At 44.9% G+C, this 72,089-nt stretch overlaps 2 protein-coding genes across 2 annotated transcripts; both read left to right on the top strand.

The window, feature by feature from the left end:
• Window positions 1-37,854: 37,854 nt before the first annotated feature.
• On the top strand, window positions 37,855-38,742 carry LOC124716819 (putative uncharacterized protein DDB_G0291608). The gene has a single exon (XM_047243370.1). The coding sequence runs from the start codon at window positions 37,855-37,857 to the stop codon at window positions 38,740-38,742; it is 888 nt and encodes a 295-aa protein (XP_047099326.1).
• Window positions 38,743-38,755: 13 nt separating this feature from the next.
• Window positions 38,756-39,808, top strand: LOC124716818 (putative uncharacterized protein DDB_G0291608). Its single transcript, XM_047243369.1, has one exon. The coding sequence runs from the start codon at window positions 38,756-38,758 to the stop codon at window positions 39,806-39,808; it is 1,053 nt and encodes a 350-aa protein (XP_047099325.1).
• Window positions 39,809-72,089: the final 32,281 nt, after the last annotated feature.

Below are 72,089 nucleotides of genomic sequence, written 5' to 3'. Positions count from 1 at the left end.
TTTTTACGTCTGTCAAGATAGTAATTTCTATACGGCGTATTGCTATGCGAGTTGAAATAGTGTGTTGTCTGTACGTAGTTATTTCTTTGCTGCCATGCGTTACTATTTGTTGGAGCTGGGACTATACGTGCACGCGGCGAAACATTAAAGTTTGGTTGACCTTGTAGACTGCATTGTTGGTTACGTATGCTAAGCGGCTGACTTTCGTGCTGTTGTGGTGAAAAACATCTATTGTTACAAAAATATGGTTCCTATTGCTGATAATTTTACACATACTGATGATTACGATTTTATCTGTTATTAAAATTACGGCGGTAGTTGTCATTACGGGAGTGCCTACTGAAAATTGTCACATTCGGTAAAATATTTGTCATATCCAGTTTTCATTACAATGTTTCTTAATTCTAGATAGAGCAATAGTTAAAGAGCTATTTTGATAGATATAAAGGATAGTAGAAGAGAAGGCAGCAGTGCAGAAAACTAAAGATGAAACAGCACTACTACAGCTCGGGGCCCTATGCTCGCTACGGCACATATTCATTAAAGCGTAATGAATCCCCTGAGGTCTATTACGCACTGCAACTAAATTTTACCTTTTGCGTTGCACGCAATAGCGGTAAAAATTCAAAAGCAAATAGTTGTATCCATGTTAATTCTAGTTTCCTCATTACACGCAACGCTGATGAAAATGCAATAGCAAATTGTCGCATCAGGTTCAAAGCTAGCTTTTGCATTACAGGTAATAGCGGTGAAAGTACAAAAACAAATTGTCGTATATAGCTCAAAGCGTGTACCTGTGTTCTGTCGTTATTAAATTCTTTACATTTTCTTACAAATACAAATTGCTTATTATCAACGCTCTCGTCACTGAACTTGAGAACACGTTCGGGTTTGTGTGTGAATCTGTTTGTCTGTGTCGTTTCGTACTTCAAGTTGCATAGTTTTTCATATTTTAAGTCGCGTGGCTTTTCGGATTTTACATCTCGTAGTCTCTGTAAATTGCTCACATTATACACGCTGCGTGACTCTGACAAATGCTCGCAAAGTGGCAGATTCTGTGACGTATTGGTGACTGAAATAATTGTTAATTCTGTTACTTTACTACTTTCGTCAATTTGGTTGTTCTGACGTTCAAATTTCTCGTCAGCTTCTGTATTCGGAGTGTGTGAAACTTCCACTGACTTTAAATTAATTTCGTCGCGAATCTGTATTTCGTTTTTAGGGCATTGTTCAGTGACTGCATTAATTTCGTGTATCAGTGTTGCGTTTGCTGAACATTGTTCAGTGACTGCATTAATCTTGTCTTTATGTAATTCTGTTGTGCTTACACGTGTACTATTTAATTCTTGTGCAACAGTGCCAACTTTTTCATTACTGTTATTAGCACAAGTCTTAGTATTCACACGTAATTGTTCTTTAATGTCCTGGCATTGCATGGTAACACCTGTAATCTGTTCGCTAGCTTGTTTGTTCTGTTCATTAAGGTTATCGTGTTTTTCTCTCGGCTGTTTAATACTTTCAGAAAATTGTTTGTTCCGTTCTCTAAATTGTTTGTTCTCTTCTTCCAGTCGTTTGTTCTGCTCATCAAGTTTTTCATTAAATTGTTTGAAACAATTATTTATCATTTCCTTCCGCTGTTTGAACATTTCAATAAGTTCGTTCCTAAACTGTAGCATTATTGCCATAAATTGATCCAAATTAACATTACCTACTCCATTATCTGTGCTGTTTGATTGTGTACCTGGAATTGTCGCGCTTTGTGTGACCATTTGGTCATTCTGCAATTTACAAAAAGGATTATCAGCCGGACGTACACTGTCACTCACTATTTCGGAATTAAATAAATCCATCGTACTTTGTGTATCCTGTTCATTTGCATTAGACAAATTTGTCTGTACGTTACCTGAATTTTCCAAATCGGGTATGTTAAGCTGGGTAGCGCTCATTACAATAGAGCGTTCCGCGTCATCAATTGTCGTCAAATTAACAGAAGAGACAATTGAGTTCGTTTGTTCATCGTTAAGATAAAAGTCATCATTAATGGTTGGAATGCACTGATTGTTAGTGAACGCAGGATTGTCATCATTACACTGCGTGTCACATGTCCTATCGGTAACGTTGTTTGAGTCGGTAATTTCGTTCGTAATACCTCGCGATACACTATTCACAGTCTTTCGCGGCATTTTTACAATAGTCACAAATATTCACAAAACAAAGAAGCACAATGCAAAAATAACACACAAATACAACAGAGCAACGAATTGCCGTTGACCTGTAGAGAGAAAGTCACAAAATTAGTAAAAGCGTAGCGCCAAATCCTAATTATATCTAAGCAAATAAGAGCAGATATCTGACTGTTGTTCAAAAGATTCTCAACGAAATACGATCCTGGACTGGGTGTCGCCAAGTGTAACCTCCCCACAATAATTTTAAAAGAAAAAGACAATACTTAATACAAATGGGAGCCGAGTGTAACCTCCCCACAAAGAATTCTACTGACAATGACAATTAAACAAAAATTAGCAATCTGACCCAAATAAGTTCTTCACAAAAAAATTAAAGTCCATTCAGTGATAAGAAAATTCAATTAAACCGATATATCGGTCTTTGGCCCTGTGTAAAACAATCAGAATTAAAGTCTTACCTCATTGTAACTGGTAGTCAAATTTCTGCTCTTATACGTGCGCACGGCTTGGAGGAACTGCATTGCAAATAATAATATTCCTTTTTTCTGTGATTTTACTGAAATTTTTCTTCAAAAGGAGTGGAATGAAATGGGAAGTGCAACGAAATCTTTAGTTCAATAAAAAATTAAATTTTTGAAAAAATGCTTTTGAAATCAAAATTATTATTGGGGGACTTGTTGGAGATTAATTACAATAAATAAATTTTACATTATCTAATGATTATATTAATTAACAGTATACCTCATTCAGCATCTTGACCAGTGTTGCCGACCGCCTACATCACACAACCGCACTGGGCTGCTACTACTGACCGACCGCTCTGCATGACGACTATTAGCGTACTGAGTACTCCACGCAACTGAACAGAGCTACTGCTCGCAACAACTACTGACAGAGTACTGCTCTGCATAGCGACAACTAGCGAACTGCTCTACATGACGACTACTACTGCACTGCACGCAACTAAATCGAGCTACAGACTGAGAACCGCTCGCAACACTCGCGCGGTCAAGCGCCTACTCTCTGGTCAGAGATGCTGCAATGCCTCGCCATCGCTGCTACGTTACATACGTGTTTCAAGCTACATTCCTTCTACTTCTTTCTGCAACATCGCAGCAGGAACATCCAGCTTCTTGTAGCCCTAATACACGACCTCGTTCGAACACAGTGAGGTGCTTATAATGGTGTCTTTGTCGCCTTAAAAGCGCTCTTGACCACCGTCAACTCACCAAGTGCAATCTCAAAGGCAACTAATGCTCATAAACGGTACAGTGTGTGTTTCAATCAAACCTGACTTTCATCCTCATAACGGCGTTAATAGCGGCTGTAGCGAAATCAGACGTAGAAACACGCCTACCAACTACCGCTTAACGAGCACAAATCCTTCTTAGTGTACTGATTTTTTTATTCTCCGGTGTACAAAATGATTCCAGTACCGGCCATTGACTAGTTACAGAAACAAGATCGGCGGCGAATGCTGGAGCATTTCCCATTCAGAACTGCCAACGGACAAGCTCGCGTGCGAGCCCCGTACTAAATAGCGGCAGTGGTGTAATTTTGACGCTGAAGTGTGTAGAAGTTGGCACTAATGGGTAACAGGAGACATACGACGTTCAGTGTCCTCAATGATTTCGACCCGCCGCTAGGGATCTTCTGGACCAATCCCCAATATAAAGTGCATCAACTACAGGTTTTTTGTTTTTTTAAGCAAAATCTGAAACGTCGCTGCGAATCAGCAACTGCATGAATCTGAGGAGGTTGAAAAATGAGGCAACCAGTTGCAAACCAAAGATTTACTCTACTGGCCATTAAAATTGCTCCACCAAGAAGAAATGCAGATGATAAACTGGTATTCATTGGACAATTATATTATACTAGAGCTGACATGTGATTACGCGTTTCTCCTCCTTACACGAGGCATTACAGCATCGTTTCACCAGGCAACGCCGGTCAACTGCTGTTTATGTATGAGAAATCGGTAGGAAACTTTCCTCATGTCAGCACGTTGTAGGTGTCGCCACCGGCGCCAGCCTTGTGTGAATGCTCTGAAAAGCTAATCATTTGCATATCACAGTATCTTCTTCCTGTCGGTTAAATTTCTCGTCTGTAGCATGTCATCTTCATGGTGTAGAAATTTTAATGGCAAGTAGTGTATTAGACCTTGTCCTTGGTTTCGATATTGCTAAAAATACCCTCTTCAGAAGGAGCAGACTTTGTTACATCACATGGTAATCTAGTACCATATGGGGTAACAACGCCTACTCCTCCTGAAGAGGGTATTTTTAGAAATATCAAGACCTAGGATAAGGGCTAGTAAACCTTTGTTTCGCTGATTGTTTCAACCTCCGGTTAGTTTTTTGTTTTTTTTTTTTTTTGTTTTTTTAGGTACGGCAGACGGTTGTGCGATCACAAACTTCAGGAGATTTTAGCTACGTTCCTGATGCTGGCAGATTTCAAAAAAATTAAAAAATAAAAAGACATTCTCTTATCTCCGCGAGAATCCCGGAAATCCAGGAGTATTAGCAGTAGCTGAAGTTGTAATGCAACATTTCGGTGTCGGTGTTGTTATGAGGAACGATTCTATGTTCCTTCAGATATGCCTGCTTGGACGCTTTGAATTTCGCATACAGGGGATAACATAATTTGTGTATATGTATGTGTTGTGACACAGGAATGACGACATAAGCGTGCGACTGCTACGGTCGCAGGTTCAAATCCTGCCTCGGGCATGGATGTGTGTGATGTCCTTAGGTTAGTTAGGTTTAAGTAGTTCTAAGTTCTAGGGGACTGATGACCAGAGATGTTAAGTCCCATAGTGCTCAGAGCCATTTTTTTGACGACATAAGCAAGTGGGTCTGGACGTGGGTCGTGCATGGAGCGCGCACAAAATAACTTGGCCAGTAGATGCGCAATTATCAGGGTACAGATAGGGAGAGTGGTAGTGGTGGGGGATACGGGCAGGCGCTGTAGGGGAAATGCTGAGTGCTGGAGGGGAAGTGCCGTTCTAAACTGAAGCCTACGCTCACAGATATTTTTTGTAAATATTTAGTGAATCCTGTGCACGACGACGCTGTCATGGTGACCAATCAAAAAGTCTACTGTCGCCTCTGCATTGGTAAGTATCTGAAAAGAATTCCGCTGAAAATACAACAGAATGACTCGTTAACCATTTGCAACTTTCAGAAAAATGTCATGAGTGGCGAAGTTTGAGTAAAACATAATTTTCCCTTGTTGCCATGTTAAAATTTGCTTATTTTGGCCACACACTGCGGAGTTTACACACAGGCATGTTATGCAGTCACAGTTGCGAGAGACATTATGAAGAGTAAGGTCAGTAACAAGAGTAACACAAAAATGACTTCTTTTACCAAGGACTGTCTGTAAAATCGAATGAGAGAGGCTGCAGGACGTGCTCCTCGATTGTGTTATTGCAGCGCGACGCCAACCAGCCAAAAGAGGCTAAACAATGTTAGCCTTTCCTTCCGAGCAAATGAAACAAATCGCCCAGCGCTTTGGACGAAAACTGATCACTGTGCGTCGGCCACCTTTTCCTGCATGGACTAAAATGTTGGGAATACATTTCGTGTTTTTCGTGAAGTTGTAGTCCCTCTGTTGTCCCAGATCACTGACCACCTCACCCAGGCCAGTCCGCCACTACGGGCCAAGTCGGGCACTACGCCGACGCTTGGTCCCAAAATGTGGCACAGGTTTGCCTGTTTGAGCTGGGAATGGCGCTGCTGCAGCTAAGATGCCCCCAATCACGCCCACTGACCAAGCTGTGAGCGCCACAGCAGTGTCCCTGCGCCCGGATGAATGGTGTTGTTGTTGTTGTTGTTGTTGTTGTTGTTGTGGTCTTCAGTGCTGAGACTGGTTTGATGCAGCTCTCCATGCTACTCTATCCTGTGCAAGCTTCTTCATCTCCCAGTACCTACCGCAGCCTACATCCTTCTGAAACTGCTTAGTGTATTCATCTCTTGGTCTCCCTCTACGATTTTTACCCTCCACGCTGCCCTCCAATGTTAAATTTGTGATCCCTTGATGCCTCAAAACATGTCCTACCAACCGATCCCTTCTTCTAGTAAAGTTGTTCCACAAACTTCTCTTCTCCCCAATCCTATTCAATACCTCCTCATTAGTTACGTGATCTACCCACCTTATCTTGATGAATGGGTGGAGCAGTAATACGCCAGGCTACGCTGACGTTTCAGACCGGAAATTGCCATTGGTGACCATACCTACAGGGTTTTGTTACTGCTGTTTTATGTTATGCGGAACAGAGTATGTTGAGAGCTGCATCGAACCAACCTTCGTAGAAAAAAAGAAAATCTATGCAGGATACGACTTCTTTTGTTCAGAAGGGGAGGCGACAAGCGTTTGCCCACGTTTTGGCGGGTCGGCGATGACAGAATCGAGAGGTACGACCTGCAGCCTTTCACAAACGATTTTACAGAAACTACAGGGTGGTCCATTGATCGTGACCGGGCCAAATATCTAACGTAATAAGCGTCAAACGAAAAAACGTTATTTTTTTTTGGTCATCAGTCTACTGACTGGTTTGATGCGGCCCGCCACGAATTCCTTTCCTGTGCTAACCTCTTCATCTCAGAGTAGCACTTGCAACCTACGTCCTCAATTATTTGCTTGACGTATTCCAATCTCTGTCTTCCTCTGCAGTTTTTGCCCTCTACAGCTCCCTCTAGTACCATGGAAGTCATTCCCTCATCTCTTAGCAGATGTCCTAACATCCTGTCCCTTCTCCTTATCAGCGTTTTCCACATATTCCTTTCCTCTCCGATTCTGCGTAGAACCTCCTCATTCCTTACCTTATCAGTCCACCTAATTTTCAACATTCGCCTATAGCACCACATCTCAAATGCTTCGATTCCCTTCTGTTCCGGTTTTTTCCACAGTCCATGTTTCACTACCATACAATGCTGTACTCCAGACGTACATCCTCAGAAATTTCTTCCCCAAATTAAGGCCGGTATTTGATATTAGTAGACTTCTCTTGGCCAGAAATGCCTTTTTTGCCATAGCGAGTCTGCTTTTGATGTCCTCCTTGCTCCGTCCGTCATTGGTTATTTTACTGCCTAGGTAGCAGAATTCCTTAACTTCATTGACTTCGTGACCATCAATCCTGATGTTAAGTTTCTCGCTGTTCTCATTTCTACTACTTCTCATTACCTTCGTCTTTCTCCGATTTACTCTCAAACCATACTGTGTACTCATTAGACTGTTCATTCCGTTCAGCAGATCATAAGTCTTCTTCACTTTCACTCAGGATAGCAATGTCATCAGTGAATCGTATCATTGATATCCTTTCACCTTGTATTTTAATTCCACTCCTGAAGCTTTCTTTTATTTCCATCATTGCTCCCTCGATGTACAGATTGAAGAGTAGGGGCGAAAGGCTACAGCCTTGTCTTACACCCTTCTTAATACGAGCACTTCGTTCTTGATCGTCCACTCTTATTATTCCCTCTTGGTTGTTGTACATATTGTATATGACCCGTCTCTCCCTGTAGCTTACCCCTACTTTTTTCAGAATCTCGAACAGCTTGTACCATTTTATATTGTCGAACGCTTTTTCCAGGTCGACAAATCCTATGAAAGTGTCTTGATTTTTCTTTAGCCTTGCTCCCATTATTAGCCGTAACGTCAGAATTGCCTCTCTCGTCCCTTTACTTTTCCTAAAGCCAAACTGATCGTCACCTAGCGCATTCTCAATTTTCTTTTCCATTCTTCTGTATATTATTCTTGTAAGCAGCTTCGATGCATGAGCTGTTAAGCTGATTGTGCGATAATTCTCGCACTTGTCAGCTCTTGCCGTCTTCGGAATTGTGTAGATGATGCTTTTCCGAAAGTCAGATGGTATATCGCCAGACTCATGTATTCTACACACCAACGTGAATATTCGTTTTGTTGCCACTTCCCCCAATGATTTTAGAAATTCTGATGGAATGTTATCTATCCCCTGTGCCTTATTTGACCGTATGTCCTCCAAAGCTCTTTTAAAGTCCAATTCTAATACTGGATCCCCTATCTCTTCTAAAACGACTCCTGTTTCGTCTTCTATCACATCAGATAAATCTTCACCCGCATAGAGGCTTTCAATGTATTCTTTCCACGTATCTGCTCTCTCCTCTGCATTTAACAGTGGAATTCCCGTTGCACTCTTAATGTTACCACCGTTGCTTTTAATGTTACCAAAGGTTGTTTTGACTTTCCTGTATGCTGAGTCTGTCCTTCTGACAATCATATCTTTTTCGATGTCTTCACATTTGTCCTGCAGCCATTTCGTCTTAGTTTCCCGGCACTTCCTATTTACTTCATTTCTCAGCGACTTGTATTTCTGTATTCCTGATTTTCCCGGAACATGTTTGTACTTCCTCCCTTCATCAATCAACTGAAGTATTTCTTCTGTTACCCATGGTTTCTTCGCAGCTACCTTCTTTGTACCTATGTTTTCCTTCCCAACTTCTGTGATGGCCCTTTTTAGAGATGTACATTCCTCTTCAACTGTACTGCCTACTGCGCTATTCCTTATTGGTGTATCTATAGCGTTAGAGAACTTCAAACGTATCTCGTCATTCCTTAGCACTTCCGTATCCCACTTCTTTGCGTATTGATTCTTCCTGACTAATGTCTTGAACTTCAGCCTACTCTTCATCACTACTATATTGTGATCTGAGTGTATATCTGCTCCTGGGTACGCCTTACAATCCAGTATCTGATTTCGGAATCTCTGTCTGACCATGATGTAATCTAATTGAAATCTTCCCGTATCTCCCGGCCTTTTCCAAGTATACCTCCTCCTCTTGTGATTCTTGAACAGGGTATTCGCTATTACTAGCTGAAACTTGCTACAGAGCTCAATTAGTCTTTCTCCTCTCTCATTCCTCGTCCCAAGCCCATATTCTCCTGTAACCTCTTCTTCTACTCCTTCCCCTATAACTGCATTCCAGTCGCCCATGACTATTAGATTTTCGTCCCCCTTTACATACTGCATTACCCTTTCAATATCCTCATACACTTTCTCTATCTGTTCATCTTCAGCTTGCGACGTCGGCATGTAGACCTGAACTATCGTTGTCGGTGTTGGTCTGCTGTCGATTCTGATTAGAACAACCCGGTCACTGAACTGTTCACAGTAACACACCCTCTGCCCTACCTTCCTATTCATAACGAATCCTACACCTGTTATACCATTTTCTGCTGCTGTTGATATTACCCGATACTCATCTGACCAGAAATCCTTGTCTTCCTTCCACTTCACTTCACTGACCCCTACTATATCTAGACTGAGCCTTTGCATTTCCCTTTTCAGATTTTCTAGTTTCCCTACCACGTTCAAGCTTTTGACATTCCACGCCCCGACTCGTATAACGTTATCCTTTCGTTGATTATTCAATCTTTTTCTCATGGTAACCTCCCCCTTGGCAGTCCCCTCCCGGAGATCCGAATGGGGGACTACTCCGGAATCTTTTGCCAATTACAGGCCACATGTCCTGTGGATACACGTTACGTGTCTTTAATGCAGTTGTTTCCATTGCCTTCTGCACCCTCATGTCGTTGAAGATTGCTGATTCTTCCGCCTTTAGGGGCCATTTACCACCCCTAGGACAAGAGAGTGCCCTGAACCTCTATCCGCTCCTCCGCCTTCTTTGACGAGGCCGCCAATGCTGATTATTTATCAAAATTTAGGCAGTCGCGGGGATCGAACTCGGGACCGAAGACGTTTTGATTATGAATCAAAGACGCTACCCCTACACCACGGGTCTGAATACGAAAAGAACGAAACTCGTCTAGCTTGAAGGGGGAAACCAAATGGCGCCAGGGTTGCCCCGCTAGATGGCGCTGCCATAGGTCAAACCGATACCAACTGCGTTTTTTGAATAGGATCCCCCATTTTTTGTTCCATATTCGTGTAATACGTAAAGAAATATGAATGTTTCAGTTGGACCATTTTTTTCGCTTTGTGACAGATGGCGCTGTAATAGTCACAAACGTGTAAGTACGTGGTATCAGGTAACATTCCGCGAGTGCGGACGGTAGCTGCTTCATGATACATTACCCGTATTAAAATGGGACCGTTTACCAGTTGCGGAAAAGGTCGATATCGTGTTGATGTATGGCTATTGTGATCAATATGCCCAACGGGCGTGTGCTATGTATGCTGCTCGGTATCCTGGACGACATCATTCAAGTGTCCGGGCCGTTCGCCGGATAGTTACGTTATTTACGGAAACGGGTAGTGTTCGGCCACATGTGAAACGTCATCCACGACCTGCAACAAATGATGATGCCCAAGTAGGTGTTTTAGCTGCTGTCGCGGCTAATCCGCACATCAGTAGCAGACAAATTGCGCGAGAATCGGGAATCTCAAAAACGTCGGTGTTGAGAATGCTACATCAACATCGATTGCACCCGTACCATATTTCTATGCACCAGGAATTGCATGGCGACGACTTTGAACGTCGTGTACAGTTCTGCCACTGGGCACAAGATAAATTACGGGACGATGACAGATTTTTTGCACGCGTTCTATTTAGTGACGAAGCGTCATTTACGAACAGCGGTAACGTAAACAGGCATAATAAGCACTATTGGGCAACGGAAAATCCACGATAGCTGCGACAAGTGGAACATCAGCGACATCGGCGGGTTAATGTATGGTGCGGCATTGTGGGAGGTAGGATAATTGGCCTCCATTTTATCGATGGCAATCTAAATGGTGCAATGTATGCTGATTTCCTACGTAATGTTCTACCGATGTTACTACAAGATGTATCACTACATGACAGAATGGCGATGTTTTTCCTACATAATGGATGTCCGGCACATAGCTCGCGTGCGGTTGAAGCACTATTGAATAGCATATTTCATGACAGGTGGATTGGTCGTCGAAGCACATGGCCCACACCTTCACCGGATCTGACGTCCCCGTATTTCTTTCTGTGGGGAAAGTTGAAGGATATTTGCTATCGTGATCCACCGACAACGCCTGACAACATGCGTCAGCGCATTGTCAATGCATGTGCGAACATTACGGAAGGCGAACTACTCGCTGTTGAGAGGAATGTCGTTACACGTATTGCCAAATGCATTGAGGTTGACGGACATCATTTTGAGCATTTATTGCATTAATGTGCTATTTACAGGTAATCACGCTGTAACAGCATGCATTCTCAGAAATGATAAGTTCACAAAGCTAAATGTATCACACTGGAACAACCGAAATAAAATGTTCAAATGTACCTACGTTCTGTACTTTAATTTAAAAAATCTACCTGTTACCAACTATTCGTCTAAATTTGTGAGCCATGTATTTGTGACTATTACAGTGCCACCTATCACAATGCGAAAAAAGTCGGCCAACTAAGACATTAATATTTCTTTACGTATTATACGAATATATAGTAAAAATGGGGGTCCTATTTAAAAAAAAACGCAGTTGATATCCGTTTGACCTATGGCAGCGCCATATAGCGGGCCAACCATAGCGCCATCTGGTTTTCCCCTTCAAGCTAGACGAGTTTCGTTCTTCGAAGGTTTTTCGTTAGATGCTTATTTCGTGACTTACTTGGCTCGGTCACTATCAATGGACACCCTGTATTCTGTAAAAAAAAAGGAAAAATTTTGCTTTTCTTGTAGCTTTGTACGTAAGGTTCATTATGATGTATGGATCGTTGTTGTGATATTTGCAGGTGAGTAAGACATTGCGCGAAATTCGAAAAAGTTTGCAATGAAAAGTAGAAGTTGCTATGATTCTGCGTTTGCAACTATCACATAATGTGCTGCTGCGTATGAAATTTAGCTAACATACTGAATTTTTCTTTAGGCTTAAGTGGGGGTCTCTATCTGTTACCAATCTCGAGAAAATTGATCGGTTGTAGTACATTCATTATCTATCACGCCACGCCAGTGATAAACCAGACTAAGAAATCCAGAGCATTCCTCATATTTCATAAACGGTTTGAAATAGTGAAATGAGATTTTGGTAAATGATAGCACACAAAGAAAGCAAGTTTCTGCTTTACTACACACTTTTTCGATGGGTAGCTCAGTTGGTGGAGCACTTGCCCGCGAAAGGCAGAGGTCGCGAGTTCGAGTCTCGGTCCGGCAAACAGTTTTAATCTGCCAGGAAGTTTCATGTTATAGTATTGCTTGCCGGATCGTTTGGCTTGAATATATTACGATTAATGTACTTCACTCTCCAGTTTACAGGTTATCGCAAGCGTTTGAAAGCTAGCGATGTTATCTGGGAAGTATATGCCACAGACGGAAAAACCATAACTGCTCCACTTTCAAAGCCACGAACTGATTCATACCTCGGGACAGACTTTGTTACGATCTGTCCAGGCTGCTGCAGGATGTTCCAGAGAGGGGGCCAGAAGAAAAAAGGAGCACATTGGAGGCAGAAGTATAGCAGGAAAGCGTCAAGACCTTCAGTAACTGAAAGATAATGTAACATCCTTACGTAAAAGTTGGGTGAAAGCAGTGAAAGAAGAATGTATTATTTTCGTATATATCAGTCTATCTGTGAACTCATATGTGTATGTTGTTATTGACAATCATTTGAAAGTGGCAGTCTATTCAAAAGGAGTTTCGGTAACAGAAAATTGTGTGAATACAGCCGATTGTGATGTGGATCCCTTAGCGTTTTCGTATAAAAATATTATTTGGAAAATTGTGAATATTTTACTAAAGTACTACTATACATTTAAAAATGCCCCAGATATTTCTAACAACTCATGCAGTCGGAAATACGCATTTTTTTTCAAAAACACAATAGGCAGTTCAGTTGAAGAGGAATGGATATCCCTAAAAAGGACAACCACAGAACGTAGCAGGTAATAAGCTGAAGTAAAATGTGAACAAAAGGGAAATGCTCAGTTTAAGGACACATACACCATACAAAAGTTATCTATCCGTGAAATTAAAAGCAAAGTTGTCAACATAAAGAGTGGACGAGGAAATCCATTGCTAAACGCAGAACAGTCTCTTGAGGTCCTCAACAGAGGGAAGATTTATTGGCAGGACACTTAGAAAATGAAACAGATCTTTTAAAAACACTGCCTGCACTAGGCTTGTCCGCCCTCTTTTGGAGTACTGCTGCGCGGTCTTACATCCTTACCGGATAGGATTCATGGAGAGCACCGAGGAAGTTCAAAGAAGAGCAGCGCGTTTTGTATTATCACGAAATAGGGGAGACAGTGTCACTGACATGATACATAATTTGGGGTGGATATCATTAAATAAAAGCGTTTTTCATCTTCGCACCAAGTTTCGATCACCAATTTTCTCCAATTGTTGACGCCGAACTACAATGGGAGAAAGAAGCGAAATCAGAGCTCGCACGGAAAGATATTGGTGTTCGTTAATTTCCGTAGACTGGAATAATAGAGAATTATTGTAAAGGTGGTTAGATGAACCCTCTGCCAGGCACTTAAGTGTGATTTACAGAGTATCCATGTAGATTTAGATGTACAATTCCGAGCCCTCTAGCGACAGAAGGCTCCAAATATATAGACATGAAAAGTAAAGTGTAGAATTTGATTATTGTTTATTTTATTTAAGAAGCTTAAAAGTTTCAGATAAATGACGTTACTTTTCTGCACGCCCTCGTAGTTGGGAGTAGACTTAAGGAGAGAATGCTCGAGTCTATGCTGTATGTTGTCTGAAAGTGGTTCTCATTTAAAGTACGTTTCAATCGTGATTATACGTGTTTGGATATTATATTTCATCTGTCTCGCCGGCCGGAGTGGTCAAGCGGTTGTAGGCGCTACAGTCTGGAACTGCGCGACCGCTACGGTCGCAGGTTCCAATCCTGCCTCGGGCATGCATGTGTGTGATGTCCTTAGGTTTAAGTAGTTCTAAGTTCTAGAGGACTGATGACCTCTGAAGTTTAGTCCCATAGTGCTCAGAGCCATTTGAACCATTCATCTGTCTTGTCTCAGCTTTGCACAGCAGCGTTGTGTTGATCTTTTTGTAGCCTTATTTTGGGCTAGGACAAGTGTGTTGTTTAGTTTGACAGAAAGAGTAGTGGAACTGACGAGGGAATTCAGCTAATATTTTGATGTCGATAGTAGATGAAGGTGAGGTCAGAGGAGGCAAGGGTTGAAATTAATTGTACAGGGGAGAGTTCAGAAGGAAATCTGACAAAGCGTTGAGAGAGTAGAGAGATAAACAGCGAGGAAATATGTCAGTCCAAAAATCTGATAGGGAACGAAATGTTAATGCAATTTTATGTCCGGGGCGATACAGTTCGTAAGAGCCGCAGCTCATAGAGCATGTCAATACGAAATTTTCAGAGATACTATAAAGCTTTGATTTCAAACAGGCGCGGGAAGAGCCTAATCGCAAATTTGTGGACAAAAACACTGTGACGGTAATTCCAGACGCGCAGTGACTGTTGCCTAGAATGACGACCAACCAGGAAATGAGCGGATGTTAGTGATGCCAGACACAGGGAAGTAGATAATGTGCGACATCTGCGAAGTAATCGCTGATAGTGCAGTTGACACTGACTGTAATGAAGTTAGTGTTGCCCTTCATCAGGACACTTATTTGTCACCGCAAGATACAGCTGTGCCGCAGTGCGAAATTGCAGACGGACGTAACAGCATATATGTGGCAAGCCAGGCTCGCCAGTAATCGGTAGTATTGAGGTGCCAGATCTGGGAATGTGTGGCATTACAGTGCGAAATGTGCCCTCTCCACAGAGAAAGTTCTTCAAAGCAAAAACCTCCAGCCAAAAGACGCTGAGAAATACTAACAATTTAGTAGTTTCACGTGCGTATTTCGCGGTGTGAACAAGGCACATTCCAATGGCGACGTGATTATCTTTTATGCTTACAACCTGCGTGAATGCCTTTTTCAAAAAACCTTTTGTCATCCTAAACGATAAAAAACATCGCTAATAATTATTACTATCCCCATTTAAAAAAAAAGGTAATATCTTAGGCCTTCGCATTTTGAAGGAGGAGGAGGAGATTAGTGTGTAACGTCCCGTCGACAACGAGGTCATTAGAGACGGAGCGCAAGCTCGGGTGAGGGAAGGATGGGGAAGGAAGTCGGCCGTGCCCTTTCAAAGGAACCATCCCGGCATTTGCCTGAAGCGATTTAGGGAAATCACGGAAAAACTAAATCAGGATGGCCGGAGACGGGATTGAACCGTCGTCCTCCCGAATGCGAGTCCAGTGTGCTAACAACTGCGCCACCTCGCTCGGTTCGCATTTTGGTTGTCTGCCGTAATTGCTAAGTGACTCTCGACCGTGAAAGTATAATGAAATTCTGACACTGAAAAAATGTAATGAAATGAATGTATTCGAACTTCGATATTGGCGAAGACAGATTCTTTCTCTGTTAAGAGGATAACGAAAGAGCAAAAATGAAGCACGAATCGGACAGTCAAACCCTTTGAAGAAGCCCTGTGAAAAATCATAACACATGTCATCCAAACCATGTTGTTCAAATAAAGTGTTTCATCTGGTTTGACGAGATTAAACAGTTAGACTATTAATGCCAACTTAATATTTTCAACTTATTATTCTGTGAGCGTGCAGTGTACGAAGTTACGTATTACTTCCACAATTGCGACATAGAGATAGAGTAAGTACAGACGTGACAAGTGAAGCTAAGAAATAATTATGATAAAAGAAATATGGTTTGTGGCTAGTGTCTCAGGTGCATCTTCTTAGCAGTATACGTTGATATTCAGAGATGGAGTATTTAAAATTTTGCTTTTGCAAAAAATAAAAAACTCCACGACATATTTTAGTTGTTTATTAAAAAGTAGCGCTGTAACTGTCACATGTATCGATACAGTTACAGAACGTATTATTTACATCTACATCTACATCTACATTGATACTCCGCAAGCCACCCAACGGTGTGTGGCGGAGGGCACTTTACGTGCCACTGTCATTACCTCCCTTTCCTGTTCCAGTCGCGTATGGTTCGCGGGAAGAACGACTGTCTGAAAGCCTCCGTGCGCGCTCTAATCTCTCTAATTTTACATTCGTGATCTCCTCGGGAAGTATAAGTAGGGGGAAGCAATATATTCGATACCTCATCCAGAAACGCACTCTGTCGAAACCTGGCGAGCAAGCTACACCGCGATGCAGAGCGCCTCTCTTGCAGAGTCTGCCACTTGAGTTTATTAAACATCTCCGTAACGCTATCACGGTTACCAAATAACCCAGTGACGAAACGCGCCGCTCTTCTTTGGATCTTCTCTATCTCCTCCGTCAACCCGACCTGGTACGGATGACGCAGTGTCGGCGAATTAATTGCTCACGGACTGCAGATCGTTGACACAGAGGATATACACTAAAGCGCCAAAGAAACTGGTACAAGCATACGGATTCAAATACAGACATACGTAAACAGGCAGAATACGGCGCTGCGGTCGGCATCGCCTATGTAAGACAACAAGTGTCTGGTGCAATTCTTAGAACGGTTAGTGCTGCTACAATGCTAGGTTACCAAGATTTAAGTGAGTGTGAACGTGGTGTTATAGTCGGCGCACAAGCGATGGGGCTGGGGATTTTGCTGTACGACCATTTCACGAGTGTACCGTGAATATCAGAAATTGGGTAAAACATCAAATCACCGACATCGATTTGGCTGGAAAAAGATCCTGCAAGAACGGGACCAACGATGACTGAAGAGAATCGTTCAACGTGACAGAAGTGCAACCCCTCAGCAAATTGCTGCAGATTTCAATGCTGGGCCATCAATAAGTGTCAGTGTGCGATCCATTCAACGAAACATCATCGATATGGGCTTCCGGAGCTGAAGGCCCACTCGTATACCCTTGATGACTGCACGACGCGAAGCTTTACGCCTCGCCTGTGCCCGTCAACACCGACATTGGACTGTTGAAGACTGGAAACATATTGTCCGGTCGGGCAAGTCTCGTTCCCAATTGTATCGAGTGGATGGACGTGTACGGGTATGGAGACAACCTCATGAATCCATGTACTCTGTATGTCAGCAGGGGCTGTTCAAACTGGTGGTTCAAAAATGGTTCAAATGGCTCTGAGCACTATGGGACTTAACATCTGTGGTCATCAGTCCCCTAGAACTTAGAACTACTTAAACCTAACCAACCTAAGGACGTCACACACATCCATGCCCGAGGCAGGTTTCGAACCTGCGACCGTAGCAGTCCCGCGGTTCCGGACTGAGCGCCTAGAACCGCTAGACCACCGCGGCCGGCCAAGCTGGTGGAGGCTCTGTAATGGTGTGAAGCGTGTGCAGCTGGAGTGATATGGGACTCCTGATACACGACACTGACGCGTGAGACGTACGTAAGCATCCTGTTTGATCACCTGCATCCAGTCATGTCCATTGCGCATTCCGACGGGCAATTCCAGCAGGGCAATGCGACACCCCACACGTGCAGAATTGCTACAGAGTGGCTCGAGGAACACTCTACTGAGTTTAAACGCTTCCGAACGCCACTAAACTCCCCAGACATGAACATTATCGATCATACCTTGGATGCCTTGCAATGTAATGTGCTGTTCAGAAGAGATCTCCACCCCCTATTACTCCTACGGATTTATGAACAGTTCTACAGGATTCATGGCATCGATTCCCTCCAGAAGTACTTCAGACATTAGTCGAGCCGATGCCACGCCGTATTGTGGCGCTTCCCACACGGTATAATGCAGGTGTACCAGTTTCTTTGGCCATTATGTTACAAGACCGCTGCTAGGCAAGTCGCGCACAAGAGGCAGTAAGCTCTTTTCCAATATTTTTAATCCAGACAATAATCACCCAGTAGGAAATAGAACATGAAGGTCAGTATTCCTTAAAACAATCCGCCATACAATATTAAGTCTGTTTGAAATAAGGTCTATTATTGAAGTATATGAATTTTAGTTGAAAATCTTCCCAGTTATATAGCATTCACCAGGTCGGTCAACAGAACGAATAGCAACATCTGCTATAAATTTTACCACGCGCTTACATTTAAAAATAATAAGTGAATGGGAATATGTGAATCAGACTTTGTGGGGCTTTCTCAATGGAAATATATTATGTATTATTTCTATTTTGTTAAAGTATTTATACAACCTAATTGTACACAATAATCACTCAGCCTCTATTATAAAATTTGTTGGTTCAAATGACTCTGAGCACTATGGGACTTAACTACTGTGGTCATCAGTCCCCTAGAACATAGAACTACCTAAACCTAACTAACCTAAGGACATCACACACATCCATGCCCGAGGCAGGATTCGAACCTGCGACCGTAGCAGTCGCGCGGTTCCGGACTGCGCGCCTAGAACCGCTAGACCACCGCGGCCGGCTTATAAAATTTGTTTCTGGTAAAACTTTCGACGACAGCTCGAGATGTCCAGGTAATGTAGGAAATGCTGTGAAGGGATTTGAGTGCACGGCAATTTTCTCTTTCAGTCAAAACAAAATATCATTACACAAATTGCTTCCTTCTTCCACAATCCTGAATGATGAGTCCTGTTACCAGTGAATTAGAAGTTAATCCAGGTCCTTCGAAATCTCCTATTCCTTCAGGAAATTGGGCATGTCAAAGCTTATCATCATTGCCATCATCATTTTCTTCTGCTTTGCCAACCCCAACAAAATCCACCTGGTACCACAAGTGCGAGGAGGGAGAAAAATTCAGCTTACCATCTGTCTTCACCAGTTCATCCCTATCTTGCAAGAGGGAAGAGAAAATTGCATTGTGAAAACTCCCAAAGAAAGAAGGTCAAGCGTTGCCGAAATGCGTTCGATGTTAAAGAGACAATTTCAAACCCAGAAAAGGATTTGATAGCTCTCGATCTTCCACCATAATCGAGTCCATCAACATGAGGTGGCAAATATGAGGTACCAAGGAGGTGGAAACGTGGGTTCTACTATGCCAAGACTGCTTGGTTGCTACAACAGGAAAACACAATTAATTAGCAGGAGTACAAAATAAGAAAGTATTTATTACTTAACTTTCCTGTAGTCCATGATCAGTTCGTTGACAATTATAGAAGACGCGACTAGACTAAGCGTCTGTATAATAAGTTACGAGTCATAAATCTTGCAGTGACGAATTAATCTCTCGTAATCTTGAATGTCGAAAACGGTGAATTTGAAGACTAACTTGGAACTGGGCTGCAAAGACTTGATGGTAGCAATGACTGAGCTGCAGACGATGACTAGCATCGGCGCTGGCTGACCACTGAGTGCGGCTACGAACTGTATGTAGACTGGCACAACTGCACTACCCTTCTGTTGCACAGGAAGTGGCCTAGCGGCGCCTCGCGGCGAGACTAAGTACTGCGACTGGCTGTGTACTCTTTGGCTAACACAGCCAGCCGTTCTCCTGTTCCGTTTATCCGGAGAATCGCATCCGGCGGATCGGTCTCTCAGGCGGCGGCGTGGGCGTGTCACGGACGACATCACAGGATTCATCATCACTTGAAGCTGAGTCGGAGGAATAAAACACACCTTCTGAATACTGTATCATCAATGGATGACTGGATCATCTGCGAGAAGTGCAAGAGTGATTTCACTGAATTTGTGTGGAGGCTGCTGGTCGCAACCAATTCCGCAGCGGGAAATATATATATATCAACTACTGGAATAGTTAAAAAGTGTAATCTTCCATATTGTGTGTAATTCTATCACAGTTTACAAAGATTCACGTAGCCTCATTTACGATTCAAAGAGCCCCACAAAATTTAAAATTTTTCCGTTGTTTCAACATTTTCAAATTTCCTATTTCAAAAATGGTTCACATGGCCCTAAGCAGTATGGGACATCTGAGGTCATCAGTCCCCTACACCTAGAACTGCTTAAACCTAACCTAACCTAAGGACATCACACACATCCATGACCGAGGCAGGATTCGAACCTGCGACCGTAGCAGCAGCGCGGTTCCGGACTGAAGCACCTAGAACTGCTCGGCCACAGCGGCCGGCAAGAAAAATTTGCAGTAGGAATTAAAATCCATGGAGAAGAAATAAAAACATTGAGGTTCGCCGATAACATTCTAATTCTTTCAGAGACAGCAAAGGACCTGAAAGAGCAATTGAACGGAATGGACAGTGTCTTGAAAGGTGGATATAAGATGAACATCAACAAAAGCAAAACGAAGATAATGGAATGTAGTCGTATTAAATCAAGTAACGCTGCGGGAATTAGGTTAGGAAATACTTAAAGTAGTAAATGAGATTTGCTAATTGGGAGTCAAAATAACTGATGGGGGTCGAAATAGGGAGGATATAAAATGTAGAGTGTCAACGTAAGAAAGATATTTCTGAAGAAGAGGAATTTGTTAACATCGAGTATAGATTAAAGTGTCAGGAAGTAATTTCTGGAACTATTTGTATGGAGTGTAGCCATGTATGGAACTGAAACGTGGACGATAAGTACTTTTGCAAGAAAAAAATAGAAACTTTCGAAATGTGGTACTACAAAAGAATGCTGCAGATTAGATGGGTAGATCACGTAACTAATAAGAAGGTATTGAATAGAATTGGGGAGAAGAGAAATCTGTGGCACAACTTGACTAGAAGAAGGGATCGGTTGGTAGGACATGTTCTGAGGCATCAAGGGATCACCAATTTAGTATTGGAGGGCAGCGAGGAGGGTAAAAATTGTAGAGGGAGACCAAGAGATGAATACACTAAGCAGATGCAGAAGGATGTAGGTTGCAGTAGGTACTGGGAGATGGAGAAGCTTGCACAGGATAGAGTAGCTTGGAGAGCTGCATCAAACCAGTCTCCGGACTGAAGACCACAACAACAACAACGCGCCTAACGTTGTTCAGGCGTCGCATGGAGGTGTGCTATGCAGGCTACACGTTTTTGTAACCGCCGTTACTTATCTCTAGAAGACTCTTTTCTCCAGGCTGCCAAGTACACGCCCATGTGTTTTACCTTCGTTATATACAAAAAATGGCTCTGAGCACTATGGGAATCAACTGCTGTGGTCATAAGTCCCCTAGAACTTAGAACTACTTAAACGTAACTAACCTAAGGACATCACACACATCCATGCCCGAGGCAGGATTCGAACCTGCGACCGTAGTGCGTTATATACATTCCATGTTAGATTTTATTATAGCAAACGATTTTTTTAAGTGCTCACAATACATACGGGGTATTTCAGAAGTTATGGTCAATAATTCACAAATGGAAAGTTGAGGCCAAAAGTAGCTAAAAAGCTCCAATAAACTTGGGTTCGCAAGTCAACAGTTGCCAAGGCATCGCATTATTCGAGTTGGGGACCAAATGTACGCGTCCCTGGTATTTACGCTGGTATCTCAAGGTTTGGTGTCGGCTGTTTGTTTACACATGCGCAACTTCTTCCCTTTCCCTTTCAGTGCACCGTGCCGTGCTGTCCTCACAGTCAGTTACGAACGTGAAGGCACCACGGACAGAGGTTACACCAATGAAGAATACCCTGACGCGCAGTTCATGTATGGCAAAGTGAATGGCAGTGCCCTCCAGGCTGCACGACTGTATGAAGAAGCTTCGCAGGCACCCCGACAGGCGTGCCAGTTACATCGGCGCCATAGAGAAACTGGGAGTTTCGCACACCATGTACGAGAAGGTCGACCCACATCCGTAGCCGGCTGCGGTGGCCGAGCGGTTCTAGGCGCTTCAGTTTGGAACCGTGCGACTGCTACGGTCGCAGGTTCGAATCCTGCCTCGGGCATGGATGTGTGTGATGACCTTAGGTTAGTTAGGTTTAAGTAGGTCTAAGTTCTAGGGGACTGATGACCTCAGATGTTAAGTCCCATAGTGCTCAGAGCCATTTTTTGAACCACATCCGTAACACCCGATATTGGGGCAAGCGAGTTAAGCATTGTACACGAACGTCTGAGTACTTCACCAAGGAGGATTGCTACCCAAGAGCGTCTCCCGAGTCGTAGCACTGTGTGGTGGATTTTACATCGGCAAGAACTCTGTCCATATCATCTCCAGCGAGTGCAAGCCCTCAACAATGCAAACTTCCTCGTAGAGAGAATTTCTGCCAATGGGTCCAGATTCTATACCAGTTAGGTTCCTCTCACAGTATGCTGATACAATAGCTCCATATTTTGCAATTATATAAAACCACTCGCTCACAGGAAGATCCGTATCTAAAGACTGGAAAGTCAACCAATACACAATAAGGGAAGTAGGAGTAATCCGCTGAATTACAGGCCTATATCACTAACGTCGATTTGCAGTAAGGTTTTGGAACATATACTGTATTCGAACATTATGAAGTACATCGAAGAAAACGATTGATTGACACATAGTCAGCACGTTTTCAGAAAATATCGTTCTTGTGAAATACAACTACCTCTTTATACTCATGAAATAATATGTGCTATCGACAGGGTATGTCAAATTGATTCCATATTTTTAGATTTTCAGAAGGCTTTCGACACCGTTCCTCACAAGCGTCTTCTAACCAAACTGCGTGCCTACGGAGTATCGCCTCAGTTGTGCGACTGGATTCGTGATTTCCTGTCAGAAAGGTCACAGTTCCTAGAAATAGACGGAAAGTCATCGAGTAAAACAGAAATAATATCCGGCGTTCTCCAAGGAGGTCTTATAGACCGTCTATTGTTCCTGATCTGTATTAACGACATAGGAGACAATCTGAGTAGCCGTCTTAGATTGTTTGCAGATGATGCCGTCATTTACCGTCTTGTAAAGTCATCAAATGATCAAAATGACTTGAAAAATGATTTAGATGAGATGTCTGTATGGTGCGAAAAGTGGCAATTGATCCTCAATAAGAAGAAGTGTGAAGTTATTCACATGAGTACTAAAAGAAATCCGCTAAATTTCGATTACGCGATAAGTCAAACAAATCTGAAGGCTGTAAATTCAACTAAATACTTAGGGATCACAATTACAAATAACCTAAATTGGAACGATCACATAGATAATATTGTGGGTAGAGCAGACCAAAGACTGCGATTGATTGGTAGAACACTTAGAAGGTGCAACAGGTCTACCAAAGAGACTGCTTACACCACGCTTGTCCGCCCTATTCTGGAGTATTGCTGTGCGGTGTGGGATCCGCATCAAGTGGGGCTGACGGATGACATCGAAAAAGTACAGAGAAGGGTAGCTCGTTTTGTATTATCGCGAAATATGGGAGATAGTGTCACAGACATGATACGTGAATGGGGGTGGCAATCATTAAAACAAAGGCGTTTTTCGTTGCGACGGGATCTTCTCATGAAATTTCAATCACCAGTTTTCTCCTCCGATTGCGAAAACATTCTGCTGGCACCCACCTACATAGGGAGAAATGATCATTACGATAAAATAAGAGAAATCAGGGCTCACACAGAAAAATTTAAGCGCTCGTTTTTCCCGCGTGCCATTCGAGAGTGGAAAGGTAGAGAGACAGCTTGAAGTTGGCTCATTGAACCCTCTGCCAGGCAGAGTAATCGCGTAAATGTAGATGTAGATGGGTGCAACAACGGTGTACGCTGAATCCCCTGTTTGTAAGCAGTATTCTGTTCATCGATGAGGCTGTATTTACCGTAACTGTCGCATTTGGGCCGATGTCAATCCTAATGCAACACACGTATCTCCACATCAGCAACGTTGTTTCTTGAACGCCAGGGCAGGACAGCTCGGAGACCAAATAATTGGACCACACTTCCTACCTAACTGGACAACAGTACATGCGGTTCCAGCGGAGTGTACTTCCATATGTACATGATGATGTCCCACTGAACCTACGGCTGAACATGTGGTTCATGCATGACGGTGCTCCAGCACATTTTCATTTACGAGTGAGCCGGCTTCTAACTCGAACGTATGGTCTACACTCGATAGGTAGAGGAGGGTTTTGCCATGGCCTCCGATGTCTCCGGTTTTAAATCTCATGGATTTCTGTGTGTGGGGTCATGTCAAAAGCCCGGCCTACGCTACCGAGGTCAACTCTCTTGAGGAATTACGCTTGCCGATTGAAGCAGCCTTACCGCATTTACAGAATTCCCCTGGACTGCCTGAGAGGATTCGCAACTCATTTCAGAGACGACTTCAATGTTGCATTCAGAAGCACGGACAACATTTCGAACACCTACTTTAACGTTTAGCGATGCGGTGTGTTCCTAGACACTGAAGTACCGCAAAAGACAATGTGTTGTTTCTCGACAACGGCTGATTTCTGGACCAAAGTTTATTGGAACTTTTAGCTACTTTTGGCCTGTACTTTCCATGTGTGAATTATTGGCCATCGCTTCTGAAACATGCCTTTCTCATTTACCTCTTCTCTGAGCTTTCCTTGACAATGACTAAATGACCACTGTCTTGCACTGCGAGGTTCTGTGGAATAACAGCCCCGACGATCAGTGTTTCCAGGTGCAGGAATCCAGGTGCACATTGCCCATGCCTTACCGACACACTGCGTTCACTTTCGCTCTCATGACATGCGGAAAAGAAACAAAATTCCCACACAAAATACGGCCCAAACTAATATCTACTTACTAAAATACCAAAAATACTTGCTCAAGGGCAAGAGTATCCATCGTCGGATAGAGAGACAGCGGGTGTAACACGTTAGTGTCTTCAGTAACTCCTCAATGCGTCTAACTTCAACTACCATTCCGCGTTCGAAGTCTGTTACATCTGTCTATAACGTTTCCTGGTAAAACATGCTTTATAGCTGTGCAATTACAATTTTATATATATATATATATATATATATATATATATATATATATATATATATATATATATAGGCACTGATTACGTCTGTTGACTCTGAATAATAATAGAATAGACACAATTATGTTATATTTTGTATATGTAAAGGATTAAGTACTGGATTTTTGAAATAATATCTGTGTCGGCGAGTTCTGAAACCGCCACAGAGATTTCATGACAATCAGCCATTCTATAAATACACTATTGGCCATTAAAATTGCTACACAAAGAAGAAATGCAGATGATAAACGGGTATTCATTGGACAAATATATTATACTAGAACTGACATGTGATTACAATTTCACGTAATTTGGGTGCATAGATCCTGAGAAATCAGTACCCAGAACAACCACCTCTGGCCGTAATAACGGCCTTGATACGCCTGGGCATTCAGTCAAACAGAGGTTGGATGGCGCGTACCGGTACAGCTGCCCATGCAGCTTCAACACGATACCACAGTTCATCAAGAGTAGTGACTGGCATGTTGTGACGAGCCAGTTGCTCGGCCACCATTGACCAGACGTTTTCAGTTGGTGAGAGATCTGGAAAATGTGCTGGCCAGGGCAGCAGTCGAACATTTTCAGTATCCAGAAAGGCCCGTACAGGACCTGCAACATGCGGTCGTGCATTATCCTGCTGAAATGTAGCGTTTCGCAGGGATCGAATGAAGGGTAGAGCCACGGGTCGTAACACATCTGAAATGTAACGTCCACTGTTCAAAGTGTCATCAATGCGAGGAAGAGGTGACCGAGACGTGTAACCAGTGGCACCCCATACCGTCACGCCGGGTGATACGACAGCATGGCGATGGCGAATACACGCTCCAACGTGCGTTCACCGCAATGTCGCCAAACACGGATGCGACCATCATGATGCTGTAAACACAACCTGGATTCATCCGAAAAAATGACGTTTTGCCATTCGTGCACCCAGGTTCGTCGTTGAGTACACCATCGCAGACGCTCCTGTCTGTGATGCAGCGTCAAGGGTAACCGCAGCCATGGTCTCCGAGCTGATAGTCCATGCTGCTGCAAACGTCGACGAACTGTTCGTGCAGATGGGTGTTGTCTTGCAAACGTCCCTCGAGGATTGAGACATGGCTGCACGATCCGTTACAGCCACGCGGATAAGATGCCTGTCATCTCGACTGCTAGTGATTCGAGGCCGTTGGGATCCAGCACGGCGTTCCGTATTACCCTCCTCAACCCACCGATTCCATGTTCTGCTAACAATCATTGGATCTCGACCAACGCGAGCAGCAATGTCGCGATACGATAAACCGGAATCGCGACAGGCTACAATCCGACCTTTATCAAAGTCAGAAACGTGATGGTACGCATTTCTTCTTCTTACACGAGGCATCACATCAACGTTTCACCAGGCAACGCCGGTCAACTGCTGTTTGTGTATGAGAAATCGGTTGGAAACTTTCCTCATGTCAGCAAGTTGTAGATGTCGCCACCGGCGCCAACCTTGTGTGAATGCTCTGAAAAGCTAATCATTTGGAAATCACAGCATCTTCTTCCTGTCGGTTAAATTTCGCGTCTGTAGCACGTCATCTTCATGGTGTAGCAATTTTAATGGACAGTAGTGTAGTAGTGTAAAAATAATAATATCGTTGTCGTCTTCTTGGAGTCACATAGAGAGGAGGAACCTGTGACGCTATGTTTAACCCATAGGTAGCTTTCATTTGTCAAGATTTTAAGCAGGACGCCATTAGGCGCTGACTATAAAGAAAGGTGTGTGATCTTGTTATTATTCGAGTTTTAAATAGAGTTATTTAATGAGAACTCGCATGGTATTATTAGAAAGCTTGCCTGGTATTTTAGCCATTTATTTGAGACATTTTCAGCTTTTCAAGTAGTGTTCGTGGTGTAGAGCTGCGACATGGCGGAAAGAGCCACCGCCGCGGCAGATTCTACATCTACATCTACATGACTACTCTGCAATTCACATTTAAGTGCTTGGCAGAGGGTTCATCAAACCATAATCGTAATATCTCTCTACCATTCCACTCCCGAACAGCGCGCGGGAAAAACGAACACCTAAACCTTTCCGTTCGAGCTCTGATTTCTCTTATTTTATTTTGATGATCATTCCTACCTATGTAGGTTGGGCTCATCAAAATATTTTTGCATTCTGAAGAGAAAGTTGGTGACTGAAATTTCGTAAATAGATCTCGCCGCGACGAAAAACGTCTTTGCTTTAATGACTTCCATCCCAACTCGCGTATCATATCTGCCACACTCTCTCCCCTATTACGTGATAATACAAAACGAGCTGCCCTTTTTTGCACCCTTTCGATGTCCTCCGTTAATCTCATCTGGTAAGGATCCCACACCGCGCAGCAATATTCGAACAGAGGACGAACGAGTGTAGTGTAAGCTGTCTCTTTTGTGGACTTGTTGCATCTTCTAAGTGTCCTGCCAATGAAACGCAACCTTTGGCTCGCCTTCCCCACAATATTATCTATGTGGTCTTTCCAACTGAAGTTGTTCGTAATTTTTACACCCAGGTACTTAGTTGAATTGACAGCCTTGAGAATTGTACTATTTACCGAGTAATCGAATTCCAACGGATTTCTTTTGGAACACGTGTGGATCACCTCACACTTTTCGTTATTTAGTGTCAACTGCCACCTGCCGCACCATACAGCAATCTTTTCTAAATCGCTCTGCAACTGATACTGGTCTTCGGATGACCTTACTAGACGGTAAATTACAGCATCATCTGCGAACAACCTAAGACAAATTCTCAGATTGTCACCCCGGTCATTTACATAGATCAGGAACAGCAGAGGTCCCAGGACGCTTCCCTGGGGAACACCTGATATCACTTCATACTCGATGATTTGCCGTCTATTAGTACGAACTGCGACCTTCCTGACAGGAAATCACGAATCCAGTCGCACAACTGAGACGATACCCCATAGGCCCGCAGCTTGATTAGAAGTCGTTTGTGAGGAATGGTGTTAAAAAATTTCCGGAAATCTAGAAATACGGAATCAACTTGAGATCCCCTGTCGATAGCGGCCATTACTTCGTGCGAATAAAGAGCTAGCTGCGTTATACAAGAACGATGTTTTCTGAAATCATGCTGATTACGTATCAATACATCGTTCCCTTCGAGTGATTCATAATGTTTGAATACAGTATATGCTCCAAAACCCTACTGCAAACCGACGTCAATGATAAAGGTCTGTAGTTCGATGGATTACTCCTACTACCCTTCTTAAACACTGGTGCGACCGGCGCAATTTTCCGATCTGTAGGTACAGATCTATCGGTGAGCGAGCGGTTGTATATGATTGCTAAGTAGGGAGCTATTGTATCAGCGTAATCTGGAAGGAACCTAATCGGTATACAATCTGGACCTGAAGACTTGCCCGTATCAAGCGATTTGAGTTGCTTCGCAACCCCTAAGGTATCTACTTCTAAGAAACTCATGCTAGCAGCTGTTCGTGTCTCAAATTCTGGAATATTCCGTTCGTCTTCCCCGGTGAAGGAATTTCGGAAAACTGCGTTCAATAACTCCGCTTTAGCGGCACAGTCGTCGGTAACAGTACCATCAGCACTGCGCAGCGAAGGTATTGACTGCGTCAAATGGATCAAATGGCTCTAAGCACTATGGAACTTAACTGCTGAGATCATCAGTCCCCCAGAACTTAGAACTACTTAAACCTAACCAACATAAGGACATCACATACATCCATGCCCGAGGCAGGATTCGAACCTGCGGTCGCGCGGTTCCAGGCTGCAGGCTGCAGCGCCTAGAACCTCTCGGCCACCAGCGGATGGCTTGACTGCGTCTTGCTGCTTGTGTACTTTACATACGACCAGAATTTCTTCGGATTTTATACCAAATTTCGAGACAATGTTTCGTTGTGGAACCTATTAAAGGTATCTCGCATTGAAGTCCGTGCCAAATTTCGCGCGTCTGTAAATTTTAGCCAATCTTCGGGATTTCGCGTTCTTCTGAACTTCGCATGCTTTTTCCGTTGCCTCTGCAACAGTGTTCGGACCTGTTTTGTGTACCATGGGGTATCAGTTCCATCTCTTACCAATTTATGAGGTAAGAATCTCTCAATTGCTGTTGCTACTATATCTTTGAATTTGAGCCACATCTCGTCTACATTTGCATAGTCAGTTCGGAAGGAATGGAGATTGTCTCTTAGGAAGGCTTCTAGTGACACTTTATCCGCTTTTTTAAATAAAATTATTTTGCGTTTGTTTCTGGTGGATTTGGAAGAAACGGTATTGAGCATAGCTACAACGACCTTGTGATCACTAATCCCTGTATCAGTCATGATGCTCTCTATTAGCTCTGGATTCTTTGTGGTGAAGAGGTCAAGTGTGTTTTCGCAACCATTTACAATTCGCGTGGTTTCGTGGACTAACTGCTCGAAATAATTTTCGGAGAAAGCATTTAGGACAATCTCGGAAGATGTTTTCTGCCTACCACCGGTTTTGAACAAGTATTTTTGCCAACATATCGAGGGAAGGTTGAAGTCCCCACCAACTGTAACCGTGTGAGTGGGGTATTTATTTGTTACGAGACTCAAATTTTCTCTGAACTGTTCAGCAACTATATCATCGGAGTCTGGGGGTCGGTAGAAGGAGCCAATTATTAGCTTAGTTCGGCTGTTAAGTATAACCTCCATCCATACCAATTCGCACGGAGTATCTACTTCGACTTCACTACAAGATAAACCACTACTGACAGACGCAAACACTCCACCACCAATTCTGCCTAATCTATCTTTCCTGAACACAGTCTGAGACTTCGTAAAAATTTCTGCAGAACTTATTTCTGGCTTTAGCCAGCTTTCTGTACCTATAACGATTTCAGCTTCTGTGCTTTCTATTAGCGCTGGTAATAAGGGCAATCATACCGCAACAAGCGGTCAGGTAGAAAGTGAATTTAAAATTGTTTTTTACAGCAGTTCGAGATCGGAGTACAAAGCAGCAGATTTTACGATGTGTGTCACAGACGGACGCGGGCTGCTAATATTGTAAACAGTGTCAGAGTTAAAATACTTTCATGTTCCAAAAGGAAATCTTGCTATGCAAAAATTATGGACTGGTAAAAGTTCTACAAAAATCATTTTCTGGTTAATAATGACAGACTCATGCTCTAGTGTTAGCCATGGCACTGATTAATTGTTAATGTTGAAGAATCCATTGCAAGGTTTGAGGTTCTTTAAGCATTGCGTACATTAACTTCATCATTTTTGATAACAGAAATAATTTCAGAACCTTTTTACGATAGTTGTGGCAGAGATGGATATGTTGTGCATTCTATTGAGTTACAATAACAAAACCGTTCATTTAATAAGAAGCCAGTTCCAGTACAATAATAATTAATCTCACTTGTTCGTAACATACAATTAACCAAAGTAAACCAGTGTACAGAAACAACAGTGGAGCGCGAAACATCATGCGGCCAAAATCACGCACGCTTGCAGCCTTTTCACGTGAACCACCTGAGTACATATGACCGCTCCGACAATGCACTGCCCTGTTATACCTTGTGTACGCGATACTATCGCCATATGTATACGTGCATATTGTTATCCCATCACTTTTGCCACCACGATGTACAAGCAGCATAAAAGAGGACACCCACAAAATTACAGACAAGCACCTGAAACGTCTGTTTGTTGCTGAATTCATGAGTATATTCTAACTCCGATGATAGAAAAATTTCCTTGGGAGGGAAAAACTTGTGCACAAAATCAGCACGGGGTTAGAAACCATCTCAGCTTGCCCTCTTCGCAGATTGCCAATCACGGATTAAAGGCAACAGTCAGATTCAATAATCCTAGATATCCAGATAGCGTTTCACACGGTGCCCACTGCAACAGTTAAAAGAGGCACGAGGATACGGAATAGGTTCCCAGGTATGTGAGTGGCTCGAAGAAGCCAGTACATTGTTATCTACGGCGAGTGATTGTCAGAGACAATGATACAGCTAGGAACGTCGCCCGAGAACTGTGATAGGCATAAATGATTTTACGATGCAGTCATCCACAGCTTAGTGCTAAGTTTTAAAAACATTCTTTACAAATTTTGTGAAAATCCTCTAAAAGACTTATGGAAACTGCTTTAGATGTTGATAATCCTTTATTCCCAGATTATACACAACCGGTTTCACGATATATTAATAACACCTTCATCTGAGACGTGCACGTGAGTCCTATTGTAGGGATGGCGAATGCTCGACTTCAGTTTATTGGGAAGATTTTGAAAAAGCGTAACTTATTTACTAAGGACACAGTGTACGGAAAACTTGTGCGAGCCGTTCTTCAGTACAGTTCGAGTGTTTGGGATCCGCACCAGGTCGGATTAAAGGGAGATATCAAAGCAATTCAGAGACGTGCTACTAGATTTGTTAACGGCGGAATCTTTCAGCACACGGCTAATACGGAAATACTCCGTGAACACAAAATGGGATCCTCAAGACGGAAGAGTTCTCATTTTCGCGAAACAGAGAATCATAATTTGCGCCAGACTGCAGATTGATTTTCCTGTAATGAACATACATTTCGCTCAAAGGACCGTGAAGATGGAGAGGAGGGATCATATAGATAGGCGTTTTACCTTAGTTACGTTTGCGTGTGGAAGACGTAAGGGAATGATTAGCAATGACGCACCGCATAAAGGCATGTGTATTGTGTATGTAGATGCAGATAAAATTGTTTTGTCAACAACCACGGCTTTCTTGTAATATTGACCTCAGCATATATAAACGATCGTAAAGCGTCTCTGTCATGGATTTTTCGTGGTTATTCACTACATAAAACATGAGTTAACCATGCCGTTCCCGGAACTGTCCAGATAGAGTTTAGCCACGTAGGAATAACAGCATGAACAAATAAAAAACGTACTGCCCGTTGTTACTTAATGTCGCCATAGCAACAATTAGACGTTCCGTTTCCCCGGAAATGAAATCTCAACAGAGCTCAGAGGGTATATAACGCAAAGGGCGGGAAGAAAGTTCGGAGCAGTCAGTCGAGGAGAGGGGTCAAAGCAGGACATCTGCGCTTCTACAAGTCTGTTAGTCTTCATGTCAGTGAGCCTACACGTCAGCAGTTCTACAAGTCAGTGGATCTATATATCTGCGCAAATACGTATGTGCAAGTTAACACATTTGCAAGTGCACAAGTCTGTGAATGTAAGCATCTGTGAGTGTGTCCAGCTGTGAAGCAACAAATCTACGAGACTAGATGTCAGCGAGCCTTCACCTCTCCGAGGCTACACGTCTGCGAGTTTACACACCTGCGAGCCTGCATGTATCAGAGTTTGCACGTCAGTGATTTTAAAACATATTCTTATACTGTGTACCTGCTTGGCTAAACGTGATCGACTGAACCATACATTTGCTTGATCTATATGTGACTCCTTAGTATACGTGTTCACGCTTACAGTACATGTGCCTCTTTAGTATACATGTTCACCCTTACAGTACGTGTGCCTCTCTAGTAGAGATGTTCACGCATGCAGTATGTGTGCCTACTTAGTATAGGTGTTCACAATTTCAGTACATGTGCTCTTTAGTATATATGTTCATGTTTACAGAACATGTGCCTCTCTAGTATACATATTCACGCTTGCAGTACTTGTGCCTCTTTAGTATACGTATTCTAACTTGCAGTACATGTGACCATATAGTATACACATGAACGCTGCCAGTTCATATGCACCTTTAGCATACACATTCACACTTGCATTACATGTGCAGCTTCTGTATACATGTTCACGCTTGAAGTACATGTGCTACTACAGTATACACTTTAACACTTCCAGTATATGTGCATCTTTAGCATTCACATTCATGATTCCAGTTGCCCTTTTTGTACATACATTCACACTTGCAGTACATCTGATGCGTAGTTTACATGTCAGCTCAGTCAACACATATAATCTAAGTTTACACATGATTGCTTAATACACACGTGCCACCATGGCCCACACATGATACCATAGTCCACATGTGCCACCATAGTCCAAACGTGCCCACTCAGTAAACACGTGCCCACTCAGTCCACACGTGCCCACTCAGTCCACACGTGCCCACACAGCCCACAAGTGCCTGATCAGCATACACGTGCCCGATCGGTCCACACATGCCCGCACAGCCCACACGTGCCCCCTCAGTCAACACGTGCCCACTCAGTCCACTGCTTGCACAACATGTGCCTCTCTAGTATACGTATTCACGCTTGCAATACAAGTGCCACTTTAGTATACATATTATCACTTGCACTACATGTGACCATATAATATACACGTGATGCTACCAGTACATATGCACCTTTAGCATACACATTCACACTTGCATTACATGTGCAGCTTCTGTATACATGTTCACGCTTGAAGTACATGTGCTACTTCAGTATCACATTAACGCTTCCAGTATATGTGCATCTTAAGCATTCACATTCATGTTTCCAGTTGCCCTTTTTGTACACACATTCACACTTGTAGTACATCTGATGTGTAGTTTGCATGTCTGCTCAGTCAACACATATGATCTAAGTTCACACATGATTGCTTAATGCACACAAGCCACCATGGTCCACAAGTGCCACCATAGTCCAGACGTGCCACCATAGTCCACACGTGCCCACTCTGTCCACACGTGCCCACTCTGTCCACACGTGCCCACTCTGTCCACACGTGCCCACTCTGTCCACACGTGCCCACTCTGTCCACACGTGCCCACTCTGTCCACACGTGCCCACTCTGTCCACACGTGCCCACTCTGTCCACACGTGCCCACTCTGTCCACACGTGCCCACACAGTCCACACGTGCCCACTCTGTCCACACGTGCCCACTCAGACAACACGTGCCCACACAGCCCACACGAGCCCCCTCAGTCAACACGTGACCCCTCAGTCCACTGCTTGCACAACATGTGCCTCTCTAGTAACGTATTCACACTTGCAATACACGTGCCTCTTTAGTATACATATTATCACTTGCACTACATGTGACCATATAGTATACACGTGACGATACCAGTACATATGCACCTTTAGCATACACATTCACACTTGCATTACATGTGCAGCTTCTGTATACATGTTCACGCATGAAGTACATGTGCTACTTCAGTATCACATTAACGCTTCCAGTATATGTGCATCTTAAGCATTCACATTCATGTTTCCAGTTGCCCTTTTTGTACACACATTCACACTTGCAGTACATCTGATGCGTAGTTTACATGTCTGTCCAGTCAACACATATGATCTAAGTTCACACATGATTGCATAATGCACACAAGCCACCATGGTCCACAAGTGCCACCATAGTCCAGATGTGCCACCATAGTCCACACGTGCCCACTCAGTCCACATGTGCCCACTCAGTCCACACGTGCCCACACAGCCCACACGTGCCCACACAGCCAACAAGTGCCCGATCAGCATACATGTGTCCGATTGGTCCACACATGCCCGCACAGCCCACACGTGCCCCCTCAGTCAACACGTGCCCCCTCAGTCCACTGCTTGCGCAACATGTGCCTCTCTAGTATACGTATTCACACTTGCTATACACGTGCCTCTTTAGTATACATATTATCATTTGCACTACACGTGACCATATAGTATACACGTGACGCTACCAGTACATATGCACCTATAGCATACACATTCACACTTGCATTACATGTGCAGCTTCTGTATACATGTTCACGCTTGAAGTACATGTGCTACTTCAGTATCACATTAACGCTTCCAGTATATGTGCATCTTAAGCATTCACATTCATGTTTCCAGTTGCCCTTTTTGTACACACATTCACACTTGCAGTACATCTGATGTGTAGTTTGCATGTCTGCTCAGTCAACACATATGATCTAAGTTCACACATGATTGCTTAATGCACACAAGCCACCATGGTCCACAAGTGCCACCATAGTCCACAAGTGCCCACTCAGTCCACATGTGCCCACTCAGTCCACACGTGCCCACACAGTCCACACGTGCCCACACAGTCCACACGTGCCTACTCAGTCCACACGTGCCCACTCAGTCCACACGTGCCCACTCAGTCCACACGTGCCTACTCAGTCCACACGTGCCCACTCAGTCCACACGTGCCCACTCAGTCCACACGTGCCCACTCAGTCCACACGTGCCCACTCAGTCCACACGTGCCCACTCAGTCCACACGTGCCCACTCTGTCCACACGTGCCCACTCTGTCCACACGTGCCCACTCTGTCCACACGTGCCCACTCTGTCCACACGTGCCCACTCTGTCCACACGTGCCCACTCTGTCCACACTTGCCCACTCTGTCCACACGTGCCCACTCTGTCCACACGTGCCCACTCTGTCCACACGTGCCCACTCAGTCCACATGTGCCCACTCAGTCCACATGTGCCCACTCAGTCCACACGTGCCCACTCAGTCCACACGTGCCCACACAGTCCACACGTGCCCACACAGCCCACAAGTGCCCGATCAGCATACATGTGCCCGATCGGTCCACACATGCCCGCACAGCCCACACGTGCCCCCTCAGTCCACTGCTTGCACAACATGTGCCTCTCTAGTATATGTATTCACACTTGCTATACACGTGCCTCTTTAGTATACATATTATCATTTGCACTACATGTGACCATATAGTATACACGTGACGCTACCAGTACATATGCACCTATAGCATACACATTCACACTTGCATTACATGTGCAGCTTCTGTATACATGTTCATGCTTGAAGTACATGTGCTACTTCAGTATCACATTAACGCTTCCAGTATATGTGCATCTTAAGCATTCACATTCATGTTTCCAGTTGCCCTTTTTGTACACACATTCACACTTGCAGTACATCTGATGTGTAGTTTGCATGTCTGCTCAGTCAACACATATAATCTAAGTTCACACATGATTGCTTAATGCACACAAGCCACCATGGTCCACAAGTGCCACCATAGTCCAGACGCGCCACCATAGTCCACACGTGCCCACTCAGTCCACACGTGCCCACTCTGTCCACACGTGCCCACTCTGTCCACACGTGCCCACTCAGTCCACATGTGCCCACACAGCCCACAAGTGCCCGATCAGCATACATGTGCCCGATCAGTCCACACATGCCCGCACAGCCCACACGTGCCCCCTCAGTCAACACGTGCCCCCTCAGTCCACTGCTTGCACAACATGTGCCTCTCTAGTATACGTATTCACACTTGCTATACACGTGCCTCTTTAGTATACATATTATCATTTGCACCACATGTGACCATATAGTATACACGTGACGCTACCACTACATATGCACCTATAGCATACACATTCACACTTGCATTACATGTGCAGCTTCTGTATACATGTTCACGCTTGAAGTACATGTGCTACTTCAGTATCACATTAACGCTTCCAGTATATGTGCATCTTAAGCATTCACATTCATGTTTCCAGTTGCCCTTTTTGTACACACATTCACACTTGCAGTACATCTGATGTGTAGTTTGCATGTCTGCTCAGTCAACACATATGATCTAAGTTCACACATGATTGCTTAATGCACACAAGCCACCATGGTCCACAAGTGCCACCATAGTCCAGACGCGCAACCATAGTCCACACGTGCCCACTCAGTCCACACGTGCCCACACATTCCACACGTGCCCACACATTCCACACGTGCCCACTCAGTCCACACGTGCCCACTCAGTCCACACGTGCCCACTCAGTCCACACGTGCCCACTCAGTCCACACGTGCCCACTCAGTCCACACGTGCCCACTCAGTCCACACGTGCCCACTCTGTCCACACGTGCCCACTCTGTCCACACGTGCCCACTCTGTCCACACGTGCCCACTCTGTCCACACGTGCCCACTCTGTCCACACGTGCCCACTCTGTCCACACGTGCCCACACAGCCCACACGTGCCCACACAGCCCACACGTGCCCGATCAGCATAAACGTGCCCGATCGGTCCACACATGCCCGCACAGCCCACACGTGCCCCCTCAGTCAACACGTGCCCCCTCAGTCCACTGCTTGCACAACATGTGCCTCTCTAGTATACGTATTCACACTTGCAATACACGTGCCTCTTTAGTATACATATTTCCACTTGCACTACATGTGACCATATAATACACGTGACGCTACCAGTACATATGCACCTTTAGCATACACATTCACACTTGCATTACATGTGCAGCTTCTGTATACATGTTCACGCTTGAAGTACATGTGCTACTTCAGTAAACACATTAACGCTTCCAGTATATGTGCATCTTTGGCATTCACATTCATGTTTCCAGTTGCCCTTTTTGTACACACATTCACACTTGCAGTACATCTGATGCGTAGTTTACGTGTCTGCTAAGTCAACACATATGATCTAAGTTTACACATGATTGCTTAATGCACACAAGCCACCATGGTCCACACGTGCCACCATAGTCCAGATGTGCCACCATAGTCCACACGTAACCACTCAGTAAACACGTGCCCACTCTGTCCACACGTGGCCACTCAGTCCACACATGCCCGCACAGCCCACACGTGCCCCATCAGTCAACACGTGCCCCTCAGTCCACTGCTTGCACAACATGTGCCTCTCTAGTATACTTATTCACACTTGCAATACACGTGCCTCTTTAGTATACATATTATCACTTGCACTACATGTGACCATATAGTATACATGTGACGCTAAGAGTACATATGCATCTTTAGCATACACATTCACACTTGCATTACATGTGCAGCTTCTGTATACATGTTCACGCTTGAAGTACATGTGCTACTTCAGTATCACATTAACGCTTCCAGTATATGTGCATCTTAAGCATTCACATTCATGTTTCCAGTTGCCCTTTTTGTACACACATTCACACTTGCAGTATATCTGATGCGTAGTTTACATGTCTGCTCAGTCAACACATATGAATTAAGTTTACCCATGATTGCATAATGCACACAAGCCACCATGGTCCACATGTGCCACCATAGTCCACACGTGCCCACTCAGTCCACACGTGCCCACTCAGTCCACACGTGCCCACTCAGTCCACACGTGCCCACTCAGTCCACTCATGAACACTCAGTCCACACGTGCCCTCTCAGTCCACACGTGCCCACACACTACACATGTGTCCGCACAGTTCACACGTGCCCGCACAGCCCAAGGTGCCCGCACAGCCTAAAGGTGCCCGCACAGCCCAAAGGTGCCCACTCAGTCCACACGTGCCCACTCAGTCCACACGTGCCCACTCAGTCCACACGTGCCCACTCAGTCCACACGTGCCCACTCAGTCCACACGTGCCCGCACAGTACACACGTGCCCGCACAGCCCAAACATGCCCGCACAGCCCACACGTGCCCACTCAGTCCACACGTGCCCACTCAGTCCACACGTGCCCACTCAGTCCACACGTGCCCACTCAGTCCACACGTGCCCACTCAGTCCACACGTGCCCACTCAGTCCACACGTGCCCACTCAGTCCACACGTGCCCACTCAGTCCACACGTGCCCACTCAGTCCACACGTGCCCGCACACTACACACGTGTCCGCACAGTACACACGTGCCCGCACAGCCCAAAGGTGCCCGCACAGCCCACACGTGCCCACTCAGTCCACACGTGCCCACTCAGTCCACACGTGCCCACTCAGTCCACACGTGCCCACTCAGTCCACACGTGCCCGCACAGTACACACGTGCCCGCACAGCCCAAACGTGCCCGCACAGCCCACACGTGCCCAGTCAGTCCACACGTGCCCACTCAGTCCACACGTGCCCACTCAGTCCACATGTGCCCGCACACTACACACGTGTCCGCACAGTACACACGTGCCCGCACAGCCCAAAGGTGATCACACAGCCCACATGTGCCCACTTAGTCCACACGTGCCCACTCAGTCAAAACGTGCCCGCACAGTACACACGTGCCGGCACAGTACACACATGTCCGCACAGTACACACGTGCCCACTCAGTCCACACGTGCCCTTTGAGTCCACACGTGCCCGCACATTACACACGTGCCCACACAGTACACACGTGCCCGCACAGCCAAAGGTGCCCGCGCAGCCCAACGGTGCCTGCACAGCTCACACGTGCCCACTCAGTCCACACGTGCCCACTCAGTCCACACGTGCCCACTCAGTCCACACGTGCCCACTCAGTCCACACGTGCCCACTCAGTCCACACGTGCCCACTCAGTCCACACGTGCCCACTCAGTCCACACGTGCCCACTCAGTCCACACGTGCCCACTCAGTCCACACGTGCCCACTCAGTCCACACGTGCCCACTCAGTCCACACGTGCCCACTCAGTCCACACGTGCCCACTCAGTCCACACGTGCCCACTCAGTCCACACGTGCCCACTCAGTCCACACGTGCCCACTCAGTCCACACGTGCCCACTCAGTCCACACGTGCCCACTCAGTCCACACGTGCCCACTCAGTCCACACGTGCCCACTCAGTCCACACGTGCCCACTCAGTCCACACGTGCCCACTCAGTCCACACGTGCCCACTCAGTCCACACGTGCCCACTCAGTCCACACGTGCCCACTCAGTCCACACGTGCCCACTCAGTCCACACGTGCCCACTCAGTCCACACGTGCCCACTCAGTCCACACGTGCCCACTCAGTCCACACGTGCCCACTCAGTCCACACGTGCCCACTCAGTCCACACGTGCCCACTCAATCCACACGTGCCCACTCAGTCCACACGTGCCCACTCAGTCCACACGTGCCCACTCAGTCCACACGTGCCCACTCAGGCCACACGTGCCCACTCAGGCCACACGTGCCCACTCAGGCCACACATGCCCACTCTGACCACACGTGCCCACTCTGACCACACGTGCCCCCTCAGTCCACATGAGCCCGATCAGTCCACACGTGCTCGCTTAGTCCACACGTGCTAGCTTAGTCCTCACATGCTCACTTAGTCCACACATGCTCGCTTAGTCCATGGATGCACATGCTCGCTTAGCCCAAACATACACATGGCGCTAGGTGCACTCATACACATACTCGCTTAGTCTACACATGCTCGCTTAGTCTACACATGCTCACTTAGTCTACACATGCTCCAGTAGTCCACACATGCTCGTTTAGTGCACACATGCTCGCTAAGTCCACACATATTTCTCTGTCAACGGATACACATGCTCGCTTAGTCCAAACATACACATGGCGCTAGGTGCACACACTCACATGCTCGCTTAGTCCACAAGTGCTCGCTTAGTCCACAAGTGCTCGCTTAGTCCACACGTGCTCGCTTAGTCAACACGTGCTCGCTTAGTCCACACGTGCTCTCTTAGTCCACACATGTTCGCTGAGTCCACACATGCTCGCTTAGTCCACACGTGCTTGCTTAGTCCACACATGCTTGCTTAGTTCACACGTGCTCGCTTAGTCCACACATGCTCGCTTAGTGCACACATGCTCGCTTAGTCCACACATGTTCGCTCTGTCAACAGATATACATGCTCGCTTAGTCCAAACATACACATGCTCGCTTAGTCCAAATATACACATGGCGCTAGGTGCACACATACACATTCTCGCTTATTCTACATGTGCTCGCTTAGTCGACACGTGCTCGCTTAGTCCGCATGTGCTCGCTTAGTCCACACGTGCACTCTTAGTCCACACATACTCGCGTAGTCCACACGTGCTTGCTTAGTCCACATGTGCTCGCTTAGTCCACACGTGCTCGCGTAGTCCACTTGTGCTCGCTTAGTCCACACGTGTTCGCATAGTCCACACGTGCTCGCTTAGTCCACACCCGTTCGCTTAAACCACACGTGCTCGCTTAGTCCACACATGCTCGCTTAGTCCACACGTGCTCGCTTAGTCCACACGTGCTGGGTTAGTCGACAAATGCTCGCTTACTCCACACGTGCTCCCTTAGTCCACACGTGCTCGCTTAGTCCACACGTGCTCGCTTAGTCCACAAGTGCTCGCATAATCCACACGTGCACGCTTCATCCGCACGTGCTCGCTTAGCCCACATGTGCTCGATTAGTCCACATGTGCTCGCTTAGACCACACGTGCTCGCTTAGTCCACACCCGTTCACTTAATCCACACGTGCTCGCTTAGTCCACACGTGCTCGCTTAGTCCACACGTGTTCGCTTAGTCCACACGTGCTAAGTTAGTCTACAAATGCTCGCTTACTCCACACGTGCTCCCTTAGTCCACACGTGCTCGCTTAGTCCACAAGTGCTCGCTTAATCCACACGTGCACACTTCGTCTGCACATGGTCGCTTAGTCCACACGTGCTTGCTTAGTACACACGTGTTCGCTTAGTCCAGACGTGCTCACTTAGACCACACGTGCTCGCTTAGTCCATACCCGTTCGCTTAGTCCATACGTGCTCGCTTAGTCCACACGTGCTCACTTAGTCCACATGTGCTCTCTTAGTCAACACTTGCTCGCTTAGTCCACACATGCTTGCTTAGTCCACCACATGTGCTCGCTTAGTCCACATGTGCCCACTTAGTCCACACATGCTCGCTTAGTGCACACATGCGCGCTTAGTCCACACATGTTCGCTCTGTCTATGGATACACATGCTTGCTTAGTCCAAACATACTTATGGCGCTAGGTGCACACATACACCTGCTCGCGTAGTCTACACAGGCTCGGTTAGTTGACACATGCTCTCTTAGTTCACACGTGCTCGCTTAGTCTACTCGTGCTCGCTTTGTCCACACGTCCTCGCTTAGTCCACACCTGCTCACTTAGTCCACACGTGCTCGCTTAGTCCACACGTGCTCGCTTAGTCCACACGTGCTCGCTTAGTCCACACGTGCTCACCTAGTCCACACGTGCTCGCTTAGTCCACACGTGCTCGCTTAGTCGACACGTGCTTGCTTAGTCCACACCTGCTCGCTTAGTCCAAACTTGTTCGCTTAGTCCACACATGCTTGCTTAGTCCACCACACATGCTCGCTTAGTCCACATGTGCTCGCTTAGTCCACACATGCTCGCTTAGTGCTCACATGCTCGCTTAGTCCACACATGTTCGCTCTGTCCACGGATACACTTGTTCGCTTAGTCCACACATGTTCACTCTGTCTATGGCACACATACACATGCTCGCGTAGTCTACACATGCTCTGTTAGTTCACACGTGCTCACTTAGTCCACACGTGCTCGCTTAGTCCACACGTGCTCGCTTAGTCCACACGTGCTCGCTTAGTCCACATATGCTCGCTTAGTCCACACATGCTCGCTTAGTCCAAACATACATATGGCGCTATGTGAACACATACACATGCTCGCTTAGTTTACACATGCTCGCTTAGTCCACACGTTCTAGCTTAGTGCAAACGTGCTTGCTTAGTCCACACGTGCACGCTTAGTCCACACGTGCTCGCTTAGTCCACGGATACACATGCTCGCTCAGTCCAAATGTACACATGGCGCTAGGTGCACACATACACATGCTCGCTTAGTCCACACATGCTCGCTTAGTCCACACATGCTCGCTTAGTCTACACATGCTCACTCAGTCTACACATGTTCGCTTAGTCCACACATGCTCGCTTAGTGGACAACTGCTCGCTTAGTCCACACATGTTTGCTCTGCCCACGGATACACATGCTCGCATAGTCCAATCATACACATGGCACTAGGTGCACACATACTCATGCTGGGTTGGTCTACACATGCCCGCTTAGTCCACACGTGCTCGCTTAGTCCACATGTGCTCACTTAGTCCACACGTGCTCGCTTAGTCCACACGTGCTCGCATGGTCCACACGTGCTCGCTTAGTCCATGCGTGCTCGCTTATTCCACACATGCTCGCTTAGTCCACACGTGCTCGCTTAGTCCACAGATGCTCGCTTAGTCCACACATGCTTGCTTAGTGCACACATGCACGCTTAGTCCACACAAGTTCGCTCTGTCCACGGATACATATGCTCACTTAGTCCAAACATACACATGGCGCTAGGTGCACGCATACACATGCTCGCTTAGTCCACACGTGCTCGCTTAGTCCACATGTGCTCGCTTAGTCCACACGTGCTCGCTTAGTCCACACGTGCTCGCTTAGTCCACACGTGATCGCTTAGTCCCCACTTGCTCGCTTGGTCCAAACGTGCTCGGTTAGTCCAAACGTGCTCGCTAAGTCCACACGTGCTCGCTTAGCCCATACGTGCTCGCTTAGTCCATACGTGGTCGCTTAGTCCACACATGCTCGTTTAGTCGACAGATGCGCGCTTAGTCCACAGATGCTCGCTTACTCCACACATGCTCACTTAGTGCACACATGCTCGCTTAGTCCGCACATGTTCGCTCTGTCCACGGATACACATGCTCGCTTAGTCCAAACATACACATGGCGCTAGGTGCACACATAAACATGCTCGCTTAGTCCACACGTGCTCGCTTAGTCGACACATGCTCGCTTAGTCCACTCGTGCTCGCTTAGTCCACACGTGCTTGCTTAGTCCACGGATACACATGCTCGCTTAGTCCAAACTTACACATGGCGCTAGGTGCACACATACACATGCTTGCTTAGTCCACACATGCTCGCTTAGTCTACACATGCTCACTTAGTCTACACATCCTCGCTTAGTCCATACATGCTCGCTTAGTGGACACCTGCTCGCTTAGTCCACACATTTTCGCTTTGCCCACAGATACACATGCTTGCTTAGTCCAAACATACACATGGCGCTAGGTGCACACATACACATGCTCGGTTAGTCTACACATGCTCGCTTAGTCCACACGTGCTCGCTTAGTCCACACGTGCTCGCTTAGTCCACACGTGCTTCTTTAGTCCACACGTGCTCGCTTAGTCCACATGTGCCCGATTAGTCCACAAGTGCTCGCTTAGTCCATACGTGCTCGCTTAGTCCACACATGTTCGCTCTGTCCACGGATACATATGCTCACTTAGTCCAAACACACACATGGCGCTAGGTGCACGCACACACATGCTCACTTAGTCCACTTGTGCTCGCTTAGTCCACACGTGTTCGCATAGTCCACACGTGCTTGCTTAGTCCACACGGGCTCGCTTAGTCCACACGTGCTCGCTTAGTCCACACGTGCTCGCTTAGTCCACACCCGTTCGCTTAGTCCACACCCGTTCGCTTAAACCACATGTGCTCGCTTAGTCCACACATGCTCGCTTAGTCCACACGTGCTCGCTTAGTCCACACGTGCTGGGTTAGTCAACAAACGCTCGCTTACTCCACACGTGCTCCCTTAGTCCACACGTGCTCGCTTAGTCCACAAGTGCTCGCTTAATCCAACCGTGCACGCTTCGTCCGCACGTGCTCGCTTAGTCCACATGTGCTCGATTAGTCCACATGTGCTCGCTTAGTCCACACGTGCTCGCTTAGTCCACACGTGCTAAGTTAGTCTACAAATGCTCGCTTACTCCACACGTGCTCCCTTAGTCCACACGTGCTCGCTTAGTCCACACGTGCTAAGTTAGTCTACAAATGCTCGCTTACTCCACACGTGCTCCCTTAGTCCACACGTGCTCGCTTAGTCCAGAAGTGCTCGCTTAATCCACACGTGCACGCTTCGTCTGCACATGGTCGCTTAGTCCACACGTGCTTGCTTAGTCCACACGTGTTCGCTTAGTCCACACGTGCTCACTTAGTCCACACGTGCTCGCTTAGTCCACACCCGTTCGCTTAGTCCATACGTGCTCGCTTAGTCCACACGTGCTCACTTAGTCCACACGTGCTCACTTAGTCCACACGTGCTCGCTTTGTCCACACGTCCTCGCTTAGTCCACACCTGCTCACTTAGTCCACACGTGCTCGCTTTGTCCACACGTGCTTGCTTAGTCCACACGTGTTCGCTTAGTCCACACGTGCTCACTTAGTCCACACGTGCTCGCTTAGTCCACACCCGTTCGCTTAGTCCATACGTGCTCTCTTAGTCAACACTTGCTCGCTTAGTGCACACATGCTTGCTTAGTCCACCACATGTGCTCGCTTAGTCCACATGTGCCCACTTAGTCCACACCTGCTCACTTAGTCCACACGTGCTCGCTTAGTCCACACGTGCTCGCTTAGTCCACACGTGTTCACTTAGTCGACACGTGCTCGCTTAGTCCACACCTGCTCGCTTAGTCCACACTTGTTCGCTTAGTCCACACATGCTTGCTTAGTCCACCACACATGCTCGCTTAGTCCACATGTGCTCGCTTAGTCCACACATGCTCGCTTAGTGCTCACATGCTCGCTTAGTCCACACATGTTCGCTCTGTCCACGGATACACTTGCTCGCTTAGTCCACACATGTTCACTCTGTCTATGGCACACATACACATGCTCGCGTAGTCTACACATGCTCAGTTAGTTCACACGTGCTCGCTTAGTCCACACGTGCTCGCTTAGTCCACACGTGCTCGCTTAGTCCGCATATGCTCGCTTAGTCCACACATGCTCGCTTAGTCCAAACATACATATGGCGCTATGTGAACACATACACATGCTCGCTTAGTTTACACATGCTCGCTTAGTCCACACGTTCTCGCTTAGTCCAAACGTGCTTGCTTAGTCCACAAGTGCTCGCTTAGTCCACACGTGCTTGCTTAGTCCACGGATACACATGCTCGCTCAGTCCAAATGTACACATGGCGCTAGGTGCACACATACACATGCTCGCTTAGTCCACACATGCTCGCTTAGTCCACACATGCTCGCTTAGTCTACACATGCTCACTCAGTCTACACATGTTCGCTTAGTCCACACATGCTCGCTTAGTGGACAACTGCTCGCTTAGTCCACACATCTTTGCTCTGCCCACGGATACACATGCTCGCTTAGTCCAATCATACACATGGCACTAGGTGCACACATACCCATGCTGGGTTGGTCTACACATGCCCGCTTAGTCCACACGCGCTCGCTTAGTCCACATGTGCTCACTTAGTCCACACGTGCTCGCTTAGTCCACACGTGCCCGCATGGTCCACACTTGGTCGCTTAGTCCACACGTGCTCGCTTAGTCCACACATGCTCGCTTAGTCCACACGTGATCGCTTAGTCCACAGATGCTCGCTTAGTCCACACATGCTTGCTTAGTGCACACATGCTCGCTTAGTCCACACAAGTTCGCTCTGTCCACGGATACATATGCTCACTTAGTCCAAACATACACATGGCGCTAGGTGCACGCATACACATGCTCGCTTAGTCCACACGTGCTCGCTTAGTCCACATGTGCTCGCTTAGTCCACACGTGCTCGCTTAGTCCACACGTGCTCGCTTAGTCCACACGTGCTCACTTAGTCCACACGTGATCGCTTAGTCCCCACTTGCTAGCTTGGTCCAAACGTGCTCGGTTAGTCCAAACGTGCTCGCTAAGTCCACACGTGCTCGCTTAGTCCATATGTGCTCGCTTAGTCCACACGTGCTCGTTTAGTCCACACGTGCTCGCTTAGTCCACACATGCTCGCTTAGTGCAGACATGCTTGCTCAGTCCACACATGTTCGCTCTGTCCACGGATACACATGCTCGCTTAGTCGAAACATACACATGGCGCTAGGTGCACACAAACACATGCTCGCTTAGTCTACACATTCTGGCTTAGTCCACACGTGCTGCTTTAGTCCACACATGCTCACTTAGTCCACACGTTCTCGTTTCGACCACACGTGCTCGCTTAGTCCACACGTGCTCGCTTAGACCACTTGTGCTCGCTTAGTCCACACCTGCTCACTTAGTCCACACGTGCTTGCTTAGTCCACGGATACACATGCTCGCTTAGTCCAAACTTACACATGGCGCTAGGTGCACACATACACATGCTCGGTTAGTCTACACATGCCCGCTTAGTCCACACATGCTCGCTTAGTCCACATGTGCTCGCTTAGTCCACACGTTCTCTCTTAGACCACACATGCTCGTCTAGTCCACACGTGCTCGCTTAGTCCACACGTGCTCGCTTAGTCCACACGTGCTCGCTTAGTCCACACGTGCTCGCTTAGTCCACACGTGCTCGCTTAGTCCACACGTGCTCGCTTAGTCCACACGTGCTTCTTTAGTCCACACGTGCTCGCTTAGTCCACACGTGCCCGATTAGTCCACAAGTGCTCGCTTAGTCCACACGTGCTCGCTTAGTCCACACATGTTCGCTCTGTCCACGGATACATATGCTCACTTAGTCCAAACATACACATGGCGCTAGGTGCACGCACACACATGCTCGCTTAGTCCACACGTGCTCTCTTAGTCCACACGTGCTCTCTTAGTCGACAGATGCGCGCTTAGTCCACAGATGCTCGCTTACTCCACACATGCTCACTTAGTGCACACATGCTCGCTTAGTCCGCACATGCTCGCTCTGTCCACGGATACACATGCTCGCTTAGTCCAAACATACACATGGCGCTAGGTGCACACATAAACATGCTCGCTTAGTCCACACGTGCTCGCTTAGTCGACACATGGTCGCTTAGTCCACATGTGCTCGCTTAGTCCACACGTGCTCGCTTAGTTCACACGTGCTCGCTTAGTCCACACATGCTCGCTTAGTCCACACGTGCTCGCTTAGTCCACACGTGCTAGCTTAGACCACACATGCTCCCTTAGTCCACACATACTCAGTTGCTCGACTAATGTTCGCTTAGACGACATATGCTCGCTTAGTCCACACATGCTCCCTTAGTCCACACATGCTCGTTTAGTCGACAAATGGTCTCTTAGTCCAGACATGATAGCTTAGTCCACACATGATCGCTTAGTTCACACGTGCTCGCTTAGTCCACACGTGCTCGCTTAGTCCACACGTGCTCGTTTAGTCCACACGTGCTCGCTTAGTCCACACATGCTCGCTTAGTGCAGACATGCTTGCTCAGTCCACACATGTACGCTCTGTCCACGGATACACATGCTCGCTTAGTCGAAACATACACATGGCGCTAGGTGCACACAAACACATGCTCGCTTAGTCTACACGTTGTGGCTTAGTCCACACGTGCTGCTTTAGTCCACACATGCTCACTTAGTCCACACGTTCTCGTTTCGACCACACGTGCTCGCTTAGTCCACACGTGCTCGCTTAGACCACTTGTGCTCGCTTAGTCCACACCTGCTCACTTAGTCCACACGTGCTCGCTTAGTCCACGGGTACACATGCTCGCTTAGTCCAAAATTACACATGGCGCTAGGTGCACACATACACATGCTTGCTTAGTCCACACATGCTCGCTTAGTCTACACATGCTCACTTAGTCTACACATGCTCGCTTAGTCCATACATGCTCGCTTAGTGGACACCTGCTCGCTTAGTCCACACATTTTCGCTTTGCCCACGGATACACATGCTTGCTTAGTCCAAACATACACATGGCGCTAGGTGCACACATACACATGCTCGGTTAGTCTACACATGCCCGCTTAGTCCACACATGTTCGCTCTGTCCACGGATACACATGCTCGCTTAGTCCAAACATACACATGGCGCTAGGTGCACACATACACATGCTCGCTTAGTCGACACGTGCTCGCTTAGTCCACACGTGCTCGCTTAGTCCACACGTGCTCGCTTAGTCCACACGTGCTCGCTTAGTCCACACGTGCTCGCTTAGTCCACACGTGCTCGCTTAGTCCACACGTGCTCGCTTAGTCCACACGTGCTCGCTTAGTCCACACGTGCTCGCTTAGTCCACACGTGCTCGCTTAGTCCACACGTGCTCGCTTAGTCCACACGCGCTCGCTTAGTCCACACGCGCTTGCTTAGTCCACACGTGCTCGCTTAGTCCACACATGCTCAGTTAGTCGACAAATGCTCGCTTAGTCGGTAAATGCTCGCGTAGTACACACATGCTCCCTTAGTCCACACATGCTCGCTTAGTCGACACACGCTCTCTTAGTCCAGACATGATAGCTTAGTCCACACATGCTCGCTTAGTCCACTCGTGCTTGCTTAGTGCACACGTGCTCGTTTAGTCCACACGTGCTCGCTTAGTCCCCACCTGCTCGCTTAGTGCAGACATGCTTGCTCAGGCCACACATGTTTGCTCTGTCCACGGATACACATGCTCGCTTAGTCTAAACATACACATGGCGCTAGGTGCACACAAACACATGCTCGCTTAGTCTACACATGCTTGCTTAGTCCACACGTGCTGCCTTAGTCCACACATGCTCACTTAGTCCACACGTGCTCGTTTAGTCCACACATGCTCGCTTAGTCCACACGTGCTCGCTTAGTCCACATGCTCGCTTAGTCCACACATGCTCACTTAGTCCACACGTGCTCGCTTAGTCCACGGATACACATGCTTGCTTAGTCTAAAGATACACATGGCGCTAGGTGCACACATACACATGCTCACTTGGTCCACACGTGCTCGCTTAGTCCACATGTGCTCGCTTAGTCCACACGTGCTCGCTTAGTCCACACGCGCTCACTTTGTCCACACGTGCTCGCTTATTCCACACGAGCTCGCTTAGGCCACAGATGCTCGCTTAGTCCACACATGTTCGCTTAGTCCGCACATGCTCGCTTAGTCCGCACATGTTTTCTCTGTCCACGGATACACATGCTCGCTTAGTCCAAACATACACATGGTGCTAGGTGCACACATACAGATGCTCATCTAGTCCACACGTGCTCGCTTAGTCGACACATGCTCACTTTGTCCACACATGCTCGCTTAGTCCACACGTGCTCGCTTAGTCCACACGTGCTCGCTTAGTCCACACGTGCTCGCTTAGTCCACACGTGCTCGCTTAGTCCACACGTGCTCGCTTAGTCCACACGTGCTCGCTTAGTCCACACGTGCTCGCTTAGTCCACACTTGCTCACTTAGTCCACACGTGCTCACTTAGTCCACACGTGCTCACTTAGTCCACACGTGCTCACTTAGTCCACACGTGCTCACTTAGTCCACACGTGCTCACTTAGTCCACACGTGCTCACTTAGTCCACACGGGCTCGCTTAGTCCACACGTGCTCGCTTAGTCCACACGTGCTCGCTTAGTCCACACATGCTCGGTTAGTCAACAAATGCTCGCATAGTCGACACATGCTCGCTTAGTCCACACATGTGTCTCAGTCCATACATGCTCATTTAGTTGACACATGCTCTCTTAGTCCACACATTATAGCTTAGTCCACACATGCTCGCTTAGTCCACATGTGCTCGCTTAGTCCACACATGCACGCTTAGTCCACAAGTGCTCGCTTAGTCCACACGTGCTCGCTTAGTCCACACCTGCTCACTCAGTGCAGACATGCTCGCTTAGTCCACACATGTTCGCTCTGTCCACAGATACATATGCTCGCTTAGTCCAAATATACACATGGCGCTAGGTGCACACATACACATGCTCGCTTAGTCTACACATGCTCGCTTAGTCCACACGTGCTCGCTTAGTCCACACATGCTCACTTAGTCCACACATGCTCACTTAGTCCACACATGCTCACTTAGTCCACACATGCTCACTTAGTCCACACGTGCTCGCTTAGTCCACACGTGCTCGCTTAGTCCACACGTGCTCGCTTAGTCCACACGTGCTCGCTTTGTCCACACGTGCTCGCTTAGTCCACACGTGCTCGCTTAGTCCACACGTGCTCGCTTAGTCCACATGTGCTCGCTTAGTCCACACATGCTCGCTTAGTCCTCGGATACACATGCTCGCTTAGTCCAAACATACACATGGCGCTAGGTGCACACATACACATGCTTGCTTCGTCTACACATGCTCGCTTAGTCTACACATGCTCACTTAGTCTACAGATGCTCACTTAGTCTACAGATGCTCACTTAGTCTACACATGCTCGCTAAGTGCACACATGCTCGCTTAGTGCACACATGCTCGCTTAGTGCACACATGTTCTCTCTGTCCACGGATACACATGCTCGCTTAGTCCAAACATACACATGGCGCTAGGTGCACACATACACATGCTCGCTTAGTCGACACGTGCTCGCTTAGTCCACACGTGCTCGCTTAGTCCACACGTGCTCACTTAGTGCACACGTGCTCACTTAGTCCACACCTGCTCGCTTAGTCCACACCTGCTCGCTTAGTCCACACCTGCTCGCTTAGTCCACACCTGCTCGCTTAGTCCACACCTGCTCGCTTAGTCCACACGTGCTCGCTTAGTCCACACGTGCTCGCTTAGTCCACACGTGCTCGCTTAGTCCACACGTGCTCGCTTAGTCCACACGTGCTCGCTTAGTCCACACATGCTCGCTTATTCCACACGTGCTCGCTTAGTTTACATGTGCTCGCTTAGTCCACACATGTTCGCCCTGTGCACAGATACGCATGCTCGCTTAGTCCAAACATACACTTGGCGCTAGGTGCACACATACACATGCTCGCTTAGTCAACATATGCTCGCTTAGTCCACACGTCTTCGCTAAGTCCACACGTGCTCGCTTAGTCCACACGTGCTCGCTTAGTCCACACGTGCTCGCTTAGTCCACACGTGCTCGCTTAGTCCACACGTGCTCGCTTAGTCCACACGTGCTCGCTTAGTCCACACGTGCTCGCTTAGTCCACCCGTGCTCGCTTAGTCCACCCGTGCTCGCTTAGTCCACACGTGCTCGCTTAGTCCACACGTGCTCGCTTAGTCCACACGTGCTCGCTTAGTCCACCCGTGCTCGCTTAGTCCACACATGCGCGCTTAGTCCACACGTGCTCGCTTAGTCCACACGTGCTCGCTTAGTCCACACGTGCTCGCTTAGTCCACACGTGCTCGCTTAGTCCACACGTGCTCGCTTAGTCCACACGTGCTCGCTTAGTCCACCCGTGCTCGCTTAGTCCACCCGTGCTCACTTAGTCCACACCTGCTCGCTTAGTCCACACCTGCTCGCTTAGTCCACACCTGCTCGCTTAGTCCACACCTGCTCGCTTAGTCCACACGTGCTCGCTTAGTCCACACGTGCTCGCTTAGTCCACACGTGCTCGCTTAGTCCACACGTGCTCGCTTAGTCCACACGTGCTCGCTTAGTCCACACATGCTCGCTTATTCCACACGTGCTCGCTTAGTTTACATGTGCTCGCTTAGTCCACACATGTTCGCCCTGTGCACAGATACGCATGCTCGCTTAGTCCAAACATACACTTGGCGCTAGGTGCACACATACACATGCTCGCTTAGTCAACATATGCTCGCTTAGTCCACACGTCTTCGCTAAGTCCACACGTGCTCGCTTAGTCCACACGTGCTCGCTTAGTCCACACGTGCTCGCTTAGTCCACACGTGCTCGCTTAGTCCACACGTGCTCGCTTAGTCCACACGTGCTCGCTTAGTCCACACGTGCTCGCTTAGTCCACCCGTGCTCGCTTAGTCCACCCGTGCTCGCTTAGTCCACACGTGCTCGCTTAGTCCACACGTGCTCGCTTAGTCCACACGTGCTCGCTTAGTCCACCCGTGCTCGCTTAGTCCACACATGCGCGCTTAGTGCACACGTGCTCGCTTAGTCCACATGTGTTTGCTTAGTCCACACATGCTCGCTTAGTCCACACATGCTCGCTTAGTCCACACATGCTCGGTTAGTCGACAAATGCTTGTTTAGTCGACACATGCTCACTTAGTCGACACATGCTTGCTTAGTCCACACATGCTCACTTAGTGCACACATGCTCACTTAGTGCACACATACTCGTTTAGTCCACACATGCTTGCTTAGTGCACACTTGCTCGCTTAGTCCACACATGTTCGCTCTGTCCACGGATACACATGCTCGCTTAGTCCAAACATACACATGGTGCTAGGTGCACACATGCACATGGTCGCTTAATCTACACATGCTTGCTTAGTCCACACATCTTCGCTTAGTCCACACATGCTCGCTTAGTCCACACATGGCTCATTAGTTTTTATATGGAACCTGAGCTCACGCTTGCTTTATTATTTCATACATGTCTGCTGAGTTCACACATGCTTGCTTAGTCCGCATGTCGTTTTGTAGTCCACGCATATGCTCCTTACTTGACAGATGTCTCTTTTTATTCATAATTATCTGTTTTGTTCGTACTCAGCTTTGTAAAGTATTCTCCTGGAAGTTACACTACTAGTGGTGGCCATCTTCTTCAGCAGTGATGAGTAAGACGACATCGACGACGACTGCGCATTAACAATGTCACTTTGTTTCGTTAGGTGGTTATTGACTTAACTATGGTGTCTCAGTTCTGACCATGGTTTTTTGGGAGGTTTTCCTTGGTTGTAAGGCAAATGCCAGAACTGCAAATACCCTCCCATTACTGTACTGAATATTGATGTGAAAGATTAAATAAATATTGAAGCCTAACCTACCTTGTTTTTATTGAAATTTTTAATATAAAGATTAATGAAATGATAAAATCAATCCTTGATGAAAACAGTGCTTGACAGGATCAATCCTGTTTCTTGGGTGATACTTATGGAATGGTAGAGCATTTCTGAATGAAAAACATATTTCTGTTATCGTGGTTCTTGACGAGAGTGGTAAACTGACGTAAGCTAATTGATGGGTTGAACATTTGGAGAGAGATAACCCAAATAAGGCTGAAATACATGTAGAAGAAAAACAAATTACTATACAAACCGCAGAAATGGTGTCCCAGTGTTTCGTTTTCGTTTGTCGTTGGTATTTCGACTGAACCTGCTCTGCTGATTAGTGGTCAGTGTTTTTTTCTTTTTTTTAAAATTTGTTCAGAGAATAGATTGTCAATTGTTTGTTAAGCAATCGTCGAGTAATCGAGAGTTAACTTTGGATTATTGAATCCTTGGGAGACACGCTATTTCTGGAAAATAATTTGTTTCATCAGAAGAAAAGTCGTCGAAACTTAACGCTGGATTTGTATGTTAATCACAGGCTTGTTTTCTTTAACAAATCGATTTGTTTTGCGGCGGTAAGCAGAGTCCAGCGGGAGCGAAACTAACATCTTTGAATGTTTACATCTGTTCTTTTGTTAGAGCGTATTGAAAAAGACAAATACTACTTAGTTGACCATAAATAAATTTTTGGTGTGTCTCGAGATGTGACTCGTCAGACAATTTAATATCCCACAGTGGGACGTCACAATGAAGAAATTCCTTACACGTTGGTTTTGATCGAAACACATTTTTTTACATTTCCTCAGTGAGGAATGGAATAGTCTACTTGCAACACCGTCTCCTCCAACATACGCTGATGAACACAAAGAACACGTTGCCCAGTATCCTTGACCATGTCGGCTTGTAGAACCCGTTCTCAACTAACTTAGTTATATTCTTTGTTCGAATGGCGCTTTTTAAAATACACAGGTTTCCACAAATCGAAAGGGGAAGGTAGCACAGCTACCTTAAAGACGCGGTTGGCCTCACCTTATTTGTGTTGGTACCTACTATTAGGAGGGATGCAATTTTAAATACACAAGAAAAGACTAATAAATTGGATCTGTAAAATTTCTCATGCTTGTTTATATACTCGTGGCATGAATAAATAGAAAATGAGGCGAACATAGCATGCATTCAATAACATACAAAAGTATTCTACTTCCATTATTTTTAAGAAAGAATTGCTGTGGGGATAAGAAACACATACCTGTCAAAGGGGTGGGGTTGAAAATACCGCGTAGCCCACGACGCTTGAATACTCTACTTTAACGATAAAGTATTTGAATATGAGAGCAGTTAGTGACTTGGAACACGCTTTACACGTAACTACAAACCCTTACGAAATTTTTCTTGCTGATAACCCTCACAAAATGAAAGGAAAAAAAAATTATAGCTTACTACGTCTTCGTTGTTCATGCAGTAAAAGTGTCACATAAAGTATGACGTTTTAAGTATCGCTTCACATATTGCAGACAGTATTTACATGTACCATTGACTTTATTTAGAAAAATGTATCAAACTGTGACACATACACTATGTGATCAAAAGTCGTCGGACACTCCCAAAACACATACGTTTTTCATATTAGGTGGATTGTGCTGCCACCTACTGCCAGGTACTCCATACCAGCGACCTCAGTAAATGGTTCAAATGGCTCTAAGCACTATGGAACTTAACATCTGAGATCATCAGTCCCCTAGACTTAGAACTACTTAAACCTAACTAACCTAAGGACGTCACACACATCCATGCCCGAGGTAGGATTCGAACCTGCGACGGTAGCAGCAGCGCGGTTCCGGACTGAAGCGCCTAGAACCGCTCGGCCACAGCGCCCGGCGACCTCAGTACTCATTAGACATCGTGAGAGCAGAATGGGTTCCTCTGCGGAACTCACGGACTTCGAACGTGGTCAGGTGATCAGGTGTCACTTATGTCATACGTCTGTACACAAGATTTCCACACTCCTAAACATCCCTAGGTCCACTGTTCTCGATGTGATAATGAAGTGAAAACGTAAAGGGACACGTGCAGCACAAAAGCGTACAGGCGGGACCTTGTCTGTTGACTGACAGCGACCGCTGACAGTTGTGTTACAGGCAGACATCATCTATCCAGACCATCACACAGGAATTCCAAACTGGATCGGGATCGACTGCAAGTACTATGACAGTTAGGCGGGAGGGAGGGAGAAAACTTGGATTTCATGGTCGAGCAGCTGCTCATAAGCCACACATCACGCCGGAAAATGCCAAACGATGCATCGCTTGGTGTGAGGAGCATAGACATTGGATGTTTGAACAGTGGAAAAACGTTGTGTGGAGTGACGAATGATGGTACACAATGTGGCATTCCGAGGGCAGCGTGTGGGTTTGGCGAATGCCCGGTGAACGTCATCTGCCGGCGTGTGGAGTGTCAACAGTAAAATTCGGAGGCGGTGGTGTTATGGTGTGATTGTGTTTTTCATGGAGGGGCTTGCACCTCTTATTGTTTTGCGTGGCACTATCACAGCACAGGCCTACATTGATATTTTGAGGACCTTCTTGCTTCCCACTGTTGAAGAGCATTTCGGGGATGGCGATTGCATCTTTCAATACGATCGAGCACCTGTTCATAATGTACGACTTGTGGCGGAGTGGTTATACGATAATAACATCCCTGTAATGGATAGGCCTGCACAGAGTCCTGCCCTGAATCCTATAGAATATATTTGGGAGGTATTGGAACGCCGCCTTCGTGCTAGGCCTGACCGACCGACATCGATATCTTTACTCAGTGGAGGACCCCGTGAAGAATGGGCTGCCATTCCCCAAGAAACCTTCGAGCTCCTGACTGAACGTATGACGGCGAGAGCGGAAGCTGTCATCAAGGCTAAGGGTGAGCCAACACCATATTGAATTCCAGCATTACCGATGGAGGGCGCCACGAACTTGCAAGTCATTTTCAGCCAGCTATCCGGATGACGTTTATATCTATTACTTCATTGTAACTATATTCACAATGCATATCGCGTTCTGTGTCCACGTACACCGCTGAATCTACTTAGAAAAACATATCGTTGTACGACTCCATAGTTCAGGAGAAATCATAAACACTGAGATGCGTGAGAAACTGCTGCATCATGGTTCAAATGGATCTGAGCACTATGGGACTTAACACCTGAGGTCATCAGTCCCCTAGAACTTAGAACCACTTAAACCCAACTGACCTAAGGACATCACACACATTCATACCCGAGGCAGGATTCGAACCTGCGACTGTAGCGGTCGCGCGGTACCAGACTGAAGCGCCTAGAACCGCTCGGACTCCTCGGCCGGAGAGACAAGGGAAACGACTATATGGCGGTCCCAATGGACAGAATAGGAGACAGCTAAAAAAAGCACGTGGGAAAAGGGCTAAAAAACACCCCATACAAAATGGAGGTCCAAAACTAAAAATTAAATGGCCTTCTTCATAATGCTTCGGCGGATACAAAGTGAAACGCGGTCGACAGTCCGCGCATCATTCCCGAAAACGGCTGATAAATCAGACGGAAAACCCAAGCGGGAACGTAAAGGGGTTAAAAAATGGGCATTCCAGCAGGAAGTGGCGGACAGTTGAAATTTGGGCGCAATGCGCACAAAGTGGGGATAAATTCTAGTGTGCGATACCATCCGTCGGCTTTGACCAATGATGTCATACGTAAGGCAAAGATGCTGCAATGAACAATCTATGAATGGAACGGATTATACTCGTAAACAAATGAATGTAGTATGCCATAAAATAATACATGTAATGCGACTATTATTTACGCGCTAATTTTATTTAAACGAGTTGAAGATGACTGATATAAACAAGAACACGAGAGCAATTACGAGTTCATGTATTATGTAATATAATAGAATAGCGTTGTATAGAACATGTTGCCAGCGATGTGGAAGGCGCAGTATACCGTTGGCAGAGTCTGTACTACTATATTTTCCACTCGTACTGCAAAACCGATCTAAATAATGAATCGTCGAATAGTTGGAATCGGTAAGTAGAAGCAACCTATGTAGGAGGTCATTTCTAGTTACCGATTCCAATATTACTGTTTGTTGCGCAAAAATCTTATAACATATCAGAAACGTGCGTAAAAAATGATCTTGTTAGTGAACTACAGAATACGACTACACTTTCAAAAAATTAAAGTCTTTACACACATTACTGCACACGCAAAGAAATAAAATGCAAAGAAGACCAAACCTTGCAACCGATAACTATACTACACGAAAGTCACACCAGCTGCAGTAGCTCCAAATAACACTCAGTATAATAGATACACCAGTTGTGACAGTAAAAACACGACAAGTGTAGCAAAAACATCAAAAAGGAAAACATAATAGAGGCTACATAAAAAGAAACTTACCGCATATGAACTTCCAAAGGAGTCAAAGATCGAGGTTGACAAGAACGAAATAAGAACATAACAAGAAAGAATAATGTTAGAAGGTCAAACTGTAACGAAAGAAGCAAAATCTAGAATAACTGATGAGCAATAATAAGAAACACAAAGTCCAGGCACGAATGAGGTACCACTCAAATCAGTTCTTCCTGCCCACAATCAGACGCAAAATTTTAAAATAATAAAAATAATGAAACCACGAGTCAATCACATAAACCCTAGGGCAAAGACACAGCAATACTCCTCGGCCTACGATTGTAACCAAAAAAATTTTAAAACGACAGAAAATCCTCCCTTCAGAGAAACCAAAACAGTAGCACTCGCACAATACAGTAACATAAAAAAACGCAAAGTAAAACAAGAAAAAAGTATCAGACCCACCAACACTTAACTAACAAAACGAGGCCTGTCCATTTTGCTGACTACTTTTATAAATGCAAGAAATAAACAATATCTTTTAGGAATATTCTTCCTCCAACAGTATTAATCTAAATGGCCTTGCAACACTGAAATCCTTCTCTTTCCCTGCAATGACGCCCAATGATTGCAAAAATTTTATAGCTAATTTCCGGTCACTCCTTTTGTGAAGCAGAATTTTCGTAGTAAAAACAACTGACTCATCCATAACGGACAGCGTGAGAAATCAAGACCTTATAAATCACGACTACTTATAAATCACGACTACTTTCATTAACAAAAGCTGCCGAAAACAAATTACGAGCTGAAAACAAAACAATCTACATCGAATTTTTAATATACAAGCGCAACGAGGAAATCCAGAGAAATCATTTAACGTTCATCGACAGCAATCTGCGGCACAAACAAAATAACATCACACATTACGTCATTGGTCAAAGCTGACGGGTGGTATCGGACACTAGAATTGACCCCAAAGTGGTGGGGCAGCGCCACTGAGTAAATGACGATGGCTAAAAAGGCAGTGCCCAATACGCAGCCGAGTTAAGATTATCTCCTCCCGTCGGAAGGGCCGAGAGGAGGTCATCCAAGGCGCCGGTAGAGACTTCATTCCAGTGATGGTAGTGTACTGGTTTTCTGGAGATGAGAAACGTTTATTTATAGTTGAAATGAAATTTTTAGTAATAAAACGAACTGTTATTCAGTGTACAAAAAGTACATAAAACATCAGTGACCTCACTGTGATATATATCAAAAGCAATATCGATATTTCATGACAATCTATGTTTTGTCATAAAGGTACTGAGAACAAAGAAAACGACAGAAATAGATTTTCATAATTTTTTTTTACTCTGGTTCGAATCTTCGAAACGAGAAAGAAGTAGAGAGAGATAATGTATCTTGTAACGTATTCTTGCTGGATACATGCTGTTATTGACAACCAAATCACTTATTTCAGTAGCAGTAGCATCCCTACATATATGAAAAATTAATTGTACATTTCTGTAGAGATTAATGACGTGCAACACGGCGCGAGTTGTAATTAGCATTGTTGATCGCCATTTGCAAGTGGTATCGAGGTCAAAACAGATTATTGTGGATGCCGCTTCACGACTATCTCTTGTTTAAGTGACGAGATTTTCACAGTTATGAAAGTGCTCAGCTTTGAATTAATAATAAGTTTACTAGCAAAGGATGTTTCTCCATGCGAACCTACGAAAGTATAGATTATTATTCATGTGAAAAAACATTCCGCTAGAACCCTGAGATATTTCCAAAAGCAAACGATTAAGGTGCTCCACAGCGAGCTGTTACTAATTTATTTTACGTTTATACAGACCAAAAAAAATGGGACAAAACTGCTGAGGCCATCGGTCCCTAGGCTTACCGCCTAGCTAATCTAACTTAACTAACTTACGCCAAGGACAACACACACTCCCATGCCAAAGGGAGGACTCGAACCTCCGACGGGGGGGGGGGGGGGGGGGGGGGGGGGAGCCGCGCGAACCGTCGCAAGGCATCCGAGACCGCACTGCTAGCCCGCGTAGCTTTATACAGATATTCCAAAGCGATTTATTTATCGGCGCTTGAGTATATCAAAAATAAAATTACTTGTCCTTGGAATGAAGTTTTAGAGAATATGTTGTTTGTAGCCTCATGTGATTTTATTAACAAGACAAGTATACACACACACACAAACGGATACACACCCAAATACAGATGAAAAAAATCAAAAAAATCACTACAGTAGGCCACCGGAATACTGTCGTTTCTGATTTTAATGTGTATGCCTAGGGCAGGATGGTTCAAAATGGCTCTGAGCACTATGCGACGTAACTTCTGAGATCATCAGTCACCTAGAACTTTGAACTAATTACACCTAACTAACCTAAGGACATCACACACATAGGGCAGGAAAGTAGTAATTAATGTGTAGCGCTATAATGTGCAGATAGGCAATTGGGATGTCACATTTAATTTCACGTCGAGAAATTCAGTGAATGCAATTAGCCGATAGTCCACTACACATACACATTTGTTTTTAATACACGTAACGTGTATCCACAGGACATGTGGCCTGTATTTGAAGAAGTGTCATGATGATCTCTCCATTGGCAAAAGATTCCGGAATAGTCCCCCATTCGGATCTCCGGGAGGGGACTGCCAAGGGGGAGCTTACCATGAGAAAAAGATTGAATAATCAACGAAAGGATAACGTTATACGAGTCGGGGCGTGGAATGTCAAAAGCTTGAACGTGGTAGGGGAGCTAGAAAATCTGAAAAGGGAAATGCAAAGGCTCAATCTAGATATAGTAGGAGTCAGTGAAGTGAAGTGGAAGGAAGACCAGGATTTCTGGTCAGATGAGTATCGGGTAATATCAATAGCAGCAGAAAATGGTATAACAGGTGTAGGATTCGTTATGAATAGGAAGGTAGGGCAGAGGGTGTGTTACTGTGAACAGTTCAGTGACCGGGTTGTTCTAATCAGAATCGACAGCAGACCAACACCGACAACGATAGTTCAGGTATACATGCCGACGTCGCAAGCTGAAGATGAACAGATAGAGAAAGTGTACGAGGATATTGAAAGGGTAATGCAGTATGTAAAGAGGAACGAAAATCTAATAGTCATGGGCGACTGGAATGCAGTTGTAGGGGAAGGAGTAGAAGAAAAGGTTACAGGAGAATGTGGGCTAGGGGCAAGGAATGAAAGAGGAGAAAGACTAATTGAGTTCTGTAACAAGTTTCAGCTAGTAATAGCGAATACCCTGTTCAAGAATCAGGAGAGGAGGAGGTATACTTGGAAAAGGCTGGGAGATACGGGAAGATTTCAATTAGATTACATCGTGGTCAGACAGAGATTCCGAAATCAGATACTGGATTGTAAGGCGTACCCAGGAGCAGATATAGACTCAGATCACAATATAGTAGTGATGAAGAGTAGGCTGAAGTTCAAGACATTAGTCAGGAAGAATCAATACGCAAAGAAGTGGGATACGGAAGTACTAAGGAATGACGAGATACGTTTGAATTTCTCTAACGCTATAGATACAGCAATAAGGAATAGCGCAGTAGGCAGTACAGTTGAAGAGGAATGGACATCTCTAAAAAGGGCCATCACAGAAGTTGGGAAGGAAAACATAGGTACAAAGAAGGTAGCTGCGAAGAAACCATGGGTAACAGAAGAAATACTTCAGTTGATTGATGAAAGGAGGAAGTACAAACATGTTCCGGGAAAATCAGGAATACAGAAATACAAGTCGCTGAGGAATGAAATAAATAGGAAGTGCAGGGAAGCTAAGACGAAATGGCTGCAGGAAAAATGTGAAGACATCGAAAAAGATATGATTGTCGGAAGGACAGACTCAGCATACAGGAAAGTCAAAACAACCTTTGGTGACATTAAAAGCAACGGTGGTAACATTAAATCTGCAACGGGAATTCCACTGTTAAATGCAGAGGAGAGAGCAGATAGGTGGAAAGAATACATTGAAAGCCTCTATGAGGGTGAAGATTTGTCTGATGTGACAGAAGAAGAAACAGGAGTCGATTTAGAAGAGATAGGGGATCCAGTATTAGAATCGGAATTTAAAAGAGCTTTGGAGGACTTACGGTCAAATAAGGCAGAAGGGATAGATAACATTCCATCAGAATTTCTAAAATCATTGGCGGAAGTGGCAACAAAACGACTATTCACGTTGGTGTGTAGAATATATGAGTCTGGCGATATACCATCTGACTTTCGGAAAAGCATCATCCACACAATTCCGAAGACGGCAAGAGCTGACAAGTGCGAGAATTATCGCACAATCAGCTTAACAGCTCATGCATCGAAGCTGCTTACAAGAATAATATACAGAAGAATGGAAAAGAAAATTGAGAATGCGCTAGGTGACAATTAGTTTGGCTTTAGGAAAAGTGAAGGGACGAGAGAGGCAATTCTGACGTTACGGCTAATAATGGAAGCAAGGCTAAAGAAAAATCAAGACACTTTCATAGGATTTGTCGACCTCGAAAAAGCGTTCGACAATATAAAATGGCCTTAATTTTAGGAAGAAATTTCTGAGTATGTACGTCTGGAGTACAGCATTGTATAATAGTGAAACACGGACTGTGGGAAAACCGGAACAGAAGAGAATCGAAGCATTTGAGATGTGGTGCTATAGACGAATGTTGAAAATTATGTGGACTGATAAGGTAAGGAATGAAGAGGTTCTACGCAGAATCTGAGAGGAAAGGAATATGTGGAAAACACTGATAAGGAGAAGGGACAGGATGATAGGACATCTGCTAAGACATGAGGGAATGACTTCCACGGTACTAGAGCGAGCTGTAGAGGGCAAAAACTGTAGAGGAAGACAGAGATTGGAATACGTCAAGCAAATAATTGAGAACGTAGGTTGCAAGTGCTACTCTAAGATGAAGAGGTTAGCACAGGAAAGGAATTCGTGGCGGGCCGCATCAAACCAGTCAGTAGACTGATGACCAAAACATGGCGGAAATATCAACGACTTTCTGGCCTTTTTTTTTTTTTTGTTTTTATTCACGTATAAAGCGAGAATGAAAGACTGTACCTTCGCCCCAATACGTTCCATAGTGTCTCTTACATTGTTTACATTACTCCTATCCAGAGCGATTTCATTTCAGTTATTTCATATTTAAAGACCTGCTGCTTAATATTTTAAAAGCATGTCGTACATCTTACAGTTTTACATGCGTAGTACATTGTTCCCCATTGCTAGTGATTCACTGTAAATAATCCACTACAGTTCAAAAGGTGCAATGATGTACACAATTACAGTATCAGAAGGGAAAAAGACGTTCATGACTCCACGTTAAGGTTGTCTTTTAACATGAAAAGCGATCTGGTCACTTTCCCCATGATATAAAATGTCTGAAAGATAACAAAGTAAAATTTGAAAAGAAACTGAAAAAGTTTCCCCTGGACAACTCCTTCTCTTCCCTAGAAGAATTTCTATTATTGTAATGTGTAAAATGTGGTGGGTAGGTATTACTTATATCCGTAAATTAAAAAGAAAATTCAGCATGTGGCTATATTCACAAATTAATTTGCGATGTTAATGACTTGTTCCACATCATTACGATTAATAGTGCAGAATGATCCATGGAACATGAAACTAATTAAATAAGTAAGTAATAAAATGAGTTAAAGAGAAAATTAAATTATTTCATAAAGGGCTGAAAATCCTCTAAGCCAAGATCGCAAATAATTTTTTATTTTGGTTACTAGTTTCAGCTACACACGAGCCACCTTCAGATCATAGAAACATTGATTATTGTACTTGAAATGACTGCTTAACACATCGTTAAAATCTTTTTTTTTTTAAACTGACAATATCCATACAGAACGGATAGGTAAAGTAACTTTAGATCGTTCCTAGCCAATCAGTTAGAACGAAGATCATAAAACTTAGTAACTGCTAACTTAAATCATTATTTGATTTATCTTATAGCAGAGATCATGATGAGTGCGTTATTATAACGCGGCGTATGAGAATGATATTGCAGTTGATGACTATTATAACGATCAAACAGTTGATGACTATTATAACGATCAAGAAACACCAGATTTGAAATGCACACATTGTAAATACACTACTGGCCATTAAAATTTCTACACCAAAAAGGAATGCAGATGATAAACGGGTATTCATTGGACAAATATATTATATTAGAACTGACATATGATTACTTTTTCACGCAATTTGGGTTCATAGATCCTGAGAAATCAGTACCCAGAACAACCACCTTTGGCCGTAATAACGGCCTTGATACGCCTGGGCATTGAGTCAAACAGAGCTTGGATGACGTGTACAGGTACAGCTGCCCATGCAGCTTCAACACGATACCACAGTGCATCAAGAGTAGTGACTGGCGTATTGTGACGAGCCAGTTGCTCGGCCACCATTGACCAGACGTTTTCAGTTGGTGAGAGATCTGGAGAATGTGCTGGCCAGGGCAGCAATCGAACATTTTCTGTATCCAGAAAGGCCCGTACAGGACCTGAAAAATGCGGTCGTGCATTATCCTGCTGAAATGTAGGATTTCGCAGGGGTCGAATGAAGGGTAGATCCTCGGGTCGTAACACATCTGAAATGTAACTTCCACTGTTCAAGGTGCCGTCAATGAGAACAAGAGGTGACCGAGACGTGTAACCAACGGCACCCCATACCATCACGCCGGGTGATACGCCAGTACGGCGATGACGAATACACGCTTTCTAGTATGATAAAAAAAAACGAGTTAAATATATTTGAATTTTTTTTTCGATTTTATTCTGATGATTATATATATATTGTGTTTCATACTAGAATGTCATGTTCCCAGTTTGGCACAGCTTTGCCACAGGAGACACGAAAGCGGTCGAAGACGTCCGTCTTCTGGTCGGCTACTGATCGTTGTCAGAAGGAGGCTAGTTTTTGATTACGCAAAGGCTTCTGTTATTTGGAAAAGAACAACCCGGATTTCTTTACGTAATCAGTATGAAGTTTATAATCACCTAAGGGACCTTTAACAATGAACAATAAAAATATTGCATTTGCAAATGAAATCATTAATAAATGAGCCAGGTATGAGTTGTATAGAAGACAAGGAGCGGCCTTCTGTCTACGACCAGGATGCCGCATTATTCTCTGCTGTAGTATAGGCTGATATTTACAAAAATAATATGACATGGAGGTAAAAAAAAATTAAGGAAAAGAATAGAATGAGACATCTGTGAAACACTAAATATATTCAAACAATTCTCACTAGCAAATTAGGGCTTATTTATAAACAATGTAACTTACATAAGTACTTTTCTAACAGTATGGTGCGATCAGATTTCAGCCTGCCCTGTGCTGTCTCCTTCGTTTACGTTTTTGTCACAAATTACAGTCATTACTTTCTCCTTCGTTAAAGACAATTCTTGCACTGTTCAACACCTTCATAACAATAACTTGCCGATTTACAGTTTCGAACATAAATTACTTGAATTTTATTAATTAATAATGTTGTCTGCACGCTGGCAAGACCGCTCATTTTTCTAGCTTAAAGTCGACCTTCTTTACGTTTTCACATTACCAGCATAAGTACATTAAAATCTGAAGATCTGCAAAAGTTTTTTACTGTCATATTTTATTTAGATCGAAGCGGAACGTCAGTTCAGCTTCTGTTTAAATGTTTCTTTGACTGCGCAATCGATGTATTAGCGTCCGCGCTAGATGCGCATCTTTACAGTTATGTAAATTATATAAAACAAATGCCTTTCAAAGAATATGTCTCATTTCATAGGTTGATCATTTAATATACAGATAGGTGAATGCCTTTCCAAGGGTACTCAAAGCTTTCATACGACGGAAATCCCAATAATAGTACAACTTCCAATGTGCGTTCATCGCGATGTCGCCAAACACGGATGCGAACGTCATGATGCTGTAAACAGAACCTGGATTCATCCGAAAAAATGACGTTTTGCCATACGTGCACCCAGTTTCGTCGTTGAGTACACCATCGCAGGCGCTCCTGTCTGTGATGCAGCGTCAAGGGTAACCGCAGCCATGGTCTCCGAGCTGATAGTCCATGCTGCTGCAAACGTCGGCGAACTGTTCGTGCAGATGGTTGTTGTCTTGCAAACGTCCCCATCTGTTGGCTCAGGGATCGAGACGTGGCTGCACGATCCGTTACAGCCATGTGGATAAGATGCCTGTCATCTCGACTGCTGGTGATACGAGGCCGTTGGGATCCAGCACTGCGTCCAGTATTAACCTCCTGATCCCACCGATTCCATATTCTGCTAACAGTCATTGGATCTCGACCAACGCGAGCAGCAATATCGTGATACGATAAACCGTAATCGCGATAGGCTAAAATCCAACCTTTGTCAAAGTCGTAAACGTGATGGTACGCATTTCTCCTCCTTACACGAGGCATCACAACAACGTTTCACCAGGAAACGCCGGTCAACTTCTGTTTGTGTATGAGAAATCGGTTCGAAACTTTCCTTATGTCAGCACGTTGTAGGTGTCGCCACCGGTGCCAACCTTATGTGAATGCTCTGAAAAGCTAATCATTTGCATATCACAGCATCTTCTTCCTGTCGGTTAAATTTCGCGTCTGTAGCATGTCATCTTCGTGGTGTAGCAATTTTAATGGCCAGTAGTGTACGTGAGCCAGTAGGTGGATTGAGGCACGCTATGCGGGCCCAATTGCCATCTTCTTTTGTCTTTACTTCCCTCAACTTTCTCAGTCCCTGATGCCATTGTCTGCTCCACATCAGTCTGCCAGTTGCGTGGTGGGCGGCGACTTTTTCTCCGCTGGACTGGTATCCGTCGTAGTACCCTGTTTGGTATTGGGTCGTCATTCATCCTGTTCGCATGGTCAAACCACATCGGCTGTTTTTGTTGGATGCCGTCACAGATATGTCTATCAATTTTCATACCAACTGACAGTAAAGTGATGTGAAAATGTCCACTATGCCCCGACTATTTCGCTTTTATTAATTGAATTGATAAGCAGTACAAAATGACGAAATGGTTTTTCTTTTCTTTTACTTGCCACTTTCATAATAACGTCGCTGTTCTCTCCGAGCTCACCTTCCAAAATAAATTCTTCCCCATCGTGAAGACTCGAATTAGCATCACTGTCACGCATCTAAAGAGTAGCATAGCCTTCATGAGCTTCTCTCGGGCCGAAGTTCCCCTCTGATATGTTTAAAAGTTCGATTTTGGAAGTTTGGAATATTTTTCCCTTGCTATTTTCACATTCTAGGAGCTTCTGCTTCTCAACGATGTCAGTAAGAATTCTTGTCCGTCCTCTTTTCTTTCCATGCTGATCTGTGGTCTTACGTGTGGTTGCTTTTGGACGATGTCGAATTTTCTTCGGCGATACCAAGAGTCTTGAACTTTTTCAACAGCTACAATTTGAATAGGAAAATAGGAATGCAGGTAAGCTACTACAAACAGTATAGTGAACGCATTATTGGGGCCAAGATAGATACGAAGCCCACACCTACTACAGTAGTACAAGATTATATGCCAACAAGCTCTGCAGATGACGAAGAAATTGAAAAAATGTATGATGAAATAAAAGAAATTATTCAGATAGTGAAGGGTGACGAAAATGTAATAGTCATGGGTGACTGGAATTCGGTAGTAGGAAAAGAGAGAGAAGGAAATGTAGTAGGTGAATATGAATTGGAGCTAAGAAATGAAAGAGGAAGCCACCTGTTAGAATTTTGCACAGAACACAACTTAATCATAGCTAACACTTGGTTTAAGAATCATGAAAGAAGGTTGTATACGTGGAAGAACCCTGGAGATACTAAAAGGTATCAGATAGATTATATAATGGTAAGACAGAGATTTAGGAACCAGGTTTTAAATTGTAAGACATTTCCAGGGGCAGATGTGGACTCTGACCACATCTATTGGTTATGACCTGTAGATTAAAACTGAAGAAACTGCAAAAAGGTGGGAATTTAAGGAGATGGGACCTGGATAAACTGAAAGAACCAGAGGTTGTACAGAGTTTAAAGGAGCGCATAAGGGAACAATTGACAGGAATGGGGGAAAGAAATACAGTAGAAGAAGAATGGGTAGCTTTGAGGGATGAAGTAGTGAAGGCAGCAGAGGATCAAGTAGGTAAAAAGACGAGGGCTAGTAGAAATCCTTGGTAACAGAAGAAATATTGAATTTAATTGATGAAAGGAGAAAATATAAAAATGCATTAAATGAAGCAGGCAAAAAGGAATACAAACGTCTCAAAAATGAGATCGACAGGAAGTGCAAAATGGCTAAGCAGGGATGGCTAGGATGTAGAGGCTTATTTCACTAGGGGTAAGATAGATACTGCCTACAGGAAAATTAAAGAGACCTTTGAAGATAAGAGAACTACTTGTATGAACATCAAGAGCTCAGATGGAAACCCAGTTCTAAGCAAAGAAGGGAAAGCAGAAAGGTGGAAGGACTATATACAGGGTCTACACAACGGCGATGTACTTGAGGACATTATTATGGAAATGGAAGAGGATGTAGATGAAGATGAAACGGGAGATACAATACTGCGTGAAGAGTTTGACGGAGCACTGAAAGACCAGAGTCGAAACAAGGCCCCCGGAGTAGACAACATTTCATTGGAACTAGTGACGGCCTTGGGAGAGCCAGTCCTGACAAAACTCTACCATTTGGTGAGAAAGATGTATGAAACAGGCGAAATACCCTCAGACTTCAAGAAGAATATAATAATTCCAATCCCAAAGAAAGCAGGTGTTGACAGATGTGAAAATTACCGAACAATCAGTTTAATAAGCCACAGCTGCAAAATACTAACACAAATTCTTTACAGACGAATGGAAAAACTAGTAGAAGACGACCTCGGGGAAGATCAGTTTGGATTCCGTAGAAATACTGGAAAACGTGAGGCAATACTGACCTTACGACTTATCTTAGAAGAAAGATTAAGGAAAGGCAAACCTACGTTTCTAGCATTTGTAGACTTAGAGAAAGCTTATGACAATGTTGACTGGAATACTCTCTTTCATATTCTAAAGGTGGCAGGGGTAAAATACAGGAAGCAAAAGGCTATTTACAATTGGTACAGAAACCAGATGTCAGTTATAAGACTCGAGGGACATGAAAGGGAAGCAGTGGTTGGGAAGGGAGTGAGACACGGCTGTAGCCTCTCCACGATGTTATTCAACCTGCATATTGAGCAAGCAGTAAAGGAAACAAAAGAAAAATTCGGAGTAGGTATTAAAATCCATGGCCGGCCGCGTTGGCCGGGCGGTTCTAGGCGCTTCAGTCCGGAACTGCGCGACTGCTACGGTCGCAGGTTCGAATCCTGCCTCGGGCATGGATGTGTGTGATGTCCTTAGGTTAGTTAGGTTTAAGTAGTTCTAAGTTCTAGGGGACTGATGACCTCAGAAGTTAAGTCCCATAGTGCTCAGAGCCATTTGAACCATTAAAATCCATGGAGAAGAACTCAAAAATCTTAGCAGTAGCCCAAACACTTTTAAGTCTAAACTGAAGAGTTTCCTCATGGCTCACTCCTTCTATTCTGTCGAGGAGCTCCTGGAAGAGCTAAAAAATTAAGCAAATTCCAGTGTTACATTCTTGATTTTCTTTATTTAAACTAACGACTTGTCGCCTGAATATGTTTCTTATATTTCATTTTATCTGTTTCTACAATCGTGTTATGATTTCATGTATTGACTCGTTCCATGACCATGGAGACTTCTCCTAAATGTGGTCCCACGGAACAATAAATAAATAAATAAATAAAAAATAAATAAAACTTTGAGGTTCGCCGATGAATTGTAATTCTGTCAGAGACAGCGAAGGACTTGGAAGAGCAGTTGAATGGAATGGACAGTGTCTTGAAAGGAGGATATAAGATGAACATCAACAAAATCAAAACGAGGATAATGGAATGTAGTCGAATTAAGTCGGGTGATGCTGAGGGAATTAGATTAGGAAATGAGACACTTAAAGTAGTAAAGGAGTTTTGCTATTTGGGGAGCAAAATAACTGATTATGGTCGAAGTAGAGAGTATATAAAAAGTAGACTGGCAATGGCAAGGAAAGCGTTTCTGAAGAAGAGAACTTTGTTAACATCGAGTATAGATTTAAGTGTCAGGAAGTCATTTCTGAAAGTATTTGTATGGAGCGTAGCCATGTATGGAAGTGAAACATGGACGATAAATAGTTTGGACAAGAAGAGAATAGAAGCTTTCGAAATGTGGTGCTACAGAAGAATGTTGAAGATTAGATGGGTAGATCACATAACTAATGAGGAAGTATCGAATAAGATTGGGGAGAAGAGAAGTTTGTGGCACAACTTGACCAGAAGACGGGATCGGTTGGTAGGACATGTTCTGAGGCATCAAGGGATCACCAATTTAGTATTGGAGGGCAGCGTGGAGGGTAAAAATCGTAGAGGGAGACCAAGAGATGAATACACTAAGCAGATTCAGAAGGATGTAGGTTGCAATAAGTACTGGGAGATGAAGAAGCTTGCACAGGATAGAGTAGCATGGTGAACTGCATCAAACCAGTCTCAGGACTGAAGACCACAACAACAACAACAACCATTTGAAGGCAGACTTACAACTGGAGTAATAGGCCTACTTCTGTTGTATTAATGGTGTTTGTTATATCTGCCCTGTTTATATCATTATTAGTATTTTCTGTTACATTTCCAACTACTGTATCTTTTTTATCATTATACTGCAAAGAGAACTTTCCTTTCAAGGGTGTGTCTAGGGATGATGTATTGTTTTGATGCTGCCAGAACTTTCATGCCACCGTGAATCACAATGTTCACAGCTTTCTTCACTTCTTCAGCAGGTGTTAGACCAGAAGTTGTTCATCTGTCCCTCTCTGGCGAGACATTTTTGTTTTCTGCATATATGCAAACTGTGCCCCCCAAAAAGTTGCTCACTCTGCCGAATAATCCATCAACACAAATAAGCACATTTGTTCTGTCACAAACCGACGTTATAATTTTGTATTTAATGTAGTATGTAGAAACAATACCTATGATACCTGCTTTCATTCTCAAGATTTGGTTTCTACAAAATTAAAAAAAAAAGTCCTTACTACAGACGTAACAAAATTTGCAGAGGAAGATGGTAAAACACAAGTCACAATTTCAATACTACAGCATTAATTGGTCATCTATTTTCCACAGTCTTCTAAATGCTACGAGAGAGTAGACTACGTGTGGCATCTCAAGATATAAAAGGCAATGTCCTGACTCATTGACTGACTGACTGGCTGACCGAATGATCATAGCCCAGCCGAGACCACTAAGGATAGAAACTTAAAATTTGGATAAGGTGTGGATCTTATACTGTAGGTATCATTTCAAAAGGGACTGTCGGAAATTCCATTCCTAAGGGGGTGAAATAGGGAATGAAAGGCTATTTTATAGTACTTCACTATTAAGGGAATTTTGAAGTTAGAAATAAGAAAACTGGTATTTTGTTTCTCAGTGTAGTGTCCTTTTTGAAATATTAAGGACAATACATATGAAATTACTAAAAAAGGAGACTGAATAATATTAAATGCACGGAAACGTCAAATTTATTACGAAAATTTATCAAATTGATTTCAAGGAAATATTATATAGATCGTAATGAAAAAAAAGACATTAAATGTAATGGATGAAATCGTAGTGTATAACGTATAGACGCAATCATTACGATCTTTGTTCTTAAATATAAACTGAAAAATATACAATGAATTTTTCTTCTGCTGTTAGTCTGCTGTCTGTAAGATACGATCGTTATTGTATTGGGGAGATTACGTATAGCGATAACATTTGTTCTGTTTGTTCTCTTGCTTAACCGATTAATTCGAGTGTATCCTGTGCTTGGTGAATATATATATATATATATATATATATATATATATATATATATATACAGGGTGAGTCACCTAACATTACCGCTGGATATATTTCGTAAACCACATCAAATACTGATGAATCGATTCCACAGACCGAACGTGAGGAGAGGGGCTAGTGTAATTGGTTAATACAAACCATAAAAAAATGCACGGAAGTATGTTTTTTAACACAAACCTACGCTTTTTTAAATGGAACCCCGTTAGTTTTGTTAGCACATCTGAACATATAAACAAATACGTAATCAGTGCCGTTTGTTGCATTGTAAAATGTTAATTACATCCGGAGATATTGTAACCTAAAGTTGACGCTTGAGTACCAGTCCTCCGCTGTTCGATCGTGTGTATCGGAGAGCACCGAATTACGTAGGGATCCAAAGGAAACGGTGATGGACCTTAGGTACAGAAGAGACTGGAACAGCACATTACGTCCACATGCTAACACCTTTTTATTGGTCTTTTTCACTGACGCACATGTACATTACCATGAGTGCATTGTGTCATCAGAAAACCCATACAAGCACCTCTTCATGGAGTGTTAATTGAAAAAGAAATTGTTTAGCATTTTTCAGTTACTGAGAAGCGAGGAGCGGTGACCTATAACTGGTAACAATTGACCGCCATTACGCGGCATATTTAAAAT

The sequence above is a fragment of the Schistocerca piceifrons genome, chromosome 9, assembly GCF_021461385.2.
Source record: "Schistocerca piceifrons isolate TAMUIC-IGC-003096 chromosome 9, iqSchPice1.1, whole genome shotgun sequence".
In the NCBI taxonomy this organism is placed as follows: Eukaryota; Metazoa; Arthropoda; class Insecta; order Orthoptera; family Acrididae; genus Schistocerca; species Schistocerca piceifrons.
This window is presented reverse-complemented; position numbering and strand designations above follow the sequence as displayed.

Coding starts and splice junctions, on each gene's coding strand:
- LOC124716819 (XM_047243370.1), top strand. CDS start 37,855: ATGGTCCACATGTGCCACCATAGTCCACACGTGCCCACTCAGTCCACA.
- LOC124716818 (XM_047243369.1), top strand. CDS start 38,756: ATGTGCCCACTTAGTCCACACGTGCCCACTCAGTCAAAACGTGCCCGC.